Below are 72089 nucleotides of genomic sequence, written 5' to 3'. Positions count from 1 at the left end.
TAACTGTAATAATAACGGAAACTCTGCAACAACAATGTACGAAAGCATCAGCATATATAATACGCGAAGATCGTGCCATTAAAATACCTGGTGATTTTTTATTCATAAAAATTGAATCGCAAACATGCCTGATATATACAAGTAAATAAGAAAAACAAGGCAACGACAGATGAAAAAGGGGGAGGGGGGGCAGTCAAAGAATAAATCCAGCTCCAGTCCGCAACATCAAGTTAAGAACGCTGAAGAACCGCTATGTAAGTATCAGCACCCCAATATAAGTGAAAACTAAGGTATTCAAATAACCTTTACCTGAAGGTAGGGGCAAAAACAAAACATAAACATTACTTACACCAAGGAGACACCACCGACTTGAAACAATTTATAAGCTGGACACACTACAATAAATATTCCGTGCATTGTTCCTGAATCAATATGTAAAGAAGTTATAAAAGAATAAGAATTCTACGTAGTATAAGCTCTTTCTGTTGCTTTTTGTTGGTCTGAAAATGATTTCATTATTGTAATATTTTAATCAATCACCTAAACTCTCAATATAGACGTGATAGGCACGTTATCAATATCAGTAAATAAAGCTAAGAAAGAGACGTACTTTATTCACACCCCTACACACACCAGAAAAAATTTGAGTTCGATATATGTTCGTCACGAAGGCAATACAGTCATGCGTGGTCTTACGAGAGCTGCGGTAGTTGCCAATCTCTGTGTTATGTGCGACACGGTGTTTCTGTCACTTTACGCTACTACCAACTGATGTAATAAACGTTTCATTACATTGTACGCTGTAATAACAGGTCTTAAAGTGAAAAAAATAAGAATATTTACAACGAAAGAAAATAAAATGTTTATGTAACTCATTTTTGACCAATCAGATTACAGTGTTTGGTGGCAATATCCATTACTTGAAGAGCGCATTGTCTGCTAATGAGAAACAATTCTGATTCAGATTGTGGGGACATAAATGTCTTTATTTTAATGTTATTGCAATTCAACTATTAGAGTAAGACTTGTGTCTTAGATATGGAAGTCATCATCCGATAAAGTAAAAGTTAAAATTAATTTGTCTTACAAAGACTGCGTAACAATGTACTGTAATACAAATCATATCAACCAGTTTGTTTGGCTGGGAGGTTATGGGATGAAACCAGATCACATGTCTTTTCACATCCGTTCGGGGAATGAAACCCAAGAAGCAAGATCTGGTATCGGGTATGTAGATGGAACATACAATGACTAGCAATACAGATGATTTCTGCAGAGTACCAAACCCACCATTGTTTTCTCTTAGTTAATATAACGGATCATGTAAACATTCCAAGAAAGCATATCACTCTGATAAAACAATAGATTGTTTGTCTTTAACTGTCACACAGGTATAGAACACCCATGAATAACATGAACATGTACATGCATATAAAGTTAAGATTGACATAAATGATAGTGGTTATTACCTCATATTAGTATCATGAACATATTATTAATCTTCTTTTTTTGTCTTGATTGTAAACAAATCGAAAGATTTTCAACTATCGAAAAGAATCCTTTAAGGTAGATCTTTTAATATTCAATATTGGCGAGTATATATTTGTCACTAACTTGTTTATGATTATTGTATTGGTGTTTATATTCATCTGGTATGTGTATAAACTTAATATATAGGCGTTTATCTTTGTCACACATGTGCTTGAACTTGTGATGTAGGGATTGAAATGTTTAATATGTGATTATATAGGTTTGTAAAGAGACCATTAAAAACAAAGGCTGATTGACCTCGGATTTTAAGTATCCAATACAATAGATACATTAATGAAAGTTAACGAAATACTAGATCAATGAAATCAACAGAAAGGAAAATATCATCTTAAGACAAATATCTTTCTCTCTTATTCTTTCTTTCTTGTTGGTGTTGTCCCTCTGAGAGTGTTATATATGTAGCCTTGGGGAGTTTCTAACAATCCAGAATCATAATGACTAAATACAAACCTGCGTGTCAAACAAACTATCGAAAATATATTGATTTTGGTAGTCACGAACAACTGCAACAATACACGTTGAAACAATAGCCTTGTTAATTGTACACGGCTGTCATTGCTAAATGTTTAGTGGACGAGAAAATGTCCTACATGGCATCTACATGATATATCAACTATAATCCCTGTTTGGCTGTGTTTGACTTACATACTTTTGCTTTAGAATGATTCTATAGATTTAAACAGAGAGGTTCCTTTACCATGGCCATTTCAGTGTGCATGTGTAGCAGTGTTCGTATTAAGATAATACTGAACGCATGTGCCTAGTATTACAACATTTTATCAAGTAAAACGTTTTTGAAAAGTTGTTTATTTACTTCTTGTTTGCACTGTTTATCGTCTCATGAAGAGTCAGACTCAGGTTTTTTTTATAGCTAGTGGCTTTCTCTCTTCCTAAAAACGACACAACCATCTCAACACAGACAGATTCATTTTCCAACTTCCTGAGAAACTATTTTGCCCTAAATTTTGGCTGGGAATAACGATCGTTTGTAATCTGAAGAAGATTGTCGTTATCCTGAAGATGTTTGGTTAATACAGAATCTATTAAAACTCTGGTCAATTAAACATGCTGAGGAGCCTATCCTCCATGTAAAAGCAAATAGCAGTATGATTATATGCAGTGTAGAAATTTGTGTCAATTGGTGTTGTAAATACAACGTGTGCGTATTTATTGATGGTATACATTAGTCCTACTTGTTTAATAAGATTAGAAAGGACCAAAATATCACACTTTATGACTACTGCATACTGATTTCAAATGGATTTAATAACGCGATAAACAAAAGGACATGCGAAAGTAGAGAACAGCGGGGTTGTTTTTCTCTCTCTATTTCTCTGTCACTTAGAGATGTCGATTTTGTTTCAGAATATTTGGATAAAAGGCAAAATCGAATTAAAAACCACATTCACGATAATAATAGCTGCTGACAATACCACCGCGTCTTCGACAAGTTCATTGTCCTCATCTACAAAAAACGCATACAGAAAATTAGGTCCCAGTAAAATGAGAACTTTTGAACATCATATAGCAAATGTCACATACTATCAAACAAATAAAACAAAAAATACTAAACTGTCGCCTTATATTTTTAAACTTTAATACTGATAGATAACCACCTTCATAAAGTTGCTGATATAAGAATACCATGGAGATGATATGAATATGTTGAGATGTTGTAGATTTAGCATCGGTTTGGGAGAGAAAGATATATACCTTTATGCCATAAAGATTTATTGATCGATAAAAGCATTGTACAAAATTCTAACGAACTTTGAAACTTGCACTTACCCTCACAGGTAGGGCCCGAGTAATTCGATGTACATGTACATACAAAACTGCTACCTGAATTGGTACATGTTCCAAGATTTTGGCAGGGCGAGCTTCCACATGGATTAGCATCTATTAAAAAGGATACCTATTTTTAGTATGTTAATTTGACATTCACCAAAGGGAAATAACCTATACCAGAATTAATCACTTTTCAATACATTTGATTCCAATATATATATTTGATTTACAGCAAATTCGGTAAACAAACAATGGGGGAAATGCTAAATGGGTCATATTTCATGAAAAGTAAAATTTGTTGTCGATTCATTTACAGTCATTTCCGTACATGAAACTTTTCCAAAGAAAGTACAGATATACAACAAAATTCATAAGAGTATACAATTTGAAACTTCCCTCTGACGTCTGTGACTGATATGGATTTATTATCCTTGTGATTTATCGAATAACGGCTGAATCTGACGATGTGCTATTCTTCTATAATGTACGAACTTGCGTTTAAGGAGGTATAAACGTTCTGTATGTTTTCTTTTGAATATTTACCTGATGTGAACTTACGGATTTCTTTATTTTCCTTGTTTTCCAAATTAAAAGTCCATGTATTGTAATTGTGATAAATGATGAAAATAAACGTCTGTTCTTATCGCTACGGAATAAGCTTTATTGGTATAAGTTCAAGATCTTAATAACTCAAAGAAAATCAGTTTACCATTATAAACAATTTACATTACATTAACTATAATATCATAAAAACACTAGATAACAAATATTCCCGAAGAGAGCAACCAATCAGATTATATTTTAAAACATACATGTATTAGACAAAGTTTTCGTTTTTTTGGCGTGGTCTTATAAACATTTGTGTCTTATTTAGAGAGGGAGAGAGTACGTCACGTGCGTGTTTCATGCATGCACTTTTAAATCATCAACAAATCCGGATATTTCAACATCAACAATACTGATTTCGTTATTCAAACGCTCAATGTCAGACTTAAATCTTACCTTGACAAGTAACTCCAGTAAAGGCTGATGTACAAGTGCAAGAGAAGGCCCCAGTTGTTGGAGAATTTACACACGTCCCACCATTTTGGCAGGTAGAGTCTGTACAAGGTATTGGATCTACAAGAATCATAATTGCAAGGATGTTAGTGGTATCACATAGCACGTGACTTAATTAACTGCGATCTTCCCTTTGAACGCTTCGATCAAATTACTTTTAAAAATAACCGTATACTACTATAACCAGTAAAAATATAGATGTTGATTTTTCGAACTTGCAATTGATTGGGAACTATTTCTTATAATTCTTCGCCCATAACAGCAAGTATTTTCCGTTACATCTTCCTAAAATCTGGAAGGAATTGGGTACCTTGGACACAACATCATATTACGGTCTCGGAACTAACTGTGGACAAGTCTGCCAGTAAGTATGGTAAGCAATGTAAAATGATTCGAGGACAAGCATCTTTCAGAATTACGATATTTTATAGATATATTCATAAGGGCTAAAATCGTAATTGAAAAGAAATCAGTCATAAAATTATGTTTTAACTTCGTTATATATGTATTGATATAAACACATAGAATTTCACTCTTACTGACGAGTTCGCATACTAAATTAATTAGTGGATGGGAATAACCACAAGAAGAAATAATTAAGGTCAAATGAATGTAACTGTAAGATTCATGTAAATCAGTGAGAACACTTCTTCGCTTATTTAACCTATTTGAGATATAAATGGATGAAAGTTCCATAGTCCTCGATAACGCAAAACTCTTAGCAAAAGCAACACACCTTTCCTCTCCTTATTAAAGCCATGAAATCTTATTTTCTTTACCAGACGTTATTAAATGAATGATGTCAATTATTGGAATTGATTCTTATTACGGATGTCGAAAACAAATCTGAAATTAAAAACATTAATGAAAAGGATATCAGATGCTTACCTTTGCAAGTGATTCCCTTAAAGAACTGTGTACAAGTGCACACAAAACTGCCAGTTGTCGGGGAATTGGAACATGTACCGCCATTTAGACAAATTGTTGGTGTACATGGAACCGGATCTGTTTCATACATGAGTTCGTTTTAATACGCATGCAGTCGATAAACTTGTTTCAATTTTTCAAATTATGAAAGGATATACATTTTTTACAAGACCGAAAAAAACTTTAAGGACAGAAACATATTATGTTACACAAACTCTGATTGAGCATGATAGTATCAATGGTTTACTGTTACTTATCATGTACATCTCACAATATTGATATTAACAGCGGAATTTGCAGTTTGCTCGACCTTCCATTTATATGAGAATTATGCAGCGAGTCTGAGATTTTTTTCATTGTCACCAGCTGCTTACAAGGTAAACTGGGGAAAAAACTTTATTTTGTATCGTACAGAATGGAAACAAAAAAGATAATCATATATCCCTCCAACCTTACGAGAAAGATGTAATTCATTGGTCTAAAATGAAACCCAAATTGATGATAAATTTATTCAGCATCTCTATTTCTATCATGACGTCACAGTGCATACAATACAACAATGAAAAAAATGGAAACAGTTAAATGTATATTGGATGTTTATATCGAAGAATATTTTCGTTAAGGTAACTGTGCCTTATTTAGTGCGGGAGTGACTAGAACAATCTTCAACGACAGTATATTAGGAGCGGACCAGTTGTTTAGAAGATACTATACGGTTGTTAAAATACTGAGAAAAACCTGGAGGTATAAATCTTGTATTTCGTATTGTTAAACCGATATTAAATTTTGTGATGTATTTTGTCATGCCATTTTATCAGATAATTGTTATTCGGGTACAATAGATTTGTGTTTGAGGAATACTTCCGCAATCTGTCCAAATGCGTACATCGATTATGTAGTAAAATTACATATTTTATATAAAATAGACTGTTTATATTATTTACATGTAAGGATTACTTTCATTCAGATTTTTTCATTTCAGCCAAATCAGAATGGTAGAGTGGGCGATTAAAAAATGTCCGAAAGATATCATATCATTAATCCATTGATTCATTATATAATTTCTTTCAAGGAAATAACGTGTGAAATACGAGTGGGTTTCGCCATATATTCTTTAAAAGCCTTTGCTGTTTAAAAGAAGAATTATCAAGTGTGTTTAGATGAACATCAATTTGATATTGAGAAGTGTCAGATATACAACAAAATTCATAGGAGTATATAATTTGAAACTTTTCTTAATTTTCTGACGTCTATGAGAGGTATGGATTTCTACCATAACCTCCGTATGTTATCTCACGCCCAGACTATTCATTAAACACCATATCCATTGTTTATTCATACGCATAATACACACATGTATTATTGGTGACAGCCAAATCTATTGGACGAGGCATGACGAGGTCATCAAAACCAAACAAAAACGCCTAAAGCGTGCAGGAAAGGGAAATTTGGAGAAAAGGGCAGACGCTGTTACTGACGATGACGTGAATAAATTGTACGAGACAAAACAACTGGGGATTTCGAAAATTGAGAGTTTATTAAGAACCCTGTGGTTCCAAAACACTGTACATTTTGGGATGAGGGGTATAACTGAACACCGTGACATGAGATGGGGGCGGACGTTAAACTCTGTCTTGATTCAAATGGAAACGAATATCTTGAATACAAAGAAAGACAAACAAAACCAAGACCTGGCAGTAATCCCAGGAATGTAAGGGCGGTCCCCCTAGGGCATGGGCTACCCAAACCCCGTCTCGCTGTCCTGTGACAACATGGAAAGATTACAGTGACCGCCGGCCAGCAACCTACTGTGGTCCTGATGACCCATATTACATTGCCACTAACACCAAAATGTCCAAGTCTAACAAATGGTTCACGGCTCAGCCAGTGGGAGTAAACAAACTCAGTAAATTTATGCCAACCATGGCCTAAAACGCAGGTAGGCCATAATAAAAATCATTATTTAAAAAATAAATTATGTGGAAAATACAGCAGAATGGTGTTGATCTTAGTGTAATTAGATCTATATTGTATGAAAATGGAATTATAAAAAAAAACCTTAGTCTTTTTTTTAATAGACCTAATAATGGAAATGGGACTTAATGATCGATTTCTTATGAAGAAAAATATACAGTATTCATTGAACTTCTTTATTTTAGGTCTGTCTGAATCTAACTGTGGATCCGATCAGCCTGTCAAAAAACGTCTGACAAACCACAGTGCTAGGAAATATTTAGTTCAAAAGCTGAATGACTCTGGATTACCACCTACCCAAAATATGCAGGTAGGCTAGTGTAAGTTGTTACAAATAATGAAAATAGAAACACTTACCTCCATAACGAAAATTATAATCTCAAACACTATAAATCCATGTTGAAGAATTTAAAATTTATTTCATAATAAACATACACTCGAAAAACAGCTGGTTTTTTTTAGTGAACACGTGTAAAGTAAAAAACTGTCCTGTTACAGATATCTGGCCACAGAAACGTCCAGAGTATAAACAGTTACAGTACCCTGAATACTGACCAACAGAGGGCCATATCAGCTGTACTTTCCAATCAACAAAATAGGTCTAGGCCTAGTCCTGAAAGAGAAAGTGCTCCTCCAGTGACGTCTGAAACGGGTTTAGGCCTATGTGCAACCAGCCACATGAGGTCAACGGCGAACGTGACAGGGCAGCCATTTAATTCTGTCATCGGTAGTCCAGGGTATGGAGGCACAATAAACATTAACATTCACAATAATAAATCTTTCTCTCGAAAACGGCCCATGGAGATGTACAGTTCTGATGAAAGTGATTAGAAATTCTCGAAATCACACGCCATCTTAATCGTGTCCGCATTTACATTTTCCCGCGAAAAAGCACTACTCTTATCCGCAATAAAATCTAGTTGCAAATTACTTTTTTTTTTTAAGATTAAGAATTTGTGTAATTTTGTAACGTGTTTCAATGAACTAATGTAACGGGATGTTTCCAGACAAGATTACTGAATAAATAAGTCTTTTGCTTCAAAAATAGCGATTTTGTCTCTTTTTGCATATCAATGAGCCAATCAGACAAGCTACGATGTATTCTTACGCGAAAGTGTCAATGGCGGCGAAACAATGTTGTACACAATACATATATATATATATATATATATTTACGTTAAAAGCTTATGGTAGAAAGAAGTTCTACAACTCGTATCAGTTGATTATCATCATTAACTAACTCGAGTTATTTAATTTCCAAATTTAGAAAAGACACGAGGCTTTGCCGAGTGTCTTTTCTAAATTTGAAAAATAACTAACGAGAGTTGGAGAACCATGATAGTAAACTGCCACTCGTTGTAGAACCTCTATTTATTAACCTTGTGATTTATCGAATAACGGCTGAATCTGACGATGTGCTATTCCTCTATAATGTACGAACTTGCGTTTAAGGAGATAGTAATGTTCTGTATGTTTTCTTTTGAATATTTACCTAATGTGAGCTTACGGATTGCTTATTTTCCTCTTTTTCCAAATTAAAATCCATGTATTGTGATTGTGATACATGCTGAAATAAACGTCTGTTCTTATCGCTACGGAATATACTTTATTGTTATTTTGATAAGTTCAAGATCTTAATAACTCAAAGAACATCAGTTTAACATTATTAACAATTTACATTAGATTAACTATAATATCATAAAAAAAACACTAGATAACAAATATACCGGAAGAGAGCAACCAATTACATCATTTTTTAAAACATACATATATAAGCGAAAGTTTTTTTTATATCTTTATGTGGTCTTATAAACATTTGTGTCTTATTTAGAGAGGGAGAGAGTACATCGCGTGCGTGTTTCATGCATGCACTTTTAAATCATCAGCAAATCCGGATATTTCAACATCAACAATACTGATTTCGTTATTCAAACGTCAGGCTTCAATCTTACCTTTGCAAGTAACTCCAGTAAAGTTTGGTGTACACGTGCAAGAGAAGGCCCCAGTTGTTGGAGAATTTACACACGTCCCACCATTTTGGCAGGGCGAGTCTGTACAAGTTATAGGATCTACAAGAATCATAATTGCAAGGATGTTAGTGATATCACATAGCACGTGACTTAATTAACCGGAAATTGATCGGGTACTAATCCTGATAATTCTTCACCGATAACAGCAAATGCTTCCCGTTACGTCATCTTTAACTCTGGAAGGTAACTTGGTACCTTGGACACAGCATCATATTATGGTTTCGGAACTAAACTGTGGACAAGTCTGCCAGTTAGTAAGTTAAGCAATGTAAAATGTGCTGGGGCCAAATATCTTTAAGAATTACGATATTTTATAGATATTTGTATAAGGCTAAAATAGTAATTGATAAGAAAAAATCATGGAATTAGTTTTTAACTTCGTCTTATATATATTGATATAAACACATAGACTTTCACTCTTACTGACTAGTTCGCATACTAAATTAATTAGTGGATGGGAATAACCACAAGAAGAAATAATTAAGGTCAAATGAATGTAACTGTAAGATTCATGTAAATCAGTGAGAACACTTCTTCGCTTATTTAACCTATTTGAGATATAAATGGATGAAAGTTCCATAGTCCTCGATAACGCAAAACTCTTGGCAAAAGCAACAAACCTTTCCTCTCCTTATTAAAGTCATGAAATCTTATTTTTTTTCCAGACGATATTGAATGAATGATGTCAGTTATTGGAATTGATTCTTATTACGGATATCGAAAACAAATCTGAAATTAAAGACGTTAATGAAAAGGATATCAGATGCTTACCTTTGCAAGTGATTCCCGTAAAGAACTGTGTACAAGCGCACACAAAACTGTCAGTTGTCGGGGAAATGGAACACGTACCGTCATTTGCACAAATTGTTGATGTACATGGAACACCATCTGTTTCATATATGAGTTCATTTTAATACGCATGCAGTCGATGAAAAACTTATTTCAATTTTTCAAATTATGAAAGGAAATACATTTTTTAAAAGACCGAAACAAAGCTTTAAAACGCCTATTACCTAAGATTTCACGATCGGGAGAATTCGGCTGATGAATAATAAAATATATCCATAATAAAGCGATACACACACCTATAGCGTCAAATTTGTTGTTTTTGTACATATTTTCGGCGTCGGAACATTGTTTATCTTGACTATTGTTTATAAACATGTTCACGCTCGGTTGATAACGAAGAAAGCCGAGTGGGTCACATGGCTTGTCATGTGACTAAGTCATTTTATTTCCGCGCCAAAAAAAATGATTACGAGGTAAAGAAACGCACATGTCTTATGTATGACACTTAGTTTTGCTCCTTTCTGCTAATTCTTGTTTTCAGTTAATGATTCTATAGCGTTAAAATATATTGTTTTTAACACTGAATCTCAGTTATTCGTTTTGTTTTTGCTTTGTCGTGCGAGAATTATCTACGTCAATCGTGGGCGCTAAACTAATGGTGCCCCAAAGGGGGTGATTACAATCGGAAAAGAAAAAACTCATGGTGCAAAAATGCACAGGAATTGATACTTTGTCTGTACACATTAATAAATATTGCATTGTTTATTATGAAGGTTATGTTTATCATCACGGTTGTTATTCTTAGAGTAACACCAGTACTGTGATATTTTTACACTAAGAACGAATACCCCAATTGGACCCCACCTTGCAGTCAACAACAAACACACGTTGTCGATAGTAAGTTAAAGCGTATAACACAACTATTTTCATTCAACATTTATCAGATAACACTTTTGGAAGTGTTGTTCATAACATATTCAATCCTCAAACACTGGATATTGGATTATAATCAATGACAGGCGGATACGTTATCATTACAGGGCTAATGTTAAGCTAACCAGTCAAGCAGCAGCTTCGCAAATTCCGAATCCGTATTCAGTCCAAGATCCTCCTTCATCTTTTGCCATCTATCGATCTCCTGCCTAATATAAGTTCTTGTCTGTCCACTTTTCAGGTCTGACTCCTTCCTCTTACGCTTTCTGGCACTTTCTGTAAGGTAACTGTAAGGTCCTCGTCGCTTTTTCGTATTTGCGTCCGCCATATTGCTTCTTTCTAGGCTTATACGCAATAGCAGCATCAGGGTTACGAGTGGTAAAGTATGAACTAGATCAAGACCGCACTGTTCACATTCTTTATTTGTTTTGATATCAATGAAAATGGTTGCAGTGACTTTACATACTATTGGAAAATAGAACATTTTACATCGTTTTCTCGTAGTGTTTTTAACATTATCGTCGTTTAAGGACAGAACTGTATTATGTTACCCAAACTCTGATTGAGCATGCTAGTATCAAAGGTTTACTGTTACTTCGCATGTACAGCTCACAATATTGATATTAACAGCGGAATTTGCAGTTTGCTTGACCTTCCATTTATATGAGAATTATGCAAATCGTCTAAGATTATTTCATTGTAACAAGCTGTTTGCAAGGTAAACTGGGAAAAAATCTTGTTGAATCTGATATCGTACAGAATGGAAACAAAACATAACTTTCATAACCATATATCCCTCCAAGCTTACGAGAAAGATGTAATTCATTGGTCTGAACTAAAACCCAAATAGATGATGATCTCATTCAGCATCTCTATTTCTACCAGTGTTCTAAGTGAAAGGAATACGTAAATTGTGAATAACAGATTTAAATACAAATATACAAAAAGAAAAAAAGTTTTACAGAGTATTAAATCTTAGTTCTACGATACCGTCTTGCCTCAAGCCAGATTAAAAATAACAATACTGGCCACGGAGGTTATTCAACAGTTAAAATATCTAACATAACTATTTCGTTACCTCCGTTACAGCGCATCTATCCTACAAATATGTGCCGTAACAGTTAAAAGTTCACAGTTCCAGTACCCAGTTCAACTACCAATCTCACGATTGAAGCCACTGAATTATTACCACCATTCACAAATGAGAGAGTCCCGGTGCGTGAACCTCGGGTGTATCGCCATCTACGTCGATGTGCTGCTGGAGCCGTAGAGGGATGGTCATGCCCAGCCATCCTGGTCAGCTCCCCATTATATTGTCTACCCCATCACACAATAGCCATGGAGCATTTCCATGGTAAAAACAGCCAGAAGTAATTATTAAACCCATTTTCAGACAGTCTACCGTCAAGGCGAATGTTTTATGTCTGCCCGGAGATCGGCCTATCTTAATTCTGATTGGTTAAAACTCCCACCCAGCGTCGTACTAGTAAACCACACAGCTACTGATACCCACTTTGTAAGCCAGGGCCACATAACAAACGGCAAAATTCAAACGCCGTTAACAATACATTAATTTACATGTTTGTACTTTTAAGAAATATATCACTATTTAGATAAACCGGTAAATAACCATATAAAATATGTTATACCTTGACAATCATGACGTCACAATGCATACAATAGAACAATGAAAAAAATGGAAACAGTTAAATGTATATTGGATGTTTATTAGGAGCGGACCAGTTTTTCTTTAAACGCTGTATTGCAAGCTTGCGAAAACGTCTCTTTCCTTCATTTAGTAGAATTTCTATTGATACTGGTTCTTATGTCTTTTCATTACTGATGATACAGGTTACCTGGTATAAGTAACTTCAACAATTCAGATCCTCGCCTACTTACTAACCTCTACATGTAATTCCAGTAAAGTCCGGTGTGCATCTGCATACGGCCTGCCCATGAGTATCAATAATACAAGTACCACCATTTGCACAGGACGACGACGTGCATTGCCCATCTGATAATTGACAATAAACAAATAAAGTAGCATGGTATCAAGAATTAAAATATCTATAGTATCTACTACCTGAAGTATACATTATTTTTAAATTACGACACCATTGAGAAGATGCAATCGGTACATTAGGAAAGAGATCTAACATATTTATCTTAATAAAATCTACCTTTAGTAAAATGTAGTATCTTGTGTATTTCAGATTCCAATTTATTGCTGTTGAAACATACAACAATTAATGAGACATTATACTTTCTGTAATTTAAGAGTTGCAACACTGACAGATTTAATACATTTGTATAGCTTTAACCTGTATATTGGACGAGGGTATACGACTTATATATTATCACTTTCCTGGACGATCTATGATATTTTCATCTGAAATGACCGTTCTTCCATTACTTTTCATAAATGTGACTGCATATTGTTCGGGTGCCGAGTAGCTGTAGTACATTTATAAAAGATACTGGACAGTACAGTAAATCCTGAGTCAGATTTCCCTGTCATAACTCGAAAAGCTCTTCATCATAGAAACGATATGACGCAGAGCAAATAATAAACGATATTGTTCCTAAGATTAAAAAAAAGGGGGTGGGGGGGATAATTTTTTCTTATCTCCTTATCTATTCAAAAATGTTTGTGGAAACATAATTTCGCAGAAAAATATTACGGAAAACTCTGCAAATGTTGCTCAGATCAGGAAGACATTAACATCAAAATCGCTATAACGTTATACAGTAAGTAAAAGCGTTACACTTACTTATACACGTCACTGATGTTATGTAAGTAATAATGAGGATAAGATTTGTCGTTACCCAATGCATTTTTCTACGTCTCTCTGAAATGGAAGAGAAATACAAACAAATGTAAAAGCTTATTTAAATGTTATCACGTAGTAGAGGGACCAAATAACAAAGATATAAAGCGTTTTAATTTTGTTTGTACAACATTTATATATAAATTGGATCACAACAGAGAACAATGTTATTTTGTATCTTTTTTTTCAGAAATGCTATAACGATATAATGTGAAACTTATGTGTTCCTGAATAAATAGTTTTTGTAGTTGAGGAGACCGTTCTATCCATTATTCCATATATTCATTATAATTAAGCATTTTTTATGTGAAATATATCAAATTTACTTAATTAAAATGAAAGTGTTGTGGTCGGATAGGGGTGACGATGTTAACGTTTTAAGGTCATTCGACAATGTAATTGTATTTTCCGTAATATTGTCTCAATAGGTAAATGCGATCGTCGTTATTTTTTTTCAGTGGATTCGTGTTTCGTTGTTATTAGCCTTGTTCTGATTTGATAAGACATTTTTTAAGTTGGCAAACACGAAATATAGACTCAAATCCTGTATCAGAACTAATTCGAAACTCAATTAGCACACTTGACCATATCTAATAATTTATTTTAGACATGTGAATAGCTATGGTCACTCATAACATGTATACTCTTCATTATCTCTTGATTAAACCGAAATACATATATTTATCTTATTGTAATAGCTGTCTGTTTGAAAGAGTCCGACATGAACTATGAAACTGACTTTACGTCGAATGAAATTGTTATTTGCCGAGTCTGGTACACATGTATACAGCTTAGTGACTATCTAGGAGAAAGGGTGTTAAAGCAATCTAAATAATGCATACTTCTCGGAAATATGTCATATATGAGTTTGGTATCAGCGGAACCTGATCTAAACATTGACCTATACTCTTCAGCATATATAATGGTAGAGAGAACGGCCACTATTTACATGACGGCAAGTCGATGAAGCGGAAGAAGCATACCCTTTCACAAAACAATATTTTCGTTGTATATTTTCAATAGTCTCCATGGAAATCTTAAGTAAGTAACTATTGTGCTCGTTTCCTCGAATTTTAATCAATATTATTATATCCAATGTTTAATGTCACTATTGTATCGTAGATCTAGTCATGAAGACGATTTCCAAAGTAGAGCCATACAGTAGTTATATATGAGGTGGAAATATAGTCATAACAAAGGACCCTTAACAGACGTGTTTCTTGCGAGATTCCAAAACGTTGCGACTACTTTTCTTCTCAAACTTCTCCGGGGAGGAGATGTTCCCGTTTGCTCAGAAATAATAAACTAAACGTATCAATAGACAACATCCCTCACTGCGAAACCATCATCACTCATTGTAAGTTCACATCAGCACATTTGCTGCTAAATCAGTTTACAATAAAACAAATCGAAAAAGAAATAGTTTTAATTTTGTTGTGCATAAAGAAAACATTGCTCTTGAAATTTGATTTTTAAGATGAGGGTTTTCACAATGTTATCCTAGGATTTTTGTGTCGCAAAAACTCACCGACACTTCGCCACTCTTCGGTTGAGTTTCTAATTTGTAGGGAAAATAATCTGTTCTTACGAAATATTTCTTAATTAGGCATTTAATTTAATTGTATCACCAAGCGACAGAGAGACAGAAAATAGACAACAGGATTAATTCATCTATTCCGTCACCGACAATTAGCCTTTCCGCGGCTGCATTGCTACTTTGATAGAAGAGATGATGTAATTTAAGTCACAAAACTCTTTACCAATGCTGTTGCGTGTATAAATGTTTAAGCTGATATGAAAGCCGATAAGTGCATTCTAGTAAACATTTGTCAAACCCATCAACCACATTTTGACAACATTCCGAAAGTGACAGACTGGGTCATTTGCGTTTTAGTGCAAGAATGTCAAAAAGGAATAAGATATAAGATGAATAGTTAGTAAACGTAAGACATTGTCATGGATGTCGATGAGAACAATAAAGTTTCGTACCCGACCACTGTAATGGGTAACTAAACGACAGGACTTTTCGGTTGTTTAATAGTACTGTGTGCAACCGAAGGTGTCCAAGATGATGTTAAGAATATAAACAGATCCAATTGGTGATATTCCTTACGTTGCTTATGTTGTTACAATGCACAGACAGAAAAAAGGAGCTGCGACTACGCTTTGTTCATTTTGTTTTTGAATTTCACTCTGATACATGTAAATTAACAGAGTTATCGTCATCCTACAATCTGCAGAGAAACTACAATACACTTATTTGCTTCAGATTACCAGAGAACAGAAAAATGGCATTTAATAGGTATGTGCTCTTTATATACAAGTTCAATTACTATGAATATTTAGATTTTGGGACCGGAAATGAGTGATCATAATGGATTTCATAAACAGGAGTTCAGTATAGAGAGGAGATCTACTAAGATAGGCTTGATGTATATTTATTTCTGTGCATTTTTAGAATATGTGTGCCATGTTAAGGTTGTAAAAAGGGACTGAGTATGATATAAGCATTCGATGAAATAACATTCATTCTAAGTGTCATATCTAGAAATGAAGAGTACTTACCTATTTCTGAAGTATCCGCCTGATGTGTAGTCGTGTAATATCATAGCCTGATATAGCACGTTTAGTAAAAACCAACCACGAACTAGAATATATAATCAGAAAAGTGACAGGTCATCTAATATTCTATATGTACCTGTTGAGAATCATAGCTTCCAGCATGATTTATGAATATAGGTTTATATCACAGATGTCGTTACATTAATGAATGGTGGATATTTTGTGTAAAACGAATATCAAGAAATACCAACATAGCAACATAATCTTAATCAAAACTCAAACTCCATAACACCAGGGCACAATATATGACAAAACGAAAGGTTTACACACAGAATCCTGAAAAAGTACAAGGGAGAATAAGATCAGGTGTTCCGGAAGGATAAGCATCTTCTGGTTCATCGAGGACACACGCCTTGTAAAATTAGTCAATGAAGTAAGAAATGTCACGTTTTCAAATGAGAAAAATGTATGGAACAACGGAATCTACCAGGAAGTTAACAACCATCAAACACGTCCAGCTTCATACAAAGAAATAAAATATTTCATATTTTACAAAACGGCTTGACAACGCATATCTTACAGAAATATCACGACGATCCAATTAAATTGGATCTGATATATTGTCATCAGTAGTTGGAGATATAGAAGGGTGGTATATTCACATAGAAACACTATGTTAAGCCGAGTTCATACTACTCAATAGAAAAAACACATTCCGTAATACAGCAAGCAGTATGTATTTATGATAATGAACTCCATAGATACCATTGTTTGCTGGCAAGTTGGGGTCCATGACGAGTCCACGACCCCAAATTGTTGCGAATCTCTCTGCTTTGGGTTTCAAATATGTGTAATTTCATTTGTATGAAACAAGAATGCTGTAAACAAGAATCGTTGAAGAAATTTGGTTTGAGGAGACCAAGTGTCTTAAAGTAGTGTGATAGGGATTCTTTGTATTGAGTTTGTGAGCAGAACGCAAAGACAAGACACAGTAATTGTAGTAGATCATCTTAATCATGTAGTCCTCTTTATTATGATTACAGCAATTGTGACGAGACCGTTTGAACCAGTCCTCTCTTAATATCGATGAGTCCATCAAACTAATGTATACTATCTTTACGTTAACTTTTGTTCGGTTAGAGATTCAAGTATGTTAAATTTTCTTGTTATTCAAAGACAAGACGTGTCATTAATACAGGTGAAATTGTCTCCATAAAGTTTGAAATATTTCACTTATTTGTCTACTGTTCAAAGTAGATCTACAAGATATTTCTCATCTTTCGATACCAATGAAGACGCATACATGTACATGTACAATGTAATATCAGAAATCGTACTCTATATTGTAGATACATGAACTAATGCATGATATAAAGAACAAATACTGAGATAAACAGGATCTCTACCTATGCATTGTTATGAAATTTACTTTATTCGTCATCAATAATTATAACGCATGCTACTTATTTTATACTCTAGAATTTATTAAGTCATCGCATTTTTATTTGCGTTGTCACGTCATATATTATGATACTCGAAAATACAGCCAGTTTTGTATGATCTCAAGACAAAGTATATTGTACTTACCTTTCACTTATAAAGTCACTTAGATACTGCGTGAGACAACGTCCTTACCTTTCCTTGTTGTCATCAACGTTGTGATGATACTGTCTTTAATATGAATGGCACCAGAGGCAGGCATACGAATAGCACGTAACCGCCAGGCACGATGGACCTACCTACTATTTACGGTGTAAAGGAAGACATCAGTTTCCAACTATATAGCCTCTTGTAATTGTTGCGAATTGTTACAAGCCTTACCATGGGTAAATGATTATCCGTACATGTGTTATTATCATTGATGTCATCTGAACGTTTTATTGTCAGTATCTTTTTATAAGCGTGTCTGTGACCGGTAATTAGTTTTTGTAATGAGCAATAGAGGTCGTTGTTAACCTCTCGGTTATAAAGAGGAGGCAGCAGACATCGAAATCGCCATTCTCTTCGAGCTAGTCGTGTCTCTAATATCGAAGGTAAAATTAAGACATTTTGGTGGATTTTGACACAGATTGGTAAAAGTAGCTGAATAAGCCTTGCCTTGGTCTGTGTCATTAACTTAAGCTAGCTATTGTACGTAGATTTATACCTCGAAGCTTGGTGTTGTGTCACGACATATCAGGTTTTAGGTGCAGAGCTCGGGGTATCAGTGCAATGACTAGACCATGACGCTTCATGACATAGGGCGCGAGTAGGTCCAGTGCATAGTTGAAGCTAATACTGTACAAGAAGTGATATCGGCGAACATAGGTGTTATGTATACAAAATATTCACATCAAGAACCTATGTATGGTGCCTTGAGTTAATGTTGACGTGCGTATGTAAGATAACACCACACTCAGAAATAAATGTTATATAATTTATGTAGTGGTCATTGTCAGTTTTAAACATTAAGTTAAGAGAAATACTGTGTGACGTTGGACACATTTGCAGCATACAGGAAACTTAGTATAACTTGATACGGACCCAGCCACATTTCACAATATTTGCACATAGAATATCGCGGTAATATAAACAGTTTACATTGGATTCATCTGAGAGCACTGTGGCAAATAATTGGTTACTTCTGGAATTTGCACGCGAAACCAACATATCGACATAATGCTAGCGGAAATATACATAAGTATCACCTGGTATTTTTTTAATTTTAGAAAATGAAACTGGTGAAAAATAATTAAAGTTATTATCAACTTAGTCGGAATTTCATGAATCCCGAAATACTTTGTTTTTTTCACATACAATGAAAACATGATGGAAATTTATCTGTTCCCAAAAGTGATCAGATCGATCTCTAAATCAGTAAAATACATGAAGGTCCACCATCAGATCTGTTCGTATACTGGTTTCAAGTCAACGTTACAGTTATTCATGAGCTAATAAGCATAATTATTACTACAGCAACCATATTGTCCAATCGGAAAACGAAGGTAACGTAGTGTTTTTGGTGTAAACCTACACCTACATACCAAATTTTCATGGAAATCGGAGGATATCCAATTTTGTTGCTAAATTCTAACCAATCAGAGGCTGCGGTGATCGGTCATATGACCAACCGCCAAAGCTCTTTCACACTGCCTCTCATACACAAAGACTAGTGTAAAGGTTCGTAACATTCCATCCTTATTACATGTAGGCCAACAAAAAAGAAGGATAACTACTCATTTCATATCATTGAAGGACACAATTTGCCATCATTTTTCATCATTTGTTTTGGACTAAGCTTAACTACAATAAGGATGCGTGTATAATACTTGACAAACGACGCTTTTAGTGTTTACTATTATAGGTTTATAGAGATATCAGAAACAAAATAAAGAACATCTAGGTCAGTAAGTGCTTTCATTCATGGGAATTCCCTTTAAACCAAACACCTGAGAGCCTTTTGTCTTTTGTACTGTGTATACAGGAGCAAACAGGACCAAAAGAATGTCAAAAACAATATTTGACAATTCGAACAATTTCTCCCATACGATGTTATCACAATACCTGATATATATGTAAACATAGATAAGGTATAGTGGGTAGTAAGTAGTAGGCAGCGATTAGTAGCCTGTTCTTATTAGGCAGTTAACATCAGGCAGTGAACAATAACGGTTTCTAGTTATGCAGTCAGCAGCAGGCAGTGAGCGCTAACCTAGCCTAGTTAGGCAGAAACAGCAGGCAGTGAACCGTACCTAGTTTTAGTAAGGCAGTAAACATCAGACAGTATGCAGTAGCCGTTTCTGATTGGGCAATAAACAGGAAGTAGTAAGCAGTAACCGGTTCTAGTAAGGCGGTAAACAGAAGGAAGTGAGCAGTGATGGATGTTAGCAGCAAACCTCAACCAATGAGCAGTAACTAGTTTTATCTAGGCGGTAAGCAGCAAGAAGTGAAAATTAGACTAACTAGGCAGTGCGCAAATAACAGTAAACAGTACCAGAGTCTAGGTACAAAGTAGACAGTAACTTGGGCATTGGGCAGTTACCGGTTCTACGTGTTATTGATATGAAGGTAGTAACCGACATTGATCAGCAGTAATTTCTAGATAAGCAGTGAGAGGCTCTCATGCATTGAACTGTAACAAGTTATAGTTAGACAGTAAACTGCAGGCAATGAACAGTTACAGTTCTAGTCAAGCAATTGAAAACAGGCAGTGAACATTACCTAGTTCTCGAAAGGCAGTATACAGTACGTAGTGTACAGTAACCAGATTTAGTCTGGTAGTATACAACAGGCAGTGAACATAAACCAGTTCTAGTTAGGCAGTAGAAACAGGCAGTGGAAATTAACCAACTGGCAGTATAAAGTATGCAATGAACAGAATCCAGATTTAGTTAGGTAGTAAAAAGCAGTGAGTAGCTAGTTTTAGTTGATCAGTAAACACTAGTAACCGGTCCTAGTTAGGCAGTAAGCAATCAATGGACAGTGAATAGCAGGCAGTGATCAGCGATCGACTCATTATTCAGAAGAGGATTTTCACTGTGCCACGAGCAGTGTGCCAATTAACAATCCTGTGCTGGATATAGAAAATGAAAAATGGTGTCTAATGCATTAATTGCTGCACCTGTATTATTTAATGAAGAGGAAGGCAGTGATGACGCTGCATTCTCTCAGTGGCAATGTTGTTATATTATTTTTATTTGTTCATACATTGGTGTTGATTATTTCACAGCATATTTTTGCTTAATTTTCTTGCGGCTCCGTGATGATAAACAAGAAGATCTCGGTGCTATCGATATTGTGTTATGCTTAAACTATTTCTATTATTTATCATTTAAGTCCTTACGGCCTGTAAACACATAAAAGGTTATTAGGGTTGGTGAAAAATACAGTGACTCAAAAGGAAATAACATAAAACTGACTAAAAGGTAAAAGACAAATGAATATTCGATTAAATTACGATACGCCATTACAGAAGATAATTTGATATTCAGTTAATTTCGCATTGCTTGTGATCTGATTCCAATATATTTTGATAACTTGAGTAAAATATTTTGGGCTTGTCAGAAAATGTAATTCGGTTGGTGGATCTAAGCAAATCATAATATTACTTGAAATTTTAAATCTGATTTTGGCAGATATCAGTTCATTTCTACATGTTTTCTTTTTCTAAAACTCAGTGATTCCCACAAACCAGAATCATGAGATATATTATAATGTAGAGGCGGAGATTGGATAGAATGTCCATCGATACTTTTGCTACATTATTGACTTATTTAAAAGATTATCCTGCGTTCCTGTTCCACACAATTCTATAAATTGACAAAATGATTTAGTTGATAGAGCACAGCTATATTCCCAGTGTTAAAATATAAGATTGCACACCCGAAACGAGGAATGTGAAATTAACCATTCATAGTTTCACAGCATTTAATTTATTTTATAAATTGCAATAATTAATTTCCATTCATCTGTTGATTACTTTTGATATGTACATACATAATTTCACATACAAATACGTGTTTGCCTTCCGTATTAAGTAGGGTGGGTAGCTTCATCGGTCAGTGCAATAATCTATGGTAGATCTGAGGTGCTGATTGGTTGGACGGTCTCTACCCGGGATGGTTGGTGTTTCATATTTCACAGGAAGATGAGAAACGTTAAGGTCCGTGTTGTCGTATTTGCTCTAGATGGCATGTAACGGACATCCCATAGGTTGTTCAGCAATGAGGTACTATAATATGATACCACCTGAAATCGTTCGAGGGCTAAAAAACCAGATAACAAATATAATGTGTTTTTTGAGTAGGTGAGATAATAATAACACAATAATAAAAAGGATAGGAAAGGAACATTTTGTCATGTGAATTCGTACCATGCAGGTTTCTTGCTTTTCTATCCTAGTGAATATCATAATTGTTTAATGAAACCATATGAAGTAGGGCTGAAAGTAATCGCAAATTATAGAAACATAATTGTGTTAATCTTGACATCTCAGGATGGTCTTGGCATGTGATTCCACGTAATCCATCTAAGACTTGGTGTCAAAGTCTTAGGTAAATGTTTAGGTTCACATGCACAACATTTCCTTGTTAGGCGTATTGTAAATAAGAATTCTCGATTTTCGAAAAAAGTAACCCAAGCAAATAAAATGCAAACAGTTTTTTGAAGTTTTATGCAATCTACGCCATGACAACCAGGCATTATGGGGTTACATAATTTATCATTACAGAAAACATCAAGAAGATACCAACATGGAAACATCAACATAATTCAAACTCAAATTGCACAAACTGGGGCAAATTATAAACATAACACAAATATTTACATAGAGACTCCTGAAAACGTACAAAGCGAATAAGACCAGGTGTTTGGGAAGAGTAAGCGTCTTCTGCTTCATCAACGACACCCGTCATGTAAAGCTTGGTCACACCAAGTAAGTAATGTCACGTTCTCACATGAGAACATGGTATACAACAGCGGAACCAGCAGTTGCTGTGTTACCACTATTCACTATCCACTAGTCAAACGTGCCTCTTTCATCTCGTCACTTAGATGGCACAATTCGCTAATACGGAGAGAAGAGAAGATTCGCTACTGTATCCAAACTCTATCAAACGAAAAAACTGCGCCGCGACACTTCCGTTACTGTCGATACATATGTAATATATTACCATAATGAATTGTTTTGAAGTGTCAATTTACACAGCGCACTGCAGTTTGGGCCCCACGGGAATTCTAAATCAATTTTAGATTCAGCTGCTGCTATGCCGTTTTCATATATATCTTTTTTTATATATATTTCTAAGATCCATCCTCTTGCTTCAATAAACTACGACGAAGACAACATATGACTGGATGTGGGAAATTGGCTCGTTCGAATTAACCACCAGCATACGAAACGTATATACATTTATTTACAATCCAAGGAAAATAAACAAACAAAAACCTACGAAGAACGCACCACACCACTTCACCTTAAAACACGCGTACTTTCTTTTGACACAACAGATACAGAAGCGCCTTTTAGTAATAATTATACTCTATATTAAATCCTGAGAAATTATCCCTAGATGCGTATTACAGTCTCTCGTTATAAGTTCATAATTTTATCGCGACGACGTTACGCGAGATACGCGGTCACCTCTCCATGGACGACATCAGCAAAGGTAGTATCATGATCAGTTACTTTGGTTTAACACATTCATCAAGGTCCTGATTCTGGGTACAAACTCCTAACGAAGGCCTCAGTATCTTCTGGGTCACATATAGTGGTACATCAACTCCTAGGTAGCTTTATTCCGACACACTGGACACACAATCATGGTTCTCAGAAATTTGGTACACAGCCTCTCGGACACACAGTCCTACAACTACAGTCTCCGGATACACAGTCCTAGATGAAACCGCTACAGTTTCATGGACACACAGTAATAAATGTCTCACGGACACACAGTCCTAGATAAACATGACACACAGCCCACACAGCTTCGAAGCACACAGTTTGGAAAATAACATTTTTATGCACACAGCCATCATAAGACACCAGTTAATAAAATGTCCTATCGACAGGTACCAGTTCTAGGCTCCCAACATATCAATTCCTGGAATTAGGTACACAGCCCTCCCAACAGTACTCCCAATATTCATGGCGACGAGCCCTGGACAACACAACCTCCACTGTCGAAGTTCTGTCGGGTACTGCCCAGTCCCATCTAGGGTTTACCACAAAATACCTTGTAAGTTCCCCAACTTACCTGAGAACTACCTGGTGCCTACGCTGGCCCACACTGACCTGGCAAATTCCCAGTTACCTGAGGTACAGCGGGTACATACCAGGTATGTGAATGACCTGTCACTGTTGAGTAACCTCCATAGTAAACGTATAATGTCACAATTGTAAACATTGTGGTAAAATATCACTTGATCATGTCTGACCCTTGTTTATCAACCAATTTAATAAAGGTCTGCAAGGAAAGATAAATTGATAATAGGTGCATCAACTGAAAATGGCATTGTTATCTTTGAATGCGACACTTTTATCGTCTAAAATGTCATCAACTTCTTTCGAGCGGTAGGTGATCATTTAAACTCTGCAATGACACGCAGATAAGTACACCAGCAGCAGTATGTCCCTACGATAACATCAAACATTAATCAAAAAGAGGCTAATGACATTTGTGATAGACGTTTTACGGTCAACTGCCATTGTTCGAACGGTCCGTATTATATTATACTATATATAAGGGACTGTCCAATGTTAAGAGATCTAACTGAACTGTTATGCTTTTACCTATCTGGAACTGTGTTTCTATGATTTTGTATATCTATTTAGTTAGAAAATAAAGATTCATCAAGGATTAGTTTAAGTTATTTTATTCTAAGAAAATAATGTGAAAAATATATCCATTATATATAGGAATGAATGAGCCTGCTTTAACTGTGTACAATGTGATAAAAATGAATCGTTTGCTAGGATTAAGTGACGTTTGGTCATATGAGTCAATGTTTAACGTGAAATCAGTTCTGTTATCTATTCTAAAGGATGTTTGATCAAAATGAATATAATTTCATTCTGATATGTGATATATACACAGATTCAAGACTACAGTTCATAATATAGTAATACTGGAAAAAATCCATAGGAATTCAGAAGAACGAAGGAAATTTAAACTTTACTTTCTATATTTCTTATAAAGCAATCAAACGTTTTCTCGAATTCGATCAACGATCGATATGACAGATAAAATTGATCTATCGGGGATGTGGTCTTCATTCGACGTCAACATATAACGAAATTACCAAACTCTGAACTAGACGACTGCTGCATCCCGTTAGAAGAGTGATTTCTGCTTTCTTTGAAATAGAAATCATAGGAATATGAATGATTCCGATATTGAGGGCTACATGGAAGAGGGGAATTCGATGATTTAAATGTGTACTCTTTCCTCGTCACTGGTTATAATGTCAATCTTAATTCATCTCAGCTGCACAATTTACCAATGTAACGGATGATATCGGAAGCATCAAACAAACTTCAAATCTATTTTGTGACATTATGTTCTTGATGGTGTGAATTACTATTCCAACAGTGAGCTTTTCTTCTTTGAAGAACATAATTAATCTTAATGATGTGATACCTCTGTTAAGTATACCTATACTGGCAACAATCAGTTAAGTTAAACGTTAGCTAACCTTTTGGTATCCATTTTTTAATTCATCAACAAAAATTGTTGTTTTTATTTTAGTTGTACAAACTGGATAACCTTGAAGGATATAGACAATTTCATGATGGATGTGATCATGCTGACTAAGCGACTGTCACAGATCTAATTTAGAGCTTATTTATTAAGGACAAAATGATGAGTCGTTATGAAATAGGGCCCCAAATGCACATGGATGTTTTCACTCAGATTGTCTTTATGTAACTCATGATAAAGATATATTTTGACAGGGAGGGATGTACTGTCCGGCTGTCTTGGTCCATAGTCTTTAAGATGATACTCACATTGTCTTGAGTTTATAAACAAAAAATCTCGGGCTGGCTAACAAGATGTCATTTATTGTATTAAAGGTATTCTGTTTAATTATGAAAACATGTTTGAGAAAACTTATCACTATAACTTACAGCTTTTCCAAAGTGCTCAGTATTCTGTTGTTGGATATTTGAATTAATTTTACCCAAGCTCTATGCGCTTTGAAAACAATTCAAATCGCTTTACTATTTGGACCAAATCAACGTAATTTACAAAGCGTTTTGATGCGGTACATGTTACAACATTCACGCGATTTGTTAAAAAAATCAATGTGAGAGGTTTGTATCACTGCCGCACTATCTTAGAACGTCGAACCTTAGATTAATATAATCTTCCCCTACCTTAAGGGTGTGACAGAGAAATCTCCAAACCCCGGGGTGATATTCTTGGTTGTCTAACCCTCGGCAGCCTCGGGTTAGACAACCAAGAATATCACCCCGGGGTTTGGAGATTTCTCTGTTACACCCTCAAGGTAGGGGATGATTATTTTTCTCCCATCATGCTTTTTCCAAGAGAACCTCAGCTTCGGTGATAATCAGCTTGTAAACAAACAGGTAAAAATACTGTTCATATGCATTCAGTGTTATTTGTCCAAATTTGTATTGAAATTGAACAAAAGAGAAACAGTGAACTGTAGAAGGTTTAAAAGAAATTACAGAAATAAGGCTCAGTTTTGGTGTCCAGCTATTTCGACTAAGCTGTACATGACAACAAGCCACGAATCTCATCATATGTATTTGATTACACACATGTAGAATACGACGTGTGTAGAAGTAGTTCCGGTTTACTTCCGGTGCACGCGCTATCTGTCATATCCTAGGAGTTGACAGAGAAATCATAGCCCAGGGGTTGACAGAGAAATTTTGAACAAGTAGAACAGGTCACAAGCCTGTGAGTGATGGGAGACATAATTTCACTTGAAGGAGATATTGCGGGGAAATCTTCAACACATAAACTCCTGGAGTGTATTGTGACTGATGTAAAGGTAAACATAGCAAACGCTGGCTTGCAATGTTATCTCCCTTTTGTCTCAGGTGATGCCCACTTTGCCTGCATTAAATAACCTTAGTGTTGTGTTTAATAGGTTCTTTGCACAACTGCCTTCAGAAAGCGGAAATACGCTGCGTTTTTGTCCACGCTAAACATACTATTTTGTATCTTTATTTTGCTTTATCGAAGTATATGGTGATTTTCATTTGTACAGTGTGATCGCCTGTGACATCAGGACAAAGAAACAACTTAAAATCGGCTGAAAAAGAGACTTCTGTTGAATATAATATACAGTTAATTGGTTATTGGTTATTAAAGTAGTTATCGAAGTCCGTCATTATTATGGCCTGGAAAGCTGATTTTTAGATAATAATATTTCCATCTTACATTTCTTGTCCTCATGCCGATAATTTTCTTAAATGAGATTTTTTTCCATACGAACTGCTCTACAAATTAAAAAATTCACCAAAACTGGAGAGTACCAAGGAAAGAAAAACTCAACACGTGATATACATAAAGTTATTTTCTATAACGGGAATAACATGGATCTTACTGGTCATAGATACGTTGTTTCCCGTATCTATATTTAGTTTTCTGGTGACCAATGCTACCACCTGTTAAAGATTTTTGTTTTAGCGAGTTTTATTTTCAAAATAGATGGTCCTACATCAATACTAAAACGGCAAAGCTTACAAAGTATGCTGGATCTATTAAAAAATCATTTTCTAAATAATGCAAAAAAAATGCATTGACAGAATTCTAAAATTGATAGAAGTATATACTGGTTTTTCATACCGACTACATTACTATGTTGTCGTGTCCATGAAGTTATACAAAAAATTGCTCTTCTGGTACCAGAATATTTACGTAGTGAAAACACTTCATTCTAAATGACATACATTTTGCAAATAATGTTTAGTTTGAACATGGAGATATTCTGAATAAAAACATATATCCTTGTATCAGTGGATGAAGTCTTGACTCGTCGCAGTCAAGTAAAAACGGGATACAGTGTACACCATAGTAATGTTTATGGAATAATTATAAGGGAAGTTTGGCGAGAAGCTGACACACGTTCCAACCTGTACTTCTAAGACAGATAAGCAATTACCAATAACAATCACCAATTCATTATGAAAAGTAGTAATAAGTACACACGTTTCGCAAGAACTGAAAAATTGATGGACGTTTTAGTTTGTCTTTTGTAAGAGTTATTCCCCCTGCACTGTATTGCACTAATCACACATCTTTTAGGTGACCTACCATTAAATCGATGGGAGATTCATTTGCGCCCCTCCGTTCCTCCGCCCGTTCGTAATGTTTTTTTGTTTTGTTTTGTTTTTTCGTTTATAGGGAGTTGTATATGGTAAGTCGTTTATAGTGAGTTGTATATGGTAGGCCGTTTAAAGGGATTTGTATATGGTAAGCCGTTTATTGGGAGTTGTATATTGGGAGTTGTATATGGTAAGCCGTTTAAAGGGAGTTGTAAATGATAAGCCGTTTAAAGGGATTTGTATATGGTAAGCTGTTTATAAGGAATTTTATATAGTAAGTCGTTTATAGGGAGTTGTATATGGTAGGCCGTTTAAAGGGATTTGTATATGGTAAGCCGTTTATTGGGAGTTGTATATGGTAAGCCGTTTATAGTGAGCTGTATATGGTAAGTCGTTTAAAGGAATTTGTATATGGTAAGTCGTTTATAGGGATTTGTATATGGTAAGTCGTTTATAGGGAGTTGTATATGGTAAGCCGTTTAAAGGGATTTGTATATGTTAAGCTGTTTATAAGGAATTTTATATGGTAAGTCGTTTATAGTGAGTTGTATATGGTAAGCCGTTTAAAGGGATCTGTATATGGTTAGCTATTTATAAGGAAATTCATATGGTAAGCCATTTATTGGGAGTTGTGTATGGTAAGTCGTTTATAGTGAGTTGTATATGGTAAGCCGTTTAAAGGGATTTGTATATGGTAAGCCGTTTATTGGGAGTTGTATATGGTAAGCCGTTTAAAGGGAGTTGTAAATGGTAAGCCGTTTAAAGGGATTTGTATATGGTAAGCTGTTTATAAGGAATTTTATATGGTAAGTCGTTTATAGGGAGTTGTATATCGTAAGCCGTTTAAAGGGATTTGTATATGGTTAGCTATTTATAAGGAAATTTATATGGTAAGCCATTTATTGGGAGTTGTGTATGGTAAGTCGTTTAAAGGGAGTTGTAAATGGTCAGCCGTTTAAAGGGATTTGTATATGGTAATCTGTTTATAAAGAATTTTATATGGTAAGTCGTTTATAGTGAGTTGTATATGGTAAGCCGTTTAAAGGGATTTGTATATGGTAAGCCGTTTATTGGGAGTTGTATATGGTAAGCCGTTTAAAGGGAGTTGTAAATGGTAAGCCGTTTAAAGGGATTTGTATATGGTAAGCCATTTATTGGGAGTTGTATATGGTAAGCTGTTTATAGGGAGTTGTATATGGTAAGTCGTTTAAAGGGATTTGTATATGGTAAGCCGTTTATTGGGAGCATTTATAGGGAGTTGTAAATGGTAAGTCGTTTTTAGTGAGTTGTATATGGTAAGCCGTTTAAAGGGATTTGTATATGGTAAGCCGTTTATATGGAGTTGTATATGGTAAGTCGTTTATAGGGAGTTGTATATGGTAAGTCGTTTATAGTGAGTTTTATATGGTAAGCCGTTTATAGGGAGTTGTATATGGTAAGCCGTTTAAAGGGAATTGTAGATGGTAAGCCGTTTATTGGAAGTTGTATATGGTAAGCCGTTTATAGGGAGTTGTATATGGTAAGTCGTTTATAGTGAGTTGTATATGGTAAGCGGTTTAAAGGGATTTGTATATGGTAAGCTGTTTATAAGGAGTTTTATATAGTAAGCCGTTTATAGGGAGTTGTATATGGTAAGTCTTTTAAAGGGATTTGTATATGGTAAGTCGTTTATAGGGATTTGTATATGGTAAGTCGTTTATAGGGATTTGTATATGGTAAGCCGTTTAAAGGGATTTGTATATGCTAAGCCGTTTATTGGGAGTTGTATATGGTAAGCCGTTTAAAGGGATTTGTATATGTTAAGCTGTTTATAAGGAATTTTATATGGTAAGTCGTTTATAGGGAGTTGTATATCGTAAGCCGTTTAAAGGGATTTGTATATGGTTAGCTATTTATAAGGAAATTCATATGGTCAGCCATTTATTGGGAGTTGTGTATGGTAAGTCGTTTATAGTGAGTTGTATATGATAGGCCGTTTAAAGGGATTTGTATATGGTAAGCCGTTTATTAGGAGTTGTATATGGTAAGCCGTTTAAAGGGAGTTGTAAATGGTAAGCCGTTTAAAGGGATTTGTATATAGTAAGCTGTTTATAAGGAATTCTATATGGTAAGTCGTTTATTGGGAGTTGTATATCGTAAGCTGTTTAAAGGGATTTGTATATGGTTAGCTATTTATAAGGAAATTTATATGGTAAGCCATTTATTGGGAGTTGTGTATGGTAAGTCGTTTAAAGGGAGTTGTAAATGGTAAGCCGTTTAAAGGGATTTGTATATGGTAAGCTGTTTATAAGGAATTTTATATGGTAAGTCGTTTATTGGGAGTTGTATATGGTAAGCCGTTTAAAGGGAGTTGTAAATGGTAAGCCGTTTAAAGGGATTTGTATATGGTAAGCTGTTTATAAGGAATTTTATATGGTAAGTCGTTTATTGGGAGTTGTATATGGTAAGCCGTTTAAAGGGATTTGTATATGCTAAGCCGTTTATTGGGAGTTGTATATGGTAAGCCGTTTAAAGGGATTTGTATATGTTAAGCTGTTTATAAGGAATTTTATATGGTAAGCCGTTTATAGGGAGTTGTATGTGGTAAGCTGTTTATAGGGAGTTGTATATGGTAAGTCGTTTAAAGGGATTTGTATATGGTAAGCCGTTTATTGGGAGCATTTATAGGGAGTTGTAAATGGTAAGTCGTGTATAGGGAGTTGTATATGGTAAGCCGTTTAAAGGGATTTGTAAATGGTAAGCCGTTTATATGGACTTGTATATGGTAAGTCGTTTATAGGGAGTTGTACATGGTAAGTCGTTTATAGTGAGTTTTATATGGTAAGCCGTTTATAGGGAGTTGTATATGGTAAGCCGTTTAAAGGGAATTGTAGATGGTAAGCCGTTTATTGGAAGTTGTATATGGTAAGCTGTTTATAGGGAGTTGTATGTGGTAAGCTGTTGATAGGGAGTTGTATATGGTAAGTCGTTTAAAGGGATTTGTATATGGTAAGTCGTTTATAGGGATTTGTATATGGTAAGTCGTTTATAGGGATTTGTATATGGTAAGCCGTTTAAAGGGATTTGTATATGCTAAGCCGTTTATTGAGAGTTGTATATGGTAAGCCGTTTAAAGGGATTTGTATATGTTAAGCTGTTTATAAGGAATTCTATATGGTAAGCCATTTATTGGGAGTTGTGTATGGTAAGTCGTTTAAAGGGAGTTGTAAATGGTAAGCCGTTTAAAGGGATTTGTATATGGTAAGCTGTTTATAAGGAATTTTATATGGTAAGTCGTTTATAGTGAGTTGTATATGGTAAGCCGTTTAAAGGAATTTGTATATGGTAAGCCGTTTATTGGGAGTTGTATATGGTAAGCCGTTTAAAGGGAGTTGTAAATGGTAAGCCGTTTAAAGGGATTTGTATATGGTAAGTCGTTTATAGTGAGTTGTATATGGTAATCCGTTTAAAGGGAGTTGTATATGCTAAGCCGTTTATTGGGAGTTGTATATGGTAAGCCGTTTAAAGGGAGTTGTAAATGGTAAGCCGTTTAAAGGGATTTGTATATGGTAAGCCATTTATTGGGAGTTGTATATGGTAAGTCGTTTATAGGGAGTTGTATGTGGTAAGCTGTTTATAGGGAGTTGTATATGGTAAGTCGTTTAAAGGGATTTGTATATGGTAAGCCGTTTATTGGGAGCATTTATAGGGAGTTGTAAATGGTAAGTCGTTTATAGTGAGTTGTATATGGTAAGCCGTTTAAAGGGATTTGTAAATGGTAAGCCGTTTATATGGACTTGTAAATGGTAAGTCGTTTATAGGGAGTTGTACATGGTAAGTCGTTTATAGTGAGTTTTATATGGTAAGCCGTTTATAGGGAGTTGTATATGGTAAGCCGTTTAAAGGGAATTGTAGATGGTAAGCCGTTTATTGGAAGTTGTATATGGTAAGCTGTTTATAGGGAGTTGTATGTGGTAAGCCGTTTATAGGGAGTTGTATATGGTAAGTCTTTTAAAGGGATTTGTATATGGTAAGTCGTTTATAGGGATTTGTATATGGTAAGTCGTTTATAGGGATTTGTATATGGTAAGCCGTATAGGGAGTTGTAAATGGTAAGCCGTTTAAAGGGATTTGTATATGGTAAGCTGTTTATAAGGAGTAAGCCGTTTATAGGGAGTTGTATGTGGTAAGCTGTTTATAGGGAGTTGTATATGGTAAGTCGTTTAAAGGGATTTGTATATGGTAAGCCGTTTATTGGGAGCATTTATAGGGAGTTGTAAATGGTAAGTCGTTTATAGTGAGTTGTATATGGTAAGCCGTTTAAAGGGATTTGTATATGTTAAGCTATTTATAAGGAAATTTATATGGTAAGCCGTTTATTGGGAGTTGTATATGGTAAGCCGTTTAAAGGGAGTTGTAAATGGTAAGCCGTTTAAAGGGATTTGTATATGGTAAGCTGTTTATAAGGAATTTTATATGGTAATCCGTTTAAAGGGAGTTGTATATGCTAAGCCGTTTATTGGGAGTTGTATATGGTAAGCCGTTTAAAGGGAGTTGTATGTGGTAAGCTGTTTATAAGGAGTTGTATGTGGTAAGCTGTTTATAAGGAGTTGTATATGGTAAGCCGTTTATTGGGAGTTGTATATGGTAAGCCGTTTAAAGGGAGTTGAAATGGTAAGCCGTTTAAAGGGATTTGTATATGGTAAGCTGTTTATAAGGAATTTTATATGGTAAGTCGTTGATAGGGAGTTGTATATCGTAAGCCGTTTAAAGGGATTTGTATATGGTAAGCCGTTTATTGGGAGTTGTATATGGTAAGCCGTTTAAAGGGAGTTGAAATGGTAAGCCGTTTAAAGGGATTTGTATATGGTAAGCTGTTTTGTATATGGTAAGCTTTTATAATGGTATATGGTAAGCCATTTATATTGTGTATGGGAAGGGAGTTGTAAATGGTAAGCCGTTTATAAGGGAGTATATGGTAAGGGATTTTATATGGTAAGCCGTTTATTGGGGTAAGGTAAGTCGTTTATAGGGATTTGTATATGGTAAGCCGTTTAAAGGGATTTGTATATGCTAAGCCGTTTATTGAGAATTGTATATGGTAAGCCGTTTAAAGGGATTTGTGAATGTTAAGTTGTTTATAAGGAATTTTATATGGTAAGCCGTTTATAGGGAGTTGTATGTGGTAAGCTGTTTATAGGGAGTTGTATATGGTAAGTCGTTTAAAGGGATTTGTATATGGTAAGCCGTTTATTTATATGGTAAGCCGTTTATTTGTATATGGTAAGCCGTTTATTTGTATATGGTAAGCCGTTTATTTGTATATGGTAAGGTTTATAAGGAGTTGTATATGGTAAGTCGTTTATAGGGAGTTGTATATGGTAAGCCGTTTATAGGGATTTGTATATGGTAAGCCGTTTAAAGGGAGTTGTATATGGTAAGCCGTTTATAAGGGAGTTGTATATGGTAAGCCGTTTATAGGGAGTTGTATATGGTAAGTCGTTTATAGGGAGTTGTATATGGTAAAAGGGAGTTGAAATGGTAAGCCGTTTAAATGGAGTTGTATGTGATAAGCTGTTTATAAGGAGTTGTATGTGGTAAGTCGTTTATAGGGAGTTGTATATGGTAAGTCGTTTATAGTGAGTTTTATATGGTAAGCCGTTTATAGGGAGTTGTAAATGGTAAGTTGTTTAAAGGGATTTGTATATGGTAAGCTGTTTATAAGGAATTTTATATGGTAAGTCGTTTATAGTGAGTTGTATATGGTAATCCGTTTAAAGGGAGTTGTATATGCTAAGCCGTTTAAAGGGAGTTGGGAAGCCGTTTAAAGGGATTTGTATATGGTAAGGGGATTTGTAAGGTAAGTCGTTTATAGGGAGTTGTATATGGTTAGCCGTTTATAGGAATTTGTATATGGTCAGCCGTTTATTGGGAGTTGTTTATGGTAAGCCGTTTAAAGGGAGTTGTAAATGGTAAGCCGTTTATGGTAAGTCGTTTATAGTGAGTTGTATATGGTAAGCCGTTTAAAGGGAGTTGTATATGGTAAGCTGTTTATAAGGGAGTTGTATATGGTAAGCTGGGATTTTATATGGTAAGCCGTTTATTGGGAGGTGAGTTGTATATGGTAAGCCGTTTAAAGGGAGTTGTATGGTAAGCCGTTTAAAGGGATTTGTATATGGTAAGCTGTTTATAGGAATTTGTATATGGTATCGTTTATGAGGTAAGCCGTTTATATAGGGAGTTGTATATGGTAAGCCGTTTATAGGGAGTTGTATATGGTAAGCCGTTTAAAGGGATTTGTATATGGTAAGCTGTTTATAAGGAATTTTATATGGTAAGTCGTTTATAGGGAGTTGTATATGGTAAGCCGTTTAAAGGGATTTGTATATGTTAAGCTATTTATAAGGAAATTTATATGGTAAGCCGTTTATTGGGAGTTGTATATGGTAAGCCGTTTATTTGTAAGGAAATTTATGGTAAGCCGTGGTAAGCCGTTTATTGTATATGAAGTTTATATTGTATATGGTAAGCCGTTTATGTCTTCCTATCATAGTATATGGTTTAAAGTTTAGTTATAGGGAGTTGTATATGGTAAGCCGTTTATAGGGAGTTGTATATGGTAAGTCGTTTATAGTGAGTTTTATATGGTAAGTCGTTTATAGGGAGTTGTATATGGTATCTACCACGTACATTTCCTTTTATGGGAAACCGTCGAATGTGTGACGTAAAGGGATTTGTATAAGATTACGATTTATTGGAAGTTGTACTAAAGCATAAAAAAATATAATTGATCTTCATTACACTTGTTACTTCCGGTTCATACATCGTCACGTGAATATCCGGCGTGACAGGCTGTCACCTGATCTTGAATAAAACTGTTACTGTAGGAAAGGTGCATGCCGTTCACCTTTATTTCTTTTTTAATTTTTACAATACCTATCTAGTATAGTTTTTATTTAAACGGTATAACTCATTGCTAATAATTAATGATGCAGTGAAACTTTGCTTAAAACATAAAAAATTATGATATATTTTTGCTATCAAGGTCGCAAGTTCTGCTTTGGATTTCACTTCACTAATCGAACCCCTAATGAGTAAAACATTACCAGGTTAGTATTCCGCCTTGCACACCAGTTATCTATGATAAGGTGTTTATTTAATGACTGTGAAAAACTAAACAAAAGTGGCCATCAGGGACCGAATTCTGTCCACTTGGACACAATGAGTATTCAGACCATCCTGCTACTGGGACAATTTTTGTTCTGTCTACTGGGAAGTCTTGATATTCAGTTTTCACTACCCAAACACACACATATCATGCATATATAACCTACTGTTAGTTTTGACAGCCGCCCTGTTCATTTATGTCACTCATATACCACAGTGTATACTTGAAAGCCATCACTTCAACAACATGTGGTAGGTTTTGTATGTTAGTACAGTGTCCACCATAATGTGTTTGCAATTAGGTTTTATTCTGTAATGCTTCATTGACTCAACACAGTCATGTTCATCAGACAGATTACCTGTGTAACACATGTACACCGAGGTATGAATAGAACGAAAAGCTCATCATGTCATTTTTCTCTGTGCTGTAAGCAGGAGTACGGTGATTTGGTAGTAATGTAAGATGTGACCATTAAGTTAATTTATCATCAATATTAAATGTTTTATGAATCTTCATGCTGCACTTTCTTCTCTCATAAATAATCTCTGAATTGGTGTATCTTAACACCATCTTTTGTTTTAAGGTTCACACCATCTTTTGTTTTAAGGTTCACACCACCTTTGTTTTAAGGTTCACACCATCTTTTGTTTTAAGGTTCACACCATCTTTTGTTTTAAGGTTCACACCATCTTTTGTTTTAAGGTTCACACCATCTTTTGTTTTAAGGTTCACACCATCTTTTGTTTTAAGGTTCACACAATCTTTTGTTTTAAGGTTCACACCACCTTTGTTTTAAGGTTCACACCATCTTTTGTTTTAAGGTTCACACAATCTTTGTTTTAAGGTTCACACCATCTTTGTTTTAAGGTTCACAACACCTTTGTTTTAAGGTTCACACTATCTTTTGTTTTAAGGTTCACACAATCTTTGTTTTAAGGTTCACACCACCTTTGTTTTAAGGTTCACACAATCTTTGTTTTAAGGTTCACACCACCTTTGTTTTAAGGTTCACACTATCTTTTGTTTTAAGGTTCACACCACCTTTGTTTTAAGGTTCACACCACCTTTGTTTTAAGGTTCACACCACCTTTGTTTTAAGGTTCACACCACCTTTGTTTTAAGGTTCACACCACTTTTGTTTTAAGGTTCACACCACCTTTGTTTTAAGTTTGCATCATAACGTACACAAGGTCTGCGTGTTTTGTAACATTTGATATTTCTAAATGACAGGATGTTAACAATTTCTGCTACAATAAAATATTAAATAATAAAAAAATAAAATAATAAATGTTACCACCATATTGTATTGTTGTTAGATTAGTCACTAAATTATCACAACTGATATTTATCTCCTACTTATATTAGCCTTCAAGTAGTTTGGTAAATGTTAAAATATTTTTGAAACATTAATCTACATGTTTTATCTTAAATGACTGATTATGAGTATAAATCTGTCAAACAAAATACGATAGCTAACACACTTTCTCTAATACACAAGAGGAGAATTTTTAGCACCACTACGACAAAAAGAGATAATTTTATATATGAATAACTTATGTGACTGTGGTGTCTGGTATTATTTCATCACGAAATAATCACATTTTGTCTACTATGCAAGTCTTATTTTGATTTGGCGTTTTAAAACGGCAACATTAGACACATATAGGAATTAAAATCGCACCTAAACCACACCAGAAATTTACAACTTGTCATTCGTTCACATAAATTCTAACTAAATTGGTTTTTATCACATAACAAATCCAATTCAATCGCATCACAAATTTGCCTAAACAAGAGGTCCTTGGACCTTAACGGTCACCTGAAGTACAGTTTTATAACCTGTCTATATCCATCTCTCAGTCCCACCATGGTGGCAGACAAAACATTTGGTTATTGAGAAGAATTCGTTAAAAGATTTTGACACAGTTGACCTCTGTGGCCTTGAAAGTAGGTCCAGGTCATTTATTTGAATTAAGTTGGTAGCCTTTTCATCCCAACATGTAATTGGCCTTATAACATGACCCTGTGCCATTTGGTTATTGAGTAGAAGTCGTTAAATGTTTTAACACATTTTACCTCTGTGACTTTAAAAGTAGTTGAAGTTCATTCATTTGAACAAACTCGGTAGTCCCTCATCCCAGCATGCTACTGGTCTAGTACCATGACCCTGGGCCATTTGGTTATTGAGAAGAAGTCGAAAATATAAATTGTTTACGCGGGACGACGCACGACGCCGGACAAATGCTATCTCAATAAGTCACCTGTGACTTCTCAGATGACCTAAAACATAGTTACCAATTACTGTATTTCTCTATAATATTTAAAATATCAGTCGATATATATTTAAGATAATTAAAAAATGCTTCAAGCAAGAGAAGGATTAAAAATGAAAGATCAAATACTTTATGTAGTGAGTAAATACTGGCAGTTTTTATGGGTTAATAATGTTCATATGTTATGATCGCACTCACTAATTATCTCCTTCGTGTCACAGCTGATAAGCTCACAAACCGTATCAGCTGTTGGCAGTTTCCTGGTCCGAGGGTGAAATGCAAGGGAAATATTGCATACGTTTTACAGTTATGTAAGAGGACATCGTGGTAATGAACATGTAGCTGTGAGAGAGATTTTTACTAGTTACAAACAGTATTCGTGATATAGGTGGCGTTTATCTAATACGGAAATCATTTGCTGAATACCTAAGTGATTTATGTTAGCGAACCTGACTGGGAGTTAAATTGGTCTGTGTTAAAATTATTTATAGTTTTTGTGAAGAAAAAAGTCTTAATTTACATATATGACAAATAAAAATAGATGAAACCGTAGAAATAAACGAATATCTGACAATATCCTCGTCGAATTTGGTGAAACAGTAAGGCTTTCCAACAGACTATCAGTATATACTGTATCTGTTGGACCAAATTGTGGCCTGTCGTGACTGCCCTATATTTAGTTTCAGAAGGCGAGGCTGAATTAATCGAAGAAGTCAGAAAGATCTCGGTATGTCCTTTAATTCCGCTTTATGATATACTGGTAATGTTTTGTCTTTGAATAACACGACGTTTGTTGACATCTTTATTGTAAATACCCATCAGCATTGGAAATCAAGAATACTAGAGACACTTCTACACCAGCCACTTACATCGATCTTTTCCTACAAGCCAACATGGGCAGCTTTCTACAAATCTGTATGATAATCGTGATCATTTCAGTTTCCCTATTGTTAATTTTGTTAATTTTCCATTTCTAGATAGCTAACCCATTCTTCTCCAACATATCGTATTAACATGTCGCAATTGATTCGACCTCGCCAACTGTTAGACGAACTATCAAGGCTGATGAAGATTATGGCGCCCTATGCCATAATGATGTCATTGACAAATTTTCTTTTTTTTTGTGCGGTATCACGTTTGACGTGTTTTATGATCGTAAGTGGCGGTTCCGTTGTTGTTTACTTTGTTCTCATTTTTGGAACGTGACATTACTTTCTTTGATTGACCAAAATTAACATGACAGGTATCGTCGACGAAGCAGAAGGGGCTCACCGTTTCGGAACAGTTGTTTTTATTCTCCATGTACTTTTTAGACATTTTCTTTTATTCAGATTTGGAGCTTGTTTTATTGAATTTTACATTGAATCAATATTCTGTTACCATGTCGGAATTTTCTTTCTTTTAATAAGTTTTATCATCTAAAATTCAAGTTCTTAGAGACATGATTTTGTCATGATAAATTGCGTTTCGGTACATTTATGTGAATGTAAACGCTGGAACGGCTCTGGTTTTTTTTACCTCGGGAAGCTGTTGGCGATACCAATTTTAGAGGTGCAGATCTTAGCATAAATATCGTATAGTAGATTAATATTGTCGAAATAAGAAGTGATAGAGTCCCAACCTTATATAATGTTTACTGATCATAGAAACATTGGGAGAGACTGGTATTTACACCTAACAATGAATGTCAGAGTATATTGGAAACAAATAGGTTCCCCGTGCCCGCATGTACCAGTCAGAAACAATTTCGCAGATTATCGCCCTTTTTGATATAGATTTGTTTACCTCTATTCTAATATTTTACCGCTACCAAATTGCATGAGATTGGCTCTTACTTTGTTCTGTTAATTTGAATTTCAAAATATATCCCTATTGAACCTCTATTTCGCAAATTGCCTTGGGGTGCGATATCAACCGCATAATGAAAACAACGTATTCGAAGAATTATTAGCTTGTGACAGACATTTATAAATTACCCATAAATTGCAATATGAGGATGATGGATTCAGAAAAGGTAACAATGACAAGAGCTGTGGACTAAATACCATGCATGTTTACATAGAATGTATGTGGTATGAATGACTAATGACGTAAATTACATTTCGCTGATTATCGAGGAACTTTGTTTTGTTTAATCAAAACTGCAATATTTGCAAAGATAAGTAACCGTCGCGAAAAATTAAAACTCTGAAAAGAGAAATTTATAAAGGGAAGTATATTATATTGAAACATGTCTGTGATAAAAACTGCAAAAAAGTAAAGCATCTAAAATATTTACATCAGCTACAGAAATGTTTGTGAGATAACCAAATCATTATGAGACAACCACATTACAATGAAATAGTCACATTAAAGTGATATACATGTATTTCATTTTCAATGTCAAAGGTTATCCTGACAGTAACCGTCTTAAGACAAACGATATCCCCCAGTCGACGTGGTCTGTAAACTTCATAATATCTCCTATAAATGTCTGGAAATCATGCAATTGAGGTGTATATTCATGTTTCAGAACTTCGGTCATTGAATGACGTAGTTTGAAGTTTGTGTTTGTTTGTTTTCTACGGATTTATTAACCTGCTTGAAAAGAAACGAGCAAAACTATTAAAATGAAACATGAGAAGAAAGCATATAAAATGCATTACAGTTTCTCTTCCCTTTTAAGTACCTGTAGTTTAATTTCCCTTAATTTGGGTTTATATTGGACTTCATGTACATTGGTGAATATTTTGATTTGATTGATGAAGCTGTTTTAGCTGTTACATGGCCAGTGGCGTAAGTTACCTGTTTACTGCCTGGCGGATCGTCTCATTAACAGTGGGCAATCAATCTTAAATAGCACGTGGTTTCCTCGGCGAGCTGGGAACCATGGACTAGACATAATCATAGATTTCATTTGACTTCATTATATTACACTAACATAAACGATTCAGTGCTTTTTGTCATATTGTATTTTTTTCTGGTAGTCATGTCTTTGATTTATTTAAGACAAGACAATGAAGTATGATAAATGCATTTGTATGATTATATACTAACACAAATCCATGTAGAGATTCGAAAATAAGCCATGTTGTAAAATACCAGGTGTGTTGATACAAAACGCATGTCGATAACGCTGTCATAAAGCATCAATCTGAGCTTCAAATTTTTAAAACAAAAGTTTTATAATATCGCAGGCAGACTGCAATACCACCCAACATCTATCGCCTTAATGTGATCTAATTATCAGTGAGACAACGCCAATCTCCGGTACACCGGATACAGCTATACGCGAAGCGTAAAACCAAAACCATCGTGGTGACAGGAGGAAAGAAAGTGTCGTTTTTAAGTGTCTGACATTATATTACTGACAAAGTTACGGTTTCATTGTTTCAGGACGCTCGACAGTTACACTGAAAACCCCATATGAGAATGCGCAATTATAAAAATGTTGTGAAGTTTCTGGGCAAACATCAGGGAGAATGACATTACGGCGATATATTATTGGTGGCAAATTATGATAATAACGTTACATGGAATTTATGTAAATAGTTCAATTAGTGATTCATATGCATAATTATAAAGATTTAGTATGAAGATAAGATTCCATGTGACCTTTAAGTATCGTACAGACAGCATTCCCTCGGCCAAATATTATCATATAACTATGACACGTAGATGATACAAGACCACATTTATCAGTGCCATGCCGAACAATGTATGCCGTAATGAGTTACGATGTTATTCTCCTGTTCATTCAAGGTTCTGGCTTCTCTCGTTTGACTTAACAAAAATATCCACCTATATAATTATATTTATAACAATATATATTTTTTAATCAATATAGATTGTTTCTTGTTTAGATAGTACACTGTCAAATGGTTAGTACCCGTACACACGTCCATTCAATCATGCCAATGAAACGACATCCACATTCAGAGAATTGTTATTATAATGGCCTGGTAACAAAAATCAGGAAGTTGTGCATGTCAAATGAAAGGAGGGCAATGCAGGCGGCATACTTGACAGGAAATGAAACTAAATGCGATGTCATCATCTCTTCAAAGGTTTGGTCAAATGCTGTTATGACTACATGTTCAAATTTCTCGGTCAGTGTTTCCGATGTTAATGTAGGTCTTTCTGAAACAATGAGACCAGAGATCGGCAAGCAGTGTTACGTTAGGTAAATATACACAACGATTTTCATACCTCCTTTCACCGTTGTTTTTAACAACGTGTTCAAAAATATAATCCTTATTCATTGGTTTAGTACGTCACTCTCCCATAAACAAAGACTTGAATCATTCTTGGTACAGTTAATATTTTCCCTCGTTCTCTGTGTTAAGGTGGTGTAGGAGTCTGGTTGTATATATATCTTAGTTTCAGACTGAAGTAAGGTTAGTCCTGTGGTCTTTGTCAACACAAAGGGTAAGTACGAAATATACAATTATGTCTTAATTATAAAATATTGTTATATGACAACTTTTTTACAAAAAAAAAAAAAGACGATTAACTATACCCGGTATATTCACATACATCATTTATGTTTTTGGTAGAGACATGGTATCTGTAATTTATTCGTGATACTACATGACTCTGGAGTTTTAAAACAAATTACTTTTATTAGATATTACATCAGATTCAATAATAAATAGGAGTATGTCTGAACCACATTTCCACAAATGATTTGTCATACAAGTTTAGGTAAAGATAAGGTATGGTGTTACCAGCATCAAGTCTACATGTTAATATATGATACACAGTATCAAGTATAAAGCATAGATTGTATGATGAAATTACAGCTTATTTAGTTCATTTCATATTTCATATTTATTGGGGTTTTTTTTCATAATTCAAAAGAATTATAGTGTATACACTACTCGCATTTTCACATCATAGATTCACCTGTGTATATAACTTGTACAGATTGATTAATAGTGGCCCTCACAATGGAGTGTGATCATGCCATTATTCGGACGCTTATACACAGTTTATGTATACAGGTGACCTGTTAACATATGTATTACTGACATTTCAAAAACGGAATGTTCTCGTGACGTCATCAGTACATATTCACCTTTTAGATACCTGGAAACCAATCCCTAGGAAATTTCTTAATAATGAGAATCGGGTGAAAATACAAGAAAACAAAAATTATTACTATCGTCATCAATAACATCACCCAATAACAGTAAGTACATATAAGTAACGCTTAATACAATTTCATGGAAATGAAAATTAAAAAACAGATTTGGCAAAATAAGTATTTGTACATGTATCTAAAGCTATCCCACGACATCATGATATTTTATTTTGGTGCATGGGCATTTAAAAATGTGAGTTTTTAACATGAGGATTAATTACGGACGTCGGTATAAACATTGTTTGTGTACATTTAATTTCAATTACTTTCCAAGATTTCTTATATTTCTGATAGGCATCCTTTTCTACTTATCTTGTCTAATTTTGCAGAGATTTGTCATCAAACAGAACTGCCTGAAGATCACCATGACGTGTATAGATATAAAGTTTGTTCTTTGCCTTGTTTTGACAAGAAATATACTCGTCACAGCTATTTCACGTGCGGATTCAGATGAAAAAGGCCAGTCGCCTCTTTACCTTCAAGAATCTTTTAAAAGACAAGTTTACAATTTAACGAATTTGATATACGAAATATATCTAGTATGTGGTCCCCAATATATTTGTAACAAACAACACTACAGATTTATTACCGAATTCCAAAGCAACAATACCGCAAAAATTTGTCCTGAGTGTAAATGTGATAAGTATTGTGTGACACGTAGGGACTGCTGTCCTGACGTCATGTTTTCGATGCCAGAGACGGAATGTGTTACGACATCGCTTCTTCACGATAGCTTCAATAAAAAGTCAAATCATTACGTCATCACGGAATGCCACGACAAAAGTTCGGAGGAGCTCAAGGAAAAGTGCACAAGGAATTACACCGAGATTGAATCCTTACAATTTCCACCCGTAACCTCAGCCGAACATGCTTTCAGTTTTCGTAACAAGTTTTGCGCAGAGTGTAATGGGATATACAATTATACAGAGTGGAGAATTGATGTGTCGTGCTTTCTCTTTATTGATTTAAATTTCCTTTCGTCCTATGACGCCATTTTCGATGCCGCAAAGGATAGAGATTGCCAGCTAGAGTATAAAACGGACATAAATGACATGCATGTATGTCATGGGACATTCGTTCAACCACCACCAGGCAGCTTAAGCAGCCGGTGCAATATAACAGGAACATGGGAATACTATGATCCAGATATAGAAGCTGCATGTTCGACTGCATACGCGCTCGAGTACAAAAGCTTTCGAAACATTTTTTGTTTTATTTGTAATCCCCCTGACTACTTTCTCGAGGAAGATTTGATCGATACGTGTAATGTTTCTGGAATATGGTCTCCACTCGATACCTCCATAGAAAGAAGTTGCAACAAACTTGACTGGACTCCAAACACGCAGCCTTATAAGAATGTTTTCTGTTTTCTTTGTAATAGGAACAACACAGATCCTAATCAATATTTCGATGTGATCAGCTCCACTGTAGAGGAAACAAATATATTCTACACGTATCGTATATCTGTTACCGGATATAACCTTGATTTTTATCAAACTGTTCTTCAGAAATCGAAATCAAGGATGTACTTGAGTCAAATACATAAACCTTCGCCTCTGTTTCAGAAACCATGGAATACTACTAAACTCATATCATACCACTATGCCATTGATGGTGTAGACTCCTACTGCAAAAGTACTCACGCATTCTTTGAAAAACTACAGTGTTCATGTGATATGAAGACATGCCTTTTTCGCACTAAACCACCTTTTTGTTGTTTTGATTTGCTGTTGGAAGCGCCTACATCTTGTTTCAGTGATGTTTTGGTAGAATCATCTACAGTTGATCAGGACGATCCCAAACGATATGGAGCAGTGAACGAGTGTGGACAGACAACGGATGTCAATAACGAGTCGCAATTACGATGTAGAATAGCGGCAGATGATATCTTTGGTACACTTCCACTGACACACAAAGATTCCATCTACAAGAATTTTGATTGTATGTGGTGTAATTTAGACGCTAGCGAGAAACAACAAAATGCATTCATACCTTGGCATGTTCAGATAGAATGCCATTCAGAAATAAACGCACACTTCCATGTCCTGCTTAATGATGTTATAAAAACCGCCAAGAACATGGACTGTGTCGTACGTGTCTCTCCGAGGGACACTGACAAGCCAAATATCCAAATGAGTCAAATGTTTTGTGGAAGTTTACAAGGTCCTGCACTCATAAATAAGTGTAACGTTACTGGCAAGTGGACAGATTTTGACCCAGATGTAAAAGCAGCTTGTGAAAGTTATGGTAAATTTCTCCCGCCTTTCCGCAGTCAGTATAAAAATATATTTTGTTATGTGTGCAATCCTTCTTCACATACAAATAATAATTCCATCGACACATGCTTGGTACCACGTGATCAACAATATTATGGTGAAAGGATTATCGAATTATGTGAGAACTTGCCGATGGTTCCTGGATTTCAATCTTATAAGAATGTATTCTGTTCCCTCTGTTCCAATATCAACATGACGATCATGCCACCGTATTTGTGGCGTCCTTTTTTCACGGAAGCCTTTGACATCCAACCTCCAACAATGCCAAATATTCATCCACAATTTCGCGACATGTTCTCACCAGGGGTTGAACGACTTCCATTGGCAGTACAAGCTGAAATACAGATACTAACTTTCACAAATGGAGAGGAAATCTACAACACGATAAATGTAAGTTCTAATATACTAGATATGTAGTCAAAATATTGAAGTCACAAACCGTTCTGTCTTATAGTCTTTTAATTTATAAGAGCTTATCTTCCCGGAGGCTACGAAAGGAGGTATTGATATGGTAGGATGTAGCGCGTGATAGGCAGAGACATAAGTTAAACAAAAGTACTGTCAAAAAGTTCTGCCATCATCTAGTAATAAATAATAAGATTGAAGATGTGATTTTCTTAAAACAAAAAGAAGCCCACGAAATCAATCGTTCAGCATATTGTGTTTCAGTAAGTAGTAATTAAAATTGTTAACCTTATAAAAAAACATCTGTTTTAAGCACCATAACGAGTCCAATTTGCACTCGGGATTCGAGTCATCTATAAGCATGAGCCAACACTGTTTTGATAAAATATCAGATTATTTCAATGTATTATTCTAAACATCGTATAGGCCCTCTGAAACATTTTCAAGAGATGAAATATCATTGAATCGATTTTAAAGTGAAGGCAAACTGAAGCCATTGTGATATCAATGTATATGAAATATGTCAATATCATGCGATGAAAATGGAACAGAACATGTTTCAGGTAGACATAGTGTTGTGCTTGTGATACACGAAAACTGATGACGTCAGGGTAAACTCATTAGTACGATGGATATACTCTACATCCTAGTGGTAGCGTGGCATTGAATCAAACTAGATAGAAGTGTCTGGCTAATATCAGACTCCAAAATTACGTATTGAGATATATTTTCTATCTGAATATATTGGCCATCATATGGGCTACACTAATGACTGTTATTGTACAAATAAGTATATTATATTCGGCTTCACATTTTAAATGTGTAGAATATTAGACATTAAATCAATTAAAGAATACAATGCATTGATGTGTAAGATTAATGGTGATCGGAATTTTTAGTAAGCAGGATTGAATGACAATTGGAATTTCAAAGGAGCATTATATCAAACAAACACAAAATAATGCAGTTCTACTTGTTTTCCTGATAAGTCATTTTCTTAGTACATTGTATGAATTACATACTCTTATAGTTTTAAAATAGATGTGTACGTGTAATTGACACAGTTATGTAGTATCCGAATCACCAAAAACCTTCAATTTCTGCTTAAACGGGTCTTAAATTTAAAATATTTGCCGAATTATATAAGGGCAATATATTAAGTTACACCGATAAATTTGCATTCCTTAATCTACGGTACATTCAGCTGTAAGTAAACTTTATTATAATAATTATAGCCTGTTTTCAGTCATTTCAAAGTATTAATGTTATAAACCATTTATCTTTATTTCATATCAATTGTGTTATCATCAAAATGATGCAGTATTATGTTTTATTTTTTTGCAGAACAAAACACGTCGGCTGATGTGTTACCCAGGAAAAGTGCTAACAAACCAGACCTGCAAACCCTTGCTGACCAGAACAAATAACCTACGATACACATTGGCATTCACTTTGGAAGGAAATATAACTTTAACAGTGTCACCACATGATCTGCTACAAATAGTGACGAGAAAGGTCAAAGATGAGATATCGAAAAATATTGGTGGTGTCACGTTCGATTCGTTTCATATAATGGTGAATTTGAAATGTGATCATATGATTTCAAATGACACCGAAGAGGTAACGTTTAATCTTCATACTGTCTTTTTCGTTTCGGGCGATGTTGACAGATTTCTTACGGAAGAAAAGTTGTTGAAAATGACTGATAATATTTACATTTCCAATAATGTTGTTTTAAAATCCTCGTTAACTTCTGAAGCATTCATGTTACCAGCGCTTGTGAATGCTATCAGTTTCATGAATCATTGTTATAGTAAAACAATGAGAGAAACAACATTCAGCCTCCACAACAACTATCAGCCATCGCTGGTGTCTCCACTGCTGCTATGTCGACAAGTGGAATTAGAGCGAGAGGAGTTTGAGCTAGATGAATCTACCTTCGAAATAACTCTCTTCAAATCAACACGAAAGCTTTACCAATATGATTTTTTGTTGATAGATAAAAAAGTTCGAGTTTGTCTCAAGGATTTCGAGGAAATGTTCAACGGGTCCTATGTGACAAAATACAGTGAACCACCACTACATGCAGCACTTAATATCACAACATTAGTTTGTAATATAATATCCCTTGTATGTCTTTTCTTAACATTCATAACGTACTGTTTATTTCCTGTCATGCGTTCTTTACCTGGAATGAATAATATGAGTCTGGTATTTGCAATGTTCTTTGCCCAGTTGCTTTTCCAATGTGGCTTTTACTTAACATCATCACCAATATTATGTCAGGTTTTCGGTGTCCTTATTCACATTTTGTGGCTGTCGACGTTTGGTTGTATGAACGTGTGTTCTTATCATATGTATAGTGTTTTTGCTGGCGATATAATTGCAGGAAGACTTTCAGCATGGGGTTGGAAGAGACGGATTTCGTTTTATATATTATATTCCTATGGATTATCAGCTATAATAGTGTTCACCAATATCATCATTGTATACTTTACATCAGATGATGATAGCATAGGGTATGGTACCACAAGATGTTTTATAAGTAACCCTATATCGTTTTATCTTACATTTCTTGCCCCCGTGTTAGTGGTATGTTTCTGTAATATCTATTTTTTCATACGAACTGCTCTACAAATTAAAAATTCACCGAAAGTGGATAGTACCAAGGAAAGAAAAAATCAACACGTGATATACATAAAGTTGTTTTCTATAACGGGAATAACATGGATCTTACTGGTCATAGATACGTTGTTTCCCGTATCTATATTTAGTTTTCTGGTGACCATTGCGACAGCATGCCAAGGTCTGTTTGTTTTAGCCAGTTTTGTTTTAAACAAGAGGGTCTTCAATTATTACATTGTCTTAATATTCGGTAAGAAGCGAAAGATCACAACATCTTCGACCTCACAACCAGGAAATACTCAGTCCACTTCTGCAAATTTAAGTTCATTATAATTGGACTAATTTCTGTTTCTATAGCAACCTAGCTGTATTTCACGAATATTTATGTCTTACGTGTGTAATATATTGTTCAAAATCGTAAACATAATTTGATAGGGTGTACTTTTGTTATGGATTTATGTTATGTTATGTTTACATTTATCTCGCCTCGTAACACTACCAAATAAACAATCACTAAGTAAATGCATGCGGCTGATTTCTCAGACGGCATCCTGGACTATTTTGACATAAAGTTCACCACTGGTGACACGATAATCAAATAAAGGTTATTTTTAGTAACACGATGTACAATATCCTTTTACATAAATTTTAGTTTTTATACCAGTTCCGTCAGTATAAAAGTAGTTCATTATTCTTACTATAGTGTCTTATCAGGCAAGTATTACTTTGATTTAACTTCGTTTGTTTTATTTCAAGTGTTATTTTATTTTAATAAAAGATGTACATTTGATATTTTGATTTTCTATGCCATAGTAATGCCATACCCAATAGAATATTAATGAGAGACGAGTGAGGCTTGATACCGTTCGTTAGAAACTTGCAAGCATTAGTCGATACCAGTTTTTAATCGATTTATATTTTTATCTATACATGATCTCTAGCTCTGCTTAATGTTTGATTGTTATTTTTCCCCCAAGTATAGCCCTGGTTGTCGTTATAGGATTACAGATAAATATAATAACGTGCGTTATGGCGGGTCAACAATTCACTAAGAACAAGTAAGGATTCCCGTGTGGTGACACTCCTCTTTTTCGATGAGTGTACTCGTGTTTGGATAAAAATGTTAGATGGAAATATAAAGAGAGAGGAATAGAGAAAAATCCAGGAACCATTGTTGTTTAATCACTTCGACACCACGGAGTGATTACAGTGGTTTACAGTGTAGTAACACTGTAACGCACAATATCTAGCTCTACATACTGAGTGTTTAGCCCTTTATACGACTCCATAAAAATCAGTTGATATAGAGAAGCCTGATGACCCAAGTTTCTTTTCACTGTCATTTTAGTGGACATTACAAAAAAGGCAATAAATGTATTAGTCAAACATCGATTTATCTTTTTCATGTATTTATTTATTTTTCGCTGTGAATATATAAGTTGTCGTCATACATTAACCTTATCCGTTCTACACTGTTAAACCTCTAAACGAAAAAGTAATTTAATCACAGCGTGTACGCTTCAGGGAATTCTGAAAACGAAGTGTTGTATGTTTAGGATTGTATATCTAGTGAACGTAAGTCAGTAAGAACATACAGATTTGTAACTTATTTGTATATATTTTGTATTTTATGAAATGTTCCTTAATGAAATAAATTATTGATTTCAGAAATGTGTTTTTTTAATATTCAGAATACGATTAACTCGGTGTACCTTGGTATTTGAAGGTAAAATGTTGAAGTTTCTAGATAATATCTAAGTCTTTCGTGCCCACGACATATTTAAGTTCGATGTGTTTTATGTGTTCCTGCTGCTGTCTTCTATCAGCGATGGCCGCCGACAAGAACCTGACAAAAAGATACGAGTTTTCATGACTTGTACAAATCTTTGTGTAAAGGCACTGTATGAAAATTCAAATATTTGTGTACCATAGGAAAGTGTACCACGACACATGAAGTATTTTGAAAAATTTTTGTGTACTATAGGTAAGTGTATCTGTACAATTAGGTATGACAATTAAATTACTTCGTGTCCTACGTTGTATGAAAAGATTATAAACAACATTGCATATGCCCACAGCGGGTAGATGGATTTGAACTTTCTCTACTATGGTAAACTTTTGCATGGTACTAAAACTAGCCTTGCAAGCTCATCACCTTTTTGTACCGCGATACACCTTTTCCAATCTTATTTCATACCGTACTAGATGACACAAATGTGTAACTCTGTAGAAAAGCATCGGAATGATGTACAACCAGCCGTTATGACAAGGTATGACCCTGCATACAGAATCCCTTGTTACAGGGTCAAAACAAGTCGACAATTTCATTAATCACTGAAAAAAATATTTAGTTAGAACTGCGTGAGTATTGGGGCTCTCATAGGGTCCCTAAAGAGTTAAAAGGAAATCAGCATATTTCCAATGTATTAACATCTGATCACAGTCCATCGGTGTTTTCATAACGATGGGATAATATTTGGTACTGTGATATACATATAATGTCTATGTTTACATATTTCATACACAAAGAGTGTTGCACAGCTCTATCGGCGTAATTGAAACAAAAAACCACAGGAACATGTAACAACGATGTTGCCGAAGGCTTATGTAATATTATTTGTTTCTGTGGTCTTGTGTAGTATACACATCACCAGAACACTGACGTGTAGAATACTATGTTTCTCGTGACTAATGGTAGCCTGTGTCTCTCGAGGCTCGTGACGTATAAATACGTTTCTGAGAGTTTGTGATGTATAGTGTGTTTCTAAGAGTTTGTGTAGTATACCATGTTTCTGTGGGCTTGTATAGTATACTCTACTTCTGGAGGCTGGTGTATTATGACATGTTTCTGGCTGTTTGTATGCAATGCTACATGTGTTACATATATTGCGTGCGTTAAAAGGCCGCTGTTTGTGATGACAGCTTTATCAGGGTAAACTTAGTAATCTTTTAGTCTAATGAATATTTGGCCGTTCTTTTGGTACATAGAAACGCAAAAGCCACCAGATGATTTTATCTGTTACTGTACACAAAGAAATTAACTTGAATATTTGTGTACCATGCGAAATTGTACCATCGTACAAGAAGAATATAAATTCGGCAGGTACCTGTCGGCCATCGAAATTGCCAGATTACCGATCCATTGTGCTTTCCTTAATTTCACCAGTACTCTTCAAGTTGATAACTTATTTACTTTATATCCAGCTATCTATGTAATATATCGCTGGTAATTTTGTCGTCAAATTAATCTGCCTTCAGCTTTATAAACAGATCTGTATACAAGAATGGACGAGTTATTTCCCTTAGACAAGCATCGGACATACGTGAAGTCTGTTTAATGGATATATAGGGTCAGGGTCTGAACGATGTAAGGAGCCAGTTTGAATTTTGTCGTTAATATATTAACTGAGCCAAAGCACAAATTAAGATGACAAAAGATGAGAAATTTTCAGTTCGTCTTTTTATCTTGGAGGGTATATACAAACGTACCCTCTGACGAGTCAATTTGATTGTGATATCTGGAGATAAAAACGCATAACACGAATCATGACGGAGGTTAAAAAATGTGTTTTCGGTGGAAGGAGAGAGGGGGAGTCCCGCTTTGAGTTGTGGCAAATGTTAAAAATCTTATGATGTATATCTTTCACATCCTAACACCGGCTGCGTGACTTACACGTCCCAATACTTTTCATCATTATCGAGTGATGTCTTGCAGGAAGGAAGATGCAGATTCATATCAACCTATGTACACCCATTTCTTAAAATGCAAAAATTACGAGCAGCATGCTTACGAAAATATTTGAAATATTTCTACAGATTTTTGTAGTCAGGATAGTAGTGGTACGTCATGTCGTCACAGTAGTATGATGTATGTATTCAGACACGGTTAACAGAATGACAATGTGAAATATCGAGATATGGCTGAGGTAGGATTAATTTGTTCCGCAATACGTTATTTGCCAAGTATATCCCATGTTAAATGGCTCTTAACTGCCATGTGATACTAATGTTCATGTATATGTATGTGAAAATGATCAAAAAACATATTTGATAAACAAAACGACACCTTTACACACAACTGAATAGATACGTATCCAGCAAATTCGTTATTATACAGTAGCATGGCCTCTGGATTGGTTATCAATCGTCCCAGCTGTACATTAAATGGAAACAACTCTGTCATCTCCAAATGGAAGTTTTGAAACAGAGCAAATATTAAGTAGAGAGAGAATAATATGACACCGTTAGAGCAATACTGTTATAAATTAACAAAATCCTAAGACACTTGAGAGTCCATGTAATTCCATTTCGGCTTTAAGTATCTAAAACTTAATCTAATACACAGTGACGCAGAGTGATAACTTCTCTGATATTTTAACAGTATATTATATTCAACATGACTACAAACCATATCTTATGAGAACAGAACAAACCAGAGGTCTTTAGTCATTTCTCAAAATCTTACGATTTTTATCAAAAGAAATACACATGAAAAATAAAATTTGTGTAATTCATTTGGTGGATTTAGATGTACATACTACAGTGTTATTATATTCCATGTTTGACTGAATAACACTTCAGGATAAACTACCAGAACCAAAAGTGAAACCAGCTTGTCATCATCCCTATTTTCAGAGATGGTGTTACGTAAAGGATGCATCTGTTCAGGCGTCCGCCAATAAACCACACCTGTTCAGAGTGTGCACTCTACTTTTTGAGCACCGAATCTAAACGCTACACTTTATTAAAGTGAAATATTGAAGACGTCTCGCTCCCGCTGGAAATTCTACAAAATGCCTTCACATTATCAATATGCAAACAGCCATTCATTCTAAGAAAGACAACTCTTACCATATTATATAATGTTTTTAAACTTAACAGCAAGATACATCAATACAAAACCTTGATAAATCGACGACTATTTGCTTTGAAACTGAATGCAACAAATCAATTACTATAACATTGCCAAGCAGACAGGTACAACGTGCCAACAGTGTCCAGTTGGAACCCGTATAACGACAAGTGAGGAAACCCAGTTCAAAATCACCATGTTTATCTATACAAAGTATAACATTGGCTTATTTTCAACATCGACCACTTAAATTCATACCGGTACAGTAACAAACGGACCGAATGTCTTAAATACCTACCACCTCCAGTTCATACCTGTACAGTAACAAGTGGAACGAACGTCTTCAACACCTACCACATACAGTTCACACCTGTACCATACCAAACGGACCGCGTGTCTTAAACACATAAAACATACAGTTCACACCTGTACATTAACAAACGGACCGCGGGTCTTACACAACTACGACCTACACTTCACACCTGTACATTAACAAACGGACCGCGTGTCTTAAACACCTACCACATACAGTTCACACCTGTACACTAACAAACGGAACGAGTGTCTTAAACACCTATCAACTACACTTCACACCTGTATAGTAACAAAAGGAACTAATGTCTTAAACACTACCACCTACCGTTCACACCTGTATAGTAACAAAATGAACGAATGTCTTAAACACTACCACCTACAGTTCACACCTGTGTAGTAACAAACGGAACGAATGTCTTAAACACTACCACCTACAGTTCACACCTGTATAGTAACCAACGGAAAGAGTGTCTTAAACACTACCACCTACACTTCACACCTGTACACTAACAAATGGAACGATTTTCTTAAACACCAATCAACTACACTTCACACCTGTATAGTAACAAACAGAACAAGTGTCTTCAACACTACCACCTACACTTCACACCTGTACACTAACAAATGGAACGATTTTCTTAAACACCTATCAACTACACTTCACACCTGTATAGTAACAAACGGAACGAGTGCTTAAACACCTACCACCTACACTTAGTATATGTAAGTAACAAACGGAACGAGTGTCTTAAACACCTACCAACTACACTTAATACATGTAAGTAACAAACGGAACGGGTGTCTTAAACACCTAAAACCTACAGTTCACACCTATATAACGGGCATCTTAAACACCAAAGCCTAAAAATCATACATCAAGGAAAAGTACACTCATAATGTCAATCAATAAGACCACTGTAGTACAAACGTCAACAGAGAAACAACCCCGATTATTATATGATATTCAGTTTCTGTTTTGATATGGTGATATATATCAATGAATTGTCGTGACTTTAAATCATGGCGTTATTCAGTAGTGAGATATTGAAAGCTACGAGTATTAAAAAACGTTGTACTTCTTAATCATTTCAAATATGAATACAATATTGATAAGTATTTTCGATTCTTTGCATCTGTTAGTGTGAATGCTTTTATTAAAGTACTGTAGACAATAGTATAATTATATTTAGGCAGACAAAATGAAACAGTGAATACCTAACTCAGCTTTAACTAGATGTCATTCAGATTTCAAAAACACTTTATGTAGTCTGTAAGATGTGCAGAAGATGTCCAAGAAATATTCCACCTGGTATTCAAAGAATAATCAGCAATGGGATATGTTATACATACTGTACAACAAATATTGTACCATAAAGTTGATTTAATCGATATCGGGAAAATATGTCCTACTTTCTTTGTAGTCAATACAAAGTATAAGTTTAAGTGTGCTGTCATTGTACGCCAACGTTAAGAGATTTACATCAATAGCTGTCATCAGTTTTCTTATCACGTAAATTGGTTAATCAAAGCACTTAAACGCGTTAAAAATTGCAATATAATTTCTAACTATTTCTTATATCTCTGATTTAGCATAGTGTTTGTCATCTCGAGTCTCTCCTTGTTATCTAACACATGTAGTAGCTGTAGTTTTGTTGGGGAGTACAGCTACAGCAATATCAATACACCTTATTTCTTACTGAACAAGATAACTTTTTCATATACCGTCATATTCTGATGTGCACTTGAAATGTCAGTCATATGTACATATATCGTTAATATTCCAATGAACGCAGGGGCGGAATGTTTACTTAATCCTACTTTTATAAGGAAATCGTTAAATACACGCCTGAACACGGAATAAAGATTTCTCGGGGTGCAGCAGTTGTGAAATATACATTCTTTTTTTAACTGTAATTATGGAGTGATTATATTAGTTTTGTGTGTGTGTGTTTGTATGTGTGTGGGTGTGCGTGTGCGTGTGCGTGCGTGCGTGCGTTAAATGTAAAAGAAATGAGTTGATGCGACTTGTAAATGCTATCGCGTTTTGATAAAATATGTTTTTTGCACAAAATGAAAATTTAAAAGGACCATGCTTTTAAAGAATTATTGATTGGGGTATTTTGAATATTACCGGCATGATAACATGTGGAAGATCATGATCTATACAACTTTTTTAACCTTCGGTGTGATGGTGTTACATAGTTATTTTATCACACGATCAAACATCGTTAAGGAACAAATAAAACAGGTCCTAATAGTTAAACCTATCCTCCAAAGCATAACTGGGGACATTGTTTTCCGAATGTCTCTGAGCTGGGTCATCTTCTTCACTTTCATGAGTTTCGTAAAGGTCATATGACACCATACCAATAACAATAATATTTTTCAAAGAGAATATTGAGATTCCGTGACTCATTCCGTGCCATACAACCATTCGAGTGATCAGAAGTGGAAGGTTTACCATGAATGCCAGCAACACTTTATGTAGAATTACCATTTTTTCCGATAGTTTTTTATGCCCAAAATTCGTTTTCGCAAGAGTTATCAGTGGAATTGTCGGCAACAGAAAGTTAATGCAAGCAATTCCTATAATAGTGTCATCCAAACTCGGTAGAATATTTGCACGTGCTTCTTCGTCGAATAAAATCTCCATGCTGTCTACACAATCTAAAATGTCGAATATGACTGTACCGGTCAGTTCATCAATATACTTACGCCTACCAGAACCTGGCTTAGCATCGTGAAGCGTGGTGAGCAAAATCAGGAAAACTATTCCAGCTAATGCAATTGTTGTTTTCAGTGTGTTTTCTCCAAAGAAATCATTTTCATCCAACTTGTGTGAAAAGTCTTTAAATGCATAAGCCACTTTGAAACATAAAACTGATGCATATACAAACCAGGTAACAACTCCGACACGTGTGTGTATTTCAAGATCTTCGGTGTCTTCTTCTTCAGACGACTTCTGTCGTTGGTGAAATCTGTAGCCGAAATAAAAGGAGATGATAAGAAGGATGAGGACGACAATGTCGGCAGCCGCCCATCCTGCCCAACTTAGGTTTTTGTAGGTGACTAGGTAGTAGTCTAGGCCGGCCGCCTGTAGCAGAAGGATCAGGACACATATCAGCCTAGTAGGCAGGTGCTTCACGGACCGGCAACACTTGATAAACGGGGACGCCATATTGGATTTCCACCCGCAGAAAACTGAAATATAACCATACCAATTGAGTTTATAGGTCTAGAAAAAAAACAGTTCATTCAAAATCCGAAATCATAATATATAGATATACATTTATATATATATATATATTGATCGCGATCTGTTAGTATGGGTATGTCAATTAATTTTGAACTAACGCGTTAAGGAGTAACAATTTTAAATAAAGAATGTATTTACCTCCTCGTTGCTGGACAATCAGTACTATTTTAGCAGTTAGTGATAATGCACAGCTTATATGTATGCTGAAGATAATTCACCAATCATGCAAATAAAATGAAATGTCACCAGATCATGTGAAATGTAATGCCAACACTTTCCCCCGATTTAGAGAAATGGTATATGTTCAGTCTTGTTTGTTGCTCATTCTTAACCCTGGAGATCGTGTATGCAATTCGTCAAAATGTCATTTCGTTTTACTCTTTACTACTACGTGTTGAGCTTGGGGATTTTATTTAATTCTGAACAATTTTGAATAATGTTTCCTTTGAACAATTTTCATATGTTAAATATGGCCACTTTTCGTGCCGTATCAAAAAAAACAATAATAGGCCTAAAATGTTTTGTCGATCATGTTTGTGTGCTCAGCACTTTCTGGAAATATCACTGCAAAAAGCAACGAACAAATTCCAGCTTGATAGTCTGGTATTTCAATCTTCATCGTTCACTGTCTACTCGGACAACAATTAAGATTTGGATTTCTAGAATTCATGCACGACTGTAGCGTTACTGATTTCTAACAGTCACAAAACCAGAAATGCTACCAACCTTCAATATTCGTGCACCGAAGGTCACTACCAGACTTGTTTTGTTAAAATACCTAATGTAACAGCATCTGGTATAAAATTGAATAATAAAACCACAGACACTTCGCTCGCTGATGCAAATATACATATATATATATATGTATATACATTAGGACATAAGTTAGGTACCACCTAAACCTTAGGTTGGACTTAATTTTATTCGTATTATTTTAAAGATACTCATGTCAACTCAAAAGGACATAAAGGCATGATATATGCATCTAACGAAACTATACAGCCAAAAATTTACAAGAACTAAAACGCTGTATCATTTTGAAAGACGTACTTTAAAAAGGCAATCCCAAAGTCTAGAAAAAGAGTTTGTCTTTAAGGAGTATGAACCTCATGTTTGACCGGAAGTAGGGAAATAATTCAGAATAGAATAAATTTCAACATAACATCATGGACTTTAACATTTGATATACTGAGTTACCAATATGTTTTATGACGTGGAGCGCTCAATATGACATTCTGTAATTATTTTCATGGGAAGCAAATTTTATGAAAACATAATTGACGTTGTGATTCGGTTTTTAGCGTTAACAAGTCCAACGGGCTTCCGATGGTAAGATACTACTCTTGGGTATAACTCAGTTTTGAACAGAATTCAGCCAACTCTTGCATGGATTATCAACACAAATCACATATTTGAAATACCTGAATGCTTTCTTGGTAATTTACTTCTCTTGAATTTTAAATTCAATTTCAGTATGTTTCTTGATCTTTATTTTTTCAAAAATGACATTTGGGTGAAAATTGCAAGAAGAAGAAGTACATCGATACTTTCGTTTGTTGTATGACAAGTTTTCTTTTAAAGTCTAGTGAAAGAAGTTCAGAACTTTGTCAAATAAAAACTTTAAGCATTTTTGTCAAATTTACGTATTCCTGTTGCCATTTATATTTACGACTGTCAATTCAAATTGAAAATTAGCAATTTTGGATTATTTTTGGTTATTATTCCAGTGGCATTCTATTGGATTTTAAAGAAAACGAAGTCCGCCATCAAATTCGAACATTTCCAAAAAACCATCCCCACAACTGGTGTTAAATTAAAAACAAAATCAAACAACATACATCTCTAACGAACTTTTATAAAAAGATTTCTCATCAAAACACCAAAATCTTGATAAGAAAGATTGGCTAATAAAACAAGTTCTATTGGGTATGAAAATGTCAATATCGGGATAGCCACCATGCTCCTGTTATAATATATGTCCTTCGTCTCCTTAAATTGACTATACGCTTGACTTGTTCTGAGGAAACCCCTGTCTCTTCTGAACCAGTGAATCCGCAATTCTTCACTTGTTTGGCATTTCGGATCCCGAGCATTGACACTTTTTGTCTGAAATAGACCTACACATACTCAGGTGGATGCATGTTGGATGATGTCACAGGCAACGGGAGCGACTCTATCACTTGCGCTTTCTGGCAATGGACGGATATCGAATGTTTAAGATCGAAGGATCTGATCGCGGTACATCTGCCCATTTAAAGTTCCATCAGGCATAAGGAAACGAAGAGTACAGTTTTGGGAAAAGAATCTATAAACAGTAGCAGCACCACCATGAAATTGATGTCTAATAGTATGCTGTATTTTTTTAGTCTCCAAACACGGAGCCTATCGTCTGTGTCACTAAGTAAAACGCGACTTTCATCAGACCACTGGACTCTTCACTATTCCATATTCCATACCCGGCGATCACATCCAACTTGCAGACTTGCTTGCTTGTGCCTTCCAGTCATCAGAGGATGTTTTATTTGTCGGTGGAAGCGAAGTCGCTTATTGTTCAACGTCTGTTGTCGGTACGCCGACTAACGTGAACATAGACGTTCCACTGTCCTCAGAGCCTGTTAGCAGTGGTGACTGGGGTTCGCCTTGCCTGTCTATCTTCTCTTTGTGTAGTCTTTCGAGATCTGCCAGACCTGGGATATTCGTAAAACACGTCCAATTTGGCTCAGACGCCGCATTAATTGCGAATTGTAGCTACATGCCTGTATGTCATACCAACTTGAACCATTAATTCCAGATTATTGCCATCTTTCAGCATTTCTCAACGTTTGAAATGTAGCATTTTCCAGTACTACACATGCAAACGCTGTTTCACGTGGCAAAGCAAACTTTGTTTTGTTAGAGTACGGGGTTCCCCAGTTTAATCCGCGTTATCGCTGAGATGGGTGTATTAAAAGGAGAGGCTTTCAAGGAGTACAGCAAGGTTTAGTTTTTCATAAAAGGAATAATCAGTTTTATTAACACTTTCTTACTGACATTGATGGTAAGCGAAAGGTACATAACTCCACAATTGTCGTTTTAGGGTATATCAGTTAAAGACTGTAACTTTAAAACTCCGAAGAGTTGTATATATCATTGTCAGGATAAATTATCTATGGCTCGGGTCTGTAACTTCAAGAAAAGTACACAATTCCGACCACAAAACACTGAAAATACCCAAATATCGTTTGGTCGGACACAAACTCGTAGCCCGATTCATCGGAAATATCTTATTGAGCTGGGCTAGCCGACACCCTGTTGGAGGAAACATGAGTTAAAAAAAAGATAAGATGGAGGGGTGCACTTATCCAATCATTAAAATCATCACTTAAATCATAGTATGTTTTTTTTATAAATGGTAGTTCATTTGACAATCGTAAGTACAAACGCTTGTTCTAATCAATCAAATTCCTATGTACATTCTAGAAGTTTTATCAATTAAAACAGTCTTCCACTACATATATGGTTGTACCATTGCACCATTGTATTGTGTAAAAAATAATTTCTCGTAAAGCATGCATACAGGTAAGATGATTCATGTTCCAATTAGCACAAACATGTGTCATTTCAAACCAAATTGTATTACGTAAGTATTCGATAACCAAATAACATAAGACAAACATTTGCATTATTACACAACATGTGAAATTATGATATATGAATTTCATTGGAAATGTCTCAATTACTGCATCATGTATTTATCTTTATCCTATTCCGTAGGTTACATATATATTACAATTAGCATAATTATGTCAAACATAGGTAAATAACCGTGATCAAAACACCACGTGACTGAAAATACAAGGGTGTACTTACTTAAGAATAGCTAGACATTCTCGTCTGTGTGTGATGTTTCATACAACTCTTAAGCTCCTCGAAACGATCTACAAAGAGTAAAACAGTTCTACTACAATACATACCATCTCTATACCACCATCTCTCAAGTGAGTCAACACAGTGTATATGTTTTGTACAGTTGCCCGTTCTCTATATAGCTCGCATCTTACATTAGTATCACATAACACTGTCAATAAGTTACTATTCTTGTCCATTTCCACTAACAAATGTGATGTGCTGGAATCATATTTCACACCATAAATCATGATTCGAGTATTCAATACATCTCCGAAATCAATACAAACATTAAGTCGTACTTTGGTGATTAAGGTAAATATTTAGAGCGCTTCATCAGGCTTCACTAAGTTGACGTATACCTCTAACAAAGTCACACATGAATTATACATGAAAGATTATGTGATGTGATAAGGAAGCAAGGGATTTTGGTAATTTATTTGAAATAAGAGAACATATCATAGAATTGTAATGCTGTAATACTATAACATACACGTAAACCCATTTAATTAATGATATCAGTGGTGTCATAAAAAAACAGCAATCTCTTTTTATACAGTATCGATTGAACACAATAATATGTAATTCCCTAAGGAACTATCTGGGTCATGATGTACATTGTGCTCCTACAACTTTTCTCCGTCGTTTTTGTCCTTTTGACTAACCATTAATGTTATATATTGGAACACAATCAATTCACTATGCATTTGTAGCAACAACAGAAAATGCCTCGTTAAAATACTTGGAATAGAGATTACATTTAAGTCAGGTCAACTACATCAGATACCCAGACTTAAGAACATCCCTTAATTCCTTGATTCAATTGCATCTTACAAAGGAAACCTTGATTCCTCATAAAAGGACACATTTATTCTATCATACCCCACATAAAAGCACGCCCTGATTCTATCATACCCCACATAAAAGCACGCCATGATTCTATCATACCCCACATAACAGCACGCCATGATTCTATCATACCCCACATAACAGCACACCATGATTCTATCATACTCCACAAAAGCACACCCTCATTCTATCATACCCCACATAAAAGCACATCCTGATTCTATCATACCCCACATAAAAGCACGCCCTGATTCTATCATACCCCACATAAAAGCACGCCCTGATTCTATCATACTCCACACAACAGCACACCATGATTCTATCATACCCCCACATAAAAGCACGCCATGATTCTATCATACTCCACAAAAGCACACCCTCATTCTATCATACCCCACATAAAGGCACGCCATGATTCTATCATACCCCACATAAAAGCACACCCTGATTCTATCATACTCCACACAACAGCACACCTTGATTCTGTCATACCCCACATAAAAGCACACCCTGATTCTGTCATACCCCACATAACAGCACGCCATGATTCTATCATACCTCATATAACAGCACGCCATGATTCTATCATACCTCACATAACAGCACGCCATGATTCTATCATACCTCACATAACAGCACGCCATGATTCTATCATACCTCACATAACAGCACACCATAAATCCATTAAACTACATAGATCTCTTCCAAAAAGGAAAAGTTAATGAAAATATGAAGACGTTATAAACACGAAACACAATTATACTGAACGAATTTTATATAAACTACCTGATATCGAATCGAATTGAATTTGGAATCTGTTAATTAAATCGCATTAATTTCTGCTGGGAAATGCAGTCTTATGTACTGATGTTTAATGCATGGTTTTACTTCCGTCGGGTTTATCGGCTAAAATTCACGAGGGAATTACATTGGAATGTATTATTGATGCTTGCAGTGAGGAGGATAATCAAAAACGTTTGAAGATTATTAATTGCATTATAACAGAGCACTTGGCGTATTCTGATTAATATTCGACCTTAATTATGCATGTCTTTGTTGTTATATTAATTCAAATAGTGGAACGGTTCAGAATATAACAGTACATGGTTGGCCTTGTTCTAAAAACATCTGATATATGAATAATGTATAATGACTTTACGATCACTCGGAATTTCCTCAGTCGGTTCCTCGGCTTCAAAATTTAGACTCCTAGCATCACTGAAGAGTTCTAAATGAACGAAACAGTTTAGTTCATTGTTGGACATCACTCTAAATTTGTATCAAAATGTGTTGTTCATGTATGTCTCATGTACAATCGTTATGGAAATAAACATGTTCAATTTCAATAATGCACAAGTCTTTTACTTCATATCTATACTACTTTACTATCTTCCTAGTAATACTATTCGCTTGTGCAGAAGGTGGAACAATCTAATTTGTTTGTTATTCGATTATCCAGTATAGATATTTCTTTTAATTGTTTTTGTCAAATCAGCTTTTTCACAACCATGGGTATTAATATCAGCAAATTACGATACATCTGTTGTAGCATATATGATGAGAACACTTCGCTTTAATTTGGTGCAACCAGAACACCTCGATTTAATTTGGTGCGACCAGAACACCTCGCTTTAATTTGGTGCGACCAGAACACCTCGATTTAATTTGGTGCGACCAGAACACCTCGCTTTAATTTGGTGCGACCAGAACACCTTGATTTAATTTGGTGCAATCAGAACATCTCGTTTTAATTTGGTGCGACCAGAACACCTCGCTTTAATTTGGTGCGACCAGAACACCTTGATTTAATTTGGTGCAATCAGAACATCTCGTTTTAATTTGGTACCATCAGAACATCTCGTTTTAATTTGGCGCGATCAGAACATTTGATAGAAGACGGATAGAAAAAAACATGGGCGAGAAGGGTAGATAACTTTGTTATGCAATGTGTAAGTATATGCATGGGTATATAAAGATAGGTAAACAAATAAATGACAAAGTACATGTAGGCGATACTTATATAAATTACATACATTTATGTTACTAACATTGCAAAAATATGTGTTTTATGTGCTGTGTATATATTGGTAAACCTCCAAGACTCTAGTGTAGCTGGAACTTCTTTTATCTGTCATATAATTGACGTTATGAATATCAGAGATCAAAGAGGGGTAGAGAACATTTGCTCTATAATACAAGTCTGCCGTGATTCTGTGATCCTAATTCATGATTTTTTTTTTTTTTTTTTTTTTTTTTTTTGGGGGGGGGGGGGGGGGGGTGGATTTCACAGAAGTTTAACAATGACAAGTACCTTTTGAATGCATTACAAAAAACTATGATTCAACAACAGTTACCAAAAATGACATTGAACCTAAAGTTATCGGAAAATTATGAGGACTACCCGTACCAAATTTTACCCGAAGTGTCCTTCGTAACTAGACTAGATGTACGTCATAAGGAGAGCAGTCTGTGAGCAACTATTAAAGTGTTCGACCTGATATAGCATCATACTGTCTCTTTATGTAAGCTATTATTTTTGTACAATGCTGCAATTCTATTCCAGGGTTTAATTAGCATCGAAGTTGTCCTCCGCGAGTCGCAACCACTGCCGGTACTCGCCGTAACGTTCTTTCACATTTGTGCGGTGAGACAGCCATAACGTTCTTTCACCTTTGTGCGGTGAGACAGCCGTAACGTTATTTCACCTTTGTGTGGTGAGACAGCAGTAACGTTATTTCACCTTTGTGTGGTGAGACAGCAGTAACGTTATTTCACCTTTGTGTGGTGAGACAGCCGTAACGTCGGTTCTGGAACCGACTAAAATTGTCCTGTATAACAAAACTAACAGACGAAACAGTTTATAGTTAATGCATAAACAACAAACTGGTGGGAAATAGAATCATCTTGTAGCATTATGAAAATAGCATCTATATATCAAAGAAACTTAAAGAACACGTAGATATAAGCATTTACGCTTTCATCTCTGAATCTTCGTGATACTTAATTACCTAAATACATTGTTACTAGGCAGTACTCTATGACGTCATATAAACCTAAATTACAGTCTGTATTTTATACTACAGGAATTAATCTAACATCAGTTTTATTTTTTGATCTGTTTGGAAGAGATTAATGTGTTTTTGTTCAGGTCAGAATATTGTATGGACGGGGTTTTCAGGTTCATCACATTATAACTTGCACCAGCTGTGTGTAGTGTGAAGTTCTGTGTTAAAGCCTTGCAAACATTTGAGCCAGTATCTTTTCCAGCATCCTTTTTATAAATACCAAGGGCAATCTGACTATAAATTTAAGGTCAAAACGTTAAAAAATGAAGTTATGTTAATGTTTTTTCCTATAAACTACAACGTCACTAAATCATCGTGTTGTGATAATGCTGCATTGTAAATTACATCATAATGTGCTCGCTCTCTGCACGCGCCTCAGTATAACGCCCTTACGCGAGACATTAGAAAAGCAAATGTATAGTGTAAATTGACTGTTTAAATCTTTCCCGGGAAGATAATTGATTCATTCAGCTGGCGGGTGTCTCGTTATAACAAAATCGAGCTTTATCACACGAGCATTGTTAGTATGTAGCAGTTGTTTTAGATACTATATGTTAGCGACCCGATTAAGCCTTGTATATTTATTATCAACAACAAAGAATTTATCTCTCTGTGTGTGTAGATGTAGTTTTTGAACCACCATTCCGTTCCATAGCATCAAAAAAAATATTAATTTTCAAAACAACTGCAGGTGGTGTAAATAAGACATTTGGTTATTATCACATTAACATATTTTAGTGCGTTTAGCACTTTCTCTCCGAGAAACGCGAGGAATTACGTTTTATAGTAATGCTGAGTTATTAACCCGTCACTCCAGGCGCATGACTATCCGTGGTAAACTCGACAGCCGGCCCGAAAACCACATGTTTGTCGTCTCCAACGAAAGTACGTATACCGATAACACTACATTGAATCTAGTGATGAAACGTGCACGCGTTAAGAATTTTTTAAAGTGCTATGTTTACCTTTGCCCTCTATTGACACAATTCACATACCTTCAGCTCTTCGGATGGTCTGTAGGCGATTTTAGTGCTAACATCTTCTCAAAGAGTTCGGGTCTTCTGAAGTGGAAGAGCGGCAAAGTGCTTGGGAAGCCCTAATTTAATATGTATTAAAAACCAGGTCTATCTAAAGGACTGGGACATATGTACGACTGTAAAGATAGCGTGATGAAACAACCAAAGGACACACACACACAGTCCTGATCTACCCACCTCATTATTAATGTACAGTGTTCCGAATATAGCTTTAAGAGTACGCAGTGAAGCGCACAGTGAAGGACGAACTCGAGCTTTCTTACAATGCTACAACCACGTGTAAAATATATTCAATACCCTTGTCGGGTATCCTGTTCTAATCCGCCAACATTACATGTAGATTTGAGGAAAACTTCTCTAGGTCAGAGCACGTCGCCAGAACGCTGACTTTTGTCGGTGAGACGATATCCGAAAACGTGAGGAGTCACGGAGACGGCGAACCTGTCAATCAATTCGGATCAGAATGGGGGATCTGTTAACTTACACTTGTGTTGAGTATTAGGTTACAGGCCGTGATTTACCAGAACACCTTGTCGTCCATATTTAGTTTATATCCATTAGTGTACTTTTCATTAAACGAACTGCAATTTAGAATTACAATTACATTGTCAAATACATGTGTTTACTATAGTCACACGGGTCTTAAACTGTTTTAAAGCATACACATGCAAATTACAATTGTATATTTACAGCGTATACATGATTGTGAGACATGATCTATCTATTCTGAGCTATAATATCACATCCTACACGGCCATGTTCACTCAAAACGCATGCACGGCTGAAAAAGAATATTAACTCCAGTTTACAAACCTTTGACTGGATGTCAGGTGGATCCGTCTGTGTTACTGACGCCCGCTCGTAACACTGAGTAGATCTACACCATGTGTACAAGTCCGGCGGCACCTACATACCGGGAGATCAAGTAAGACTGAATCTTGTTTGACAATGCATTTGTTATAGGGCGGTCCTCTGATCGATCGACTTCAGGACAATCATCAATAGTGCCTCATTGAAAATTTTTATTGAAAACGTGCGTTATAGATTTACACAAACTAACAATGCTACAGTAGTATTTTTGTAAAGTCATTAGTGTACGGTTTATTTATAGTACATCTGTCGTGTTACCCTGGTAACTTGACTGGTACTAATCATTTACTAACATAACAGGTAATACCACCGTTATGGTAGTAAACATCTGTCATATCAATTAACTAAAAAATGACCTCCACTCTTAAAAAGCACCCAACTCTTCACAAAGCAAAGTGACCTCCACTCGTGAGAGATGGATCAGTATGCTGTATTATATACCCCTTTATTTGTATTTTTCACGGCTAAGTGACAACTCGGTCATTATGATGAAGGATCCCACATAGCGTGACGTTAAGCTAGTCTGTAAGCCACTGATAAACTTACATAGTAGTATAATCTGGGGCTCGTAACCTTTAAGTGGATTATCGTACAAAAATACACATAACATAAACAAAGTAATCAAAGACTCATATATTCTACACACTTAATTTTTAGCTAAATCTGTTAGAGTCCTTGGGCTCAAGATGGTTTATATTTCGACAGTGGTCAAGAGTGACCTTTGACCTTCAGGCCCAGAACGTGTTGCTATAATCACCAATGATAATCAGGTGTAGTACTCAAAAGATGTTATTTTGTAGTGTGACTAGAAACTACATTTGTACATATGTAAGGAGATTCATTGTGTAAGGACAAGATTTTATCTCGACAGTGGCCATGTGTGACCTTTTAACTTGACCGATGACCACCAAAATGTAGACTGGTGTGGAACATACTGGCGTTATTCAATGTCAAGAATATATACATGTATAAGACATCTGATGCGCGAGGTTTTTATTTTAAAAGTCGTCAAGAGTCAGATTTAACCTTGACTAATGACCACAAAATTTTATTCCGGCGGATGTTGTGATACTATGATGGGAAGAAAAACTCTATCTGTGTAAACACATGCGATACCTTGTACACAAGTTATGCATGCACGAACGCACAATGTTGTTAAAGCACACACCCTCGCAATGCAAATGGGTGTGTAAAAATAGTATCAGATACAAAGGAGTAAAAACAGAATGAACCACATCATATCGCTATTTCTCCTATGATTCATCAGTGGTGATATGGCCCAAGTTTGCTAAAAGATTATAAGATGACACACAAGTGAATAGCTCATTTTAAAAATTTAGAGTTAGATACTGTTGTATTTAAACTTCAACATACAACTGTTTCGTCCTCCTAGAACTCGTCAGTGATGCTAGGGGCCTAAAATTTGCAGCCTATGAGGCGGCCAAGGCAAATCCAAAGTGATCGAAAGACAAGTCAAAATCAAGACGGGGAGACAGCATCTCCATAATTTTCATATTTCGGATAATTTTGGAACACCGTAATGTACATGTATGTATTCTACCTTGGAGGCGACCGAGGACAATCGGGGAAATAAATGACAAAATATAGATGCAGGAGTTCACTAGCTCCGTTGCTATGCTCTTCAGCGAGTATCGTGTAGCATCATTTCATATAAACCAGTGTAATGTAACCTATTGTGACGTCGATAGACGTAGATCAAATGACGACACACAGGTTTCGTCACACGTCAAGATGGAGATCATCAATCATATATACGTAAACAAATTCCAATTCGTTTAATAGATAAAATCAGCCAGTCAAATACGTCATTTGAAAAAATATGTTCCCGTTCCATATTCGATAATGCCAACAACAATGGCACCCGATCTTATTTGAATTAAGTACTGCAAGAAAAGATGTATGCTTTCTGATTCTGATTTTGAACTGGATACATGAAATACGAATTGTAGTTTGTATACTTATATATGTTACCGAAAGATGTCACATGAAATTGATTTACATACACACCTACGGCGTTTTAAGCTGATATCACATTTATTTGACCTAGATTTAAGTGGACAGATCTCTCACTTTCATAGTGGGCGAAAAGTGTGTGAATTTAGTCGGACACTCACAGTGGGCGAAATGTGTTTGAATTTAGTCTGGCACTCACAGTGGGCGAAAGGTGTGTGAATTTAGTCTGACACTAACAGTGGGCGAAAGGTGTGTGGATTTAGTCTGGCATTCACAGTGGGCGAAATGTGTTTGAATTTAGTCTGGCACTCACAGTGGGCGAAAGGTGTGTGGATTTAGTCTGGCATTCACAGTGGGCGAAATGTGTTTGAATTTAGTCTGGCACTCACAGTGGGCGAAAGGTGTGTGGATTTAGTCTGACACCCACGGTGGGCGAAAAGTGTGTGAATTTAGTCTGGCACTCACAGTTGGCGAAAAGTGTGTGAATTTAGTCGGACACTCACAGTGGGCGAAATGTGTTTGAATTTAGTCTGGCACTCACAGTGGGCGAAAAGTGTGTGAATTTAGTCGGACACTCACAGTGGGCGAAATGTGTTTGAATTTAGTCTGGCACTCACAGTGGGCGAGAAGTGTGTGAATTTAGTCGGACACTTACAGTGGGCGAAAAGTGTGTGAATTTAGTCGGACACTAATAGTGGGCGAAAGGTGTTTGGATTAAGTCTGATACTAACATTGGGCGAAAGGTGTGTGAATTTTGTCTGACACTAACAGTGGGCGAAAGGTGTGTGAATTTAGCCTGACATTCACAGTAGGCGAAAGGTGTGTGGATTTAGTCTGACACTAACAGTGGGCGAAAAATGTGTGAATGTAGTCTGTAGTATTTTAAGTCGTGTTTTCCTTGCAGCTAATTTATATGTGAAAAAAGATAAACAGCATTTGGCGGCATACCGGTGGTGAATTTTTGTCAGATATTTGGTATTTCCCCAAAATGGTGAACTTATGTTTATGATACGAGCTCTCATTCCCCAAAAATGATAGTAACGGGACCATGTGCTATCGATGTGGAGTAAAACCATACCAGATTAACGGAATCTGGAACCACAATGCAGACTAAAGGAGCCTAGAACCACAATATCAGATTGATTATGTTAGAACCACAATATCAGACGGATTAAGTTATAACCACAATATCAGACGGATTAAGTTATAACCACAATAACAGACTGATTAAGTTATAACCACAATAACAGACTGATTAAGTTATAACCACAATATCAGACGGATTAAGTTAGAACTACAATATCAGACGGATTAAGTTATAACCACAATATCAGACTGGTTAAGTTATAACCACAGTATCAGGCGGATTAAGTTATAACCACAATATCAGACTAACTTTAGTTGGAACCACATCACCAGATTAACTTTAGTTAGAACCACATCAACAGATTAATTGACGCTTGTGCCACAGCACCAGACTAACTTATTAACACCAGACCGACTGAAGCTAGAACCACAACACCAGATTAACTGAAGCTAGAATCACATCACCAGATTAACTAAAGCTAGAACCACAACACCAGATTAACTGACGCTAGAACCACAACACCAGATTAACTAAAGCTAGAACCACAACACCAGATTAACTGAAGCAAGAACAACAGCACTAACTGAAGCTAGAAACACATCACCAGATTAACTGACGCTAGAACCACAACACCAGATTAACTGACGCTAGAACCACAATACCAGACTCACTGAAGCTAGAACAACAACACCAGATTAACTGAAGCTAGAATCACAACACCAGATTAACTGACGCTAGAACCACAATACCAGACTCACTGAAGCTAGAACAACAACACCAGACTAACTGAATCTAGAACAAGAACACCAGATTAACTGACGCTAGAACCACAACACCAGATTAACTGAAGCAAGAACAACAGCACCAGATTAACTGACGCTAGAACCACAACACCAGACTAACTGAATCTAGAACCACAACACCAGATTAACTAAAGCTAGAACCACAACACCAGACTAACTGAATCTAGAACAAGAACACCAGATTAACTGACGCTAGAACCACAACACCAGATTAACTAAAGCTAGAACCATAACACCAGATTAACTGACGCTAGAACCACAACACCAGACTAACTGACGCTAGAACCAAAACACCAGATTAACTAAAGCTAGAAACACAACACCAGATTAACTGAAGCAAGAACAACAACACCAGATTAACTGAAGCTAGAATCACAACACCAGATTAACTGACGCTAGAACCACAACACCAGACTAACTAGAACAACAACACCAGACTAACTGAATCTAGAACCACAACACCAGATTAACTAAAGCTACAACCATAACACCAGACTAACTGAATCTAGAACCACAACACCAGATTAACTAAAGCTAGAACCACAACACCAGATTAACTGAAGCAAGAACAACAACACCAGATTAACTAAAGCTAGAACCACAACACCAGATTAACTGAAGCAAGAACAACAACACCAGACTAACTGACGCTAGAACCACAACACCAGATTAACTGAAGCTAGAACCACAACACCAGACTATCTGAAGCTAGAACCACAACACCAGACTATCTGAAGCTAAAACCACAACACCAGATTAACTGAAGCTAGAACCACAACACCAGATTAACTAAAGCTAGAACCACAACACCAGATTAACTAAAGCTAGAACCACAACACCAGATTAACTGACGCTAGAACCACAACACCAGACTAACTGACGCTAGAACCACAACACCAGATTAACTAAAGCTAGAACCACAACACCAGATTAACTGAAGCAAGAACCACAACACCAGATTAACTGAAGCTAGAACCACAACACCAGATTAACTAAAGCTAGAACCACAACACCAGATTAACTGACGCTAGAACCACAATACCAGACTCACTGAAGCTAGAACCACAACACCAGACTAACTGACGCTAGAACCACAACACCAGATTAACTGAAGCTAGAACCACAACACCAGATTAACTGAAGCAAGAACCACAACACCAGATTAACTGAAGCTAGAACCACAACATCAGATTAACTGAAGCAAGAACCACGCTTATGTAAGATTTCAATGCCTAAATAAAATTAGAAAATCTTTCATGTGAGTAAATGGGATAGCAAGTTCTCGTGGGCTGCTACGTTATCAGGAATATATAAAGACAATTCTCCTCTTGACTTTCAGACAATTTTACGAGAATTTGTAACGTCCCATCGTCCGTTCTAAATGGCAATAACGATATGGAACATTTGACATGGTATATTGCTTTGGAGATTTAAAAAAAACAGTTTTAAAATGGCTGTCATCGTATTTTTCCGTAATACAAGTAATCGGCATTCCGTCTGATTTTATCAAACAGCCAGACTCGTGGTAAATGATTAAATCGCAACAGGAAAGCTCCTAAATAGATATAGCTATCAGGACATTGGTGGCATGGAAAATAGCGTTGATAAATGTGTAAAATATAAACTTCCTTCTAACTACTGATGTCGGCAATACAAATAATAGCATGTCTATGATGTTTTTGATAGATGTAGGCAGTCTCAGAAAACAATGGTAACATTGTAGTGCATTTCTACTGTCTACCATTTCTCCTTGTCATCTGATACGAAAGCAGAGAAAATTTACTATGCAGTCTATGTGAGGTTCATAAGGAACTCATGCTTTTAAAGGGTTCTCCAGTTGCGTGTATTGTTCGTCTTGTTTGCCCATTCTGCTGTAAATAGTCTCAGTTCTGAATGTTTTGATACTGTATCTACCAGCCACGAAAAGACGGGGGATTTTGTTATTGTAAATAACATGGCATATCGATTGAGGTTTCATTGATATGCTACAGGTCGCAGACTACACACAAGAAGAAAAACAAACGGGTCAAA

At 35.6% G+C, this 72089-nt stretch overlaps 2 protein-coding genes across 2 annotated transcripts; one reads left to right on the top strand and one right to left on the bottom strand.

Moving 5' to 3' along the window:
• Positions 1 to 45167: 45167 nt before the first annotated feature.
• Positions 45168 to 48398, top strand: LOC132544700 (uncharacterized). Its single transcript, XM_060208334.1, has 2 exons — positions 45168 to 45425; positions 46785 to 48398. Exons 1-2 carry the CDS (start codon positions 45168 to 45170, stop codon positions 48396 to 48398), a joined length of 1872 nt encoding a protein of 623 aa, XP_060064317.1.
• Positions 48399 to 55445: 7047 nt separating this feature from the next.
• On the bottom strand, positions 55446 to 66191 carry LOC132544691 (uncharacterized). The gene is made up of 3 exons (XM_060208323.1): positions 66138 to 66191; positions 60338 to 60405; positions 55446 to 56433 (listed from the first exon to the last, which is right to left on the bottom strand). The coding sequence occupies exon 3, from the start codon at positions 56408 to 56410 to the stop codon at positions 55484 to 55486; it is 927 nt and encodes a 308-aa protein (XP_060064306.1). The 5' UTR covers positions 56411 to 56433; positions 60338 to 60405; positions 66138 to 66191; the 3' UTR covers positions 55446 to 55483.
• Between the last annotated feature and the right edge of the window lie 5898 nt (positions 66192 to 72089).

The sequence above is a fragment of the Ylistrum balloti genome, unplaced genomic scaffold (genome assembly GCF_031769215.1).
Source record: "Ylistrum balloti isolate Yb309-2 unplaced genomic scaffold, AGI_CSIRO_Ybal_v1 Utg369806, whole genome shotgun sequence".
NCBI classification, from domain to species: Eukaryota; Metazoa; Mollusca; class Bivalvia; order Pectinida; family Pectinidae; genus Ylistrum; species Ylistrum balloti.
The sequence above is the reverse complement of the archived record's forward strand: the minus strand, read 5'-3'. Positions and strand labels throughout refer to the sequence as shown.

Excerpts from the sequence above, each read along its gene's own strand:
- LOC132544691 (XM_060208323.1), bottom strand. The coding sequence starts at position 56,410 with ATGGCGTCCCCGTTTATCAAGTGTTGCCGGTCCGTGAAGCACCTGCCT.
- LOC132544700 (XM_060208334.1), top strand. The coding sequence starts at position 45,168 with ATGGTTCCTGGATTTCAATCTTATAAGAATGTATTCTGTTCCCTCTGT. Across the intron at positions 45,426-46,784 it reads AAATCTACAACACGATAAAT|AACAAAACACGTCGGCTGAT; the intron begins GTAAGTTCTAAT and ends ATTTTTTTGCAG.